This window comes from Diabrotica virgifera, chromosome 6 (assembly GCF_917563875.1).
Source record: "Diabrotica virgifera virgifera chromosome 6, PGI_DIABVI_V3a".
Taxonomy (NCBI): Eukaryota; Metazoa; Arthropoda; class Insecta; order Coleoptera; family Chrysomelidae; genus Diabrotica; species Diabrotica virgifera.
In genome coordinates, this window is record NC_065448.1 from 155,606,607 (window position 1) to 155,678,695 (window position 72,089).

At 35.1% G+C, this 72,089-nt stretch overlaps 1 protein-coding gene across 1 annotated transcript; it reads right to left on the reverse strand.

The window, feature by feature from the left end:
• Nucleotides 1-3,856: 3,856 nt before the first annotated feature.
• LOC126886224 (uncharacterized) lies at nt 3,857-32,462 on the reverse strand. Its single transcript, XM_050653087.1, has 2 exons — nt 32,017-32,462; nt 3,857-3,905 (listed from the first exon to the last, which is right to left on the reverse strand). The coding sequence occupies exons 1-2, from the start codon at nt 32,460-32,462 to the stop codon at nt 3,857-3,859; spliced, it is 495 nt and encodes a 164-aa protein (XP_050509044.1).
• Between the last annotated feature and the right edge of the window lie 39,627 nt (nt 32,463-72,089).

The window sequence follows — 72,089 nt, forward strand, 5'->3', positions numbered from 1 at the left end:
TACATGTTAATTTAATCAGAGTTTATCTACCTCTTGTAGAGCCAAATTGATATTATAATATTACTTATCTAGAAATCTGAAAATCTATGTTATAACAGCAATATCGACCATGTTTTTACGAGCTAATGGAGGCCAAAACCACATTAGCAGGATGCAGGCGGGGCCTTTCAAAACTAGGGAACTTATTTGTTCGTGCTACAACTCACTTCAACAACTACCTGTACCGGATGTTAATTATAACAAAGCCATTTATTTTAATACCATTATTTGTTAAATTTCGGAAAAGTTTGTGTGCGTACGGTAGTAATGACAGGTTTGGGGAAATAATATCAACGATATCTACATAAATTAGGGCTTTAGATTATAGTGATGATGAACACAATGAATTTTAATTGGGTTATTAGAAGTTGTGAAAAAATGTTGAGCATTAGATCATGATAATTTGTTGTTTCTGGAAACAGGTCGTTGATTATTAACTTTTTGATTAGGCCTTAAGTAATAAAATAACAAGAAATATAACATTCTGTTATATAGAATGGTTCATTAATAATTGGCTACGCAACCATGTGGTTCATTTTCATTTACATGTGTAATTTGCAATCTTTTAAATTAAATCAATAAATGTATTATTTAAATAAATTTTTATTATATTATGGGAAATAATATATACACTCACCGGCAGAGAAAACGGGCACCCCAAAAAATGTGTCATTTTTAATGTCTTGTATTTCCTAAACCTGATGTCCGATTTAAGTAATTTTTTTAATATGTTATAGCCTTATTCTTTATCAATATCGCTGTAATAATATTGTTGCTAGACAGGTACATTGTCATTGTATACAGGGTGTACGAATCAAACTGTGTTTTTTTCTCAAATTTTGGAACACCCTGTGGAATGTTCTAGCTTTTATAAAACACTGAAATTATAACCAAACTATAGCCTCAGGTTTTCTTAACATTCTTTTTTTTTATTCATTCGCTTATGTTGGATAATAAAAAAGTTAAGCACTTTAACAACTACCCCTGTTTTTCGTTAATACTGGGTGTTTTTAAATAAGTACGGCAAACTTTAAGGGGTAATTCTGCATGATAAAATAATGACAGTTTGCTTTATAAACGTATGCCCGCAAATGCTTCGTTTCCGAGATAGGGGGTGTTGAAATTGTTCTTACAAACTGACGATTTATTTATTTCTCTAAAACGGTTTGTGATATGCAAATGAAATTTGGTAGATTTTAAGAGGTAGTTATTGCGCATTTTTTGGCATACAATTAAGAATTTTATATTTACCATTGGCGTGCATACGGGTATAAATATTTTAGATATATCCCGTATGCTTGCCAATGGTGAATATAAAATTCTCAATTGTATGCCAAAAAATGCGCAAAAACTAGCTCTTAAAATCTACCAAATTTCATTTGCATATCACAAACCGTTTTAGAGAAATAAATAAATCGTCAGTTTGTAAGAACAATTTCAACACCCCCTATCTCAGAAACGAAGTATTTGCGGGCATAAGTTTATAAAGCAAACTGTCATTATTTTATCATGCAGAATTACCCCTTAAAGCTTGCCGTACTTATTAAAAAACACCCTGTATTGACGAAAAACAGGGGTAGTTGTTAAAGTGCCTAACTTTTTTATTATCCAACATAAGCGAATGAATAAAAAAACAGAATGTTAAGAAAATCTGTGGCTATAGTTGGGTTTTAATTTTAGTATTTTATAAAAGCTAGAACATTCCACAGGGTGTTCCAAAGTTTGAGAAAAAAAACACAATTTGATTTGTACACCCTGTATACAATGACAATGTACCTGTCTAGCAACAATATTATTACAGCGATATTGATAAAGATTAAGGCTATAACATTTTAAAAAAATTACTTAAATCGGACATCAGGTTTAGGAAATACAAGACATTAAAAATGACCCATTTTTTGGGGTGCCCGTTTTCTCCGCCGGTGAGTATATAAACAAATAAAATTAAAAAACTACCTGGATATAACCCAAAGCTGGTTAAAGTCGACATTCGTAACTGTAGCAAATAATTAAATGCAAAAAACATGTGAAAACTACAGAATAATAATTAGCCCAATGAGCCACCTAAAATGTTTTTAAAAGTTATACACATAAAAAAGTAAGAACTGCGAAGAAAAAGTTCCATGTGCATAATTGGGATTCCTCGATAAGGAGGCACCCGGTAGGCTGCAGAGGTGCAGAGGTGCAGAGATGTCAACTGTGACGTATATATTTGTTTTATCGACCACAAAGAGGCATTTAATGGAGTAAAACATTATAAACTTATAACCATCTTGAAAGAAGATGATCTTTTATGATAGAGACTTCATGATAGAGACTGATGAAAATCATATTTAAATTATATTACAACCAAAACTTGGTTAATATCTTGGAACAATGATCAACTCCACGAATAATTAATTCCAGGAGATTAAAATTAGAATATAAAAGGCTAGAGCGAATTTTACTAAAATGAGAAAAGGGCTCTGCACAAGAGGTCTAAAGTTAGAGCTAAGAGTAAGGTTGGCTAGGTGCTACGGAATGGAAGCTTGGACCTTGAATGCGGCATCAATGAAAAAACTGGAATCATTCAAGTTGTGGGTGTATAGAATAATTCTAAAAATAGGATAGATAGAACACGTCACAAACAAAGAGGTTCTGAGAAAGGTGAATAAAGAAATGGAAGACTTAGATACAACGAAAACCAGAAAATTGAAATATCTCGGACATATTACAGGTGGAGAGAGATACAACTTACTCCAACGCATTATAGAGGGAATTATTTAAGGAAAAAGAAGCATAGGAAAACGCAGAATATCGTGGATGCGCAACTTAAGAAAATGGTACGGATGTACATCAAATGAACTTTTCAGAGCATCCTTCTAAAGTCATAATAGCTATGATGATTGCCTTCCTCTGTCGCGCAGATGGCACTTAAAGAAGAAGTCAACCAAAACTGGGAAACCTGCACAGATGGAGGATGCGTTTGGTTCCCGTTGTTATTTACCATGTTCTCTAAACATACCTATTTTTGAGCAAGCACTACAGCAAGCAGGGCCGTGCCGTGCTATGATGCGGTGAGGCAGTCGCATCAGGCGGCATCATAAGGGGGGCGGCATAATCATTAAAACCAAAATACATCAAAATAATATAGGAATAAGTAAGGGTGTGCAAAATAGAATACTTGAAAAATATCCGAGAGCGTTTTACGTTCCCTGCGCATGCCACTTAGTTTTAAAAGTGAAGAAAGCGTCTTCTTCTACAGAAACAACAACCTTTTTGTATTATAGGTACAAGAATTGTACACTTTTTTCTGGTTCTACAAAGCGTTAGGAACTTCTGAAAAAACATGTTTCACAACTAACTCTAAAACCTTTAAGATTTTAATTTTGTGAAATTTATGATGCCTTATTCGAAATAATAGAAGAAGTCGACAAAGATTCAGAAACTAAAGTCAAAGCACGAGGATAAGCAAAAAATATTAAAAATTATCTATCAAATATGCGGTGTAGTTTTTTGGAAAGATATGTTATTTCATATAAATTTAGTCTCGAAGATGTTGCAGCATGTAACTACAAATTCGTTAGATTGTGTAAAAATGTTGTCAGAGACTATAGAAAAAATTAAAGTTAAAAATGAAAAATTGGCTATGAGCAAACGAAAATTTTTTCTAATGAAATTGCTCTTGAAGAAAATCTTGATGTAAGTTCCGAATTTCTAGCTAAAAATGAAATTCGAACCAGGAGAAAAAAGCGTCAGTTTGATTACGAAAAATCTGTGGATGATCTTTTATCAGAGGAATTTAAATTTAAAATAAAGTTATCCGCATTATATTCATCTATATTGTAGATATTGCCATTAATTCGTCAACTGGTGGATTTTCGCTTCTAGAAATTCATAAATAAATAAATTTTGATATTTATAAATTGAGGGAAATAGATGATAAAACGTTAGAAAAATATTGTGTAAAATCTTCATTCAATACTTCCAACAGAAAAAGAATCGAATATAGGGACAAATGATTGTCTAGAACAGGGGTCGGCAACATGCGGCCCTTTGAAGCTTTTTGCGCGGCCCGTCAATGCACTAATGTAATTTTAGGAAAAATCAACAAACTTATGAAAAATAATAAATTAAAGACAGAAAGACAACAGACGCTTAAGGACAACAGTTGGATGGACCGAAATTCACTAAAATATACCTAAGGAACTTAATAAGGCTATAAAAAAAAGGATAAGACAAGACATCGGGGACTAAAATACCGAACAATGCGAAAATATTATAGGGAAAATCAAGAGTATGAAAGTGTTAAAAACTCTAAATAGGAAAGACCGACAACAAATACACCTGATAACAGATATAAATGGAAGCACTATAAATGACAAAAATAATTTAATAAATATTATTGAATATTACTATTTATACAGAATTATACTCGTTTAACATAGGAAATCCAGAAAACCGCGGTATGGAAATATTAAATGTAAAATCTGAACTACCAAAATTACTAACGAGGACGTTATAAATGCCTTAAAATAGATGAAAGATGAATATAGATTAAGATCAACACAGAGGTCCATCGAACAAGCTATGTTAGGACTAAGCTGAAAGGACATAAACGAAAATAAGGACGTGTGACGCAGGTCGAATGTGGAAGATGCAATTGGAAAAATTTCGCAAATAAAATGAAACTGGATATGATAAAGCAATGAAATGTGGACGCGAAACATTATACATTGGAGACCACACGAGCCCGGTCATACTAAAGCAAAACCAGAAAAACCATGGCTAGACGACGTCAAAGCAAAAATGGGTAGATACTGGCACTAAATAACACAAAACAAAGAGAAGTGAAGAACTCATGGGGACACCTTTGTCCAGGGATGGATGCAAACAGACTGAAGAAGAAAACTATTTAAGCTGCATTTGAATATGCGGCCCGCATAAAAAATTTTATTTTGAACATGGCCCGCCATCCGAAAGGTTGCCGACCCCTGGTCTAGAAGAATTGCGTAGATAGTATATCCCAAATGAGACCATATCCATGAAGCCGTTAGAGATTTTGGACTATTTGTGTCAAAATAACCTAATTTATTTATACCCAAATTTAGTTGTACCACTAAGAATTTTATTAACATTCCCTGTCTCGATAGATAGTGAGGAAAGTTTTTAAAATTAAAAATTAGTAAAAACTATTTACGATGCTCCATAAGACAAATTAAAAAATTTAGCACTCATTTCAATAGTCCTCACTAACTGCTACTTTAGACTACACCTTAGAGTAGGGAGAATTTTACCACTTCAAAATTCTCTACTCTAAGATCTAATTCTCTACTCTCTAATACTCTAAGGACTACACCAATCGGATTGACGAGATTGCCAAAATTAAAGTCAGAGTTGTAATTTTTGTAAATGTTATTTAACGTTAATACATATTTCAATTAATTAAAAAGTATGTTTTGTTTTTAAAATAAAAGTTTTCGTTTTGTGCAGTTGCATTTAATAAAAATAAAAGGAAAGTTTCAAAAATATTTAAGGGGCGGCATTTCGAAGACTTGCATCATATCGAAAATATTTACCACACGGCTCTGACAGGAAGGCCTATTGATCAATGGAATACGTCTAGATATCTTGGAGAGGTTCATCATCATCATCGTCATCAACCCGTACAAGTCCACTGCTAGGCATAGGTGTCCCTCAGCTCTTTCCATATGTCTCTGTTTTGTGCGGCTTGCATCCAGTTGCCGATAACACGCTTCAGATCGTCAGCCCATCTGGTTGGTGGTCGTCCTCTGCTCCGTAGTGCTTCTTCTCGTGGCCTTCACTCGACAATACGTTTTGTGCATCGGTTGTCTGACAATCTGGTGACGTGTCCTGCTCAATTCCACTTAAGCGACGCGATTCTTTCGACGGCGACCGTTTTTTTTTTGTTCTAGTACGTATTTCTTCTTTTGGGATTCGTCCCTCAGGGAGACACCCAACATCTGGCGCTCCATAGCCCTCTGAGTTATGCGAATCTTGTTTACTACCATTTTTGCGAATGTTAATGATTCCGCTCCATAAGTGAGTACAGGCAACACACACTGGTCAAACATTTTTTTTTTCAGGCATATGGGTAAGTGCGATTTAAATACATAGTTCAAATAAACATTGGATAGGTTACAAACAGTAATATGGTGGATATCTGATATAAGTAAAGAATATGGAATGGATCTCAGTATAAAAAAAATAAAACATAGTAGCCAATAAGCGCGAAATATTAAATATACGGCTTTTGGTTAACCAATAGCCAATTGACAGAGTCTACAGTTACACATAGCTTGGTATCAACATTAAGCATAAGCCAACTCATAGGAAAGCAAGATTAGCACTTGCAAAGATAAAGTCTCTTCTCAGAAGTCACAATTTTTCACTTGGTACCAAAATCTCTATCTTCAGATACTATACGTTCTGTACGTTATTATACGGAGTAAAGGAACAAACACTTTCTGAAGCTTTCTTAGGAGACCTCAAAGCCTTCGAGATGTGGTGTTACAGACCCAACTTAAGAATTTCATGGGTAAATCGTGTAACTAATGTTGAGGTCCTACTTATAATAGACAAGGAATGTGAGATAATTAACAGAGATATTGCTTGTTGCAAATTATCCTTCAGGGAAGTGTATTTGGAAAGAGTGGACCAGGGAGAAGAGAAATAATAATAATAATAATAATAATAATAATAATAACTGCTGAGTTTACAAGAAGGGTAAAACAGCTGCTTCGTTCACAGCTTAACAGTAAAAATTTGTTTAAGGCACTAAACACCTACGCTTGTTCCGCGCTTGGCTATTCATTTGGTATTGTTAAGTGGACAAAAACGGATATAGAAAATCTTCAGCGAAAAGTACGAACACACCTCACAAAGGCACAAAAACACCACCCTAAAAGTGCAGTAGAACGAACGACATTACCCCGGTATTTAGGAGGAAGAGGACTTATGGATTTTGGTGAGCAATTAGATAAACAAATTGCTAATTTAAGAACTTATTTTCAGATGCAGGCTGAGACATCTACTCTACACCGCGCAATTTGCGCAGTAGATGACACAACACCGATCAAACTGAGGGAACCAGAAATGCGCTTAAACCACCTTACTAAGGACGAAAAACTGCGCGCCTGGATGGGTAAACCTCTGCACGGGCGACATCCCAATGAGGTCAGCCAAGACTATGTCGACAATACAGCGTCGAACTATTGGTTGACATCAGGAAAGATGTTCCCTGAAACGGAGGGTTCATTACTGGCCATTCAGGATCAGGTTATACCAACCAGAAATTACCTGAAATATATCGTCAAAGACCCTCAGGTTCAAAACGACAGATGCCGATATGGATGTCAAGCCCAAGAAACCATCCAACATATTACAGGGGGCTGCCAGACATTTGCTGCAACTGAATATAAGGAACGGCATGACGCAGTGGGAAAAATCATCCATCAAGAGATAGCTAACAAGTTGGGACTTCTCCAAACGGACCATCTCCCATATTATCAATACGTTCCTGAGAGTATGCTTGAGGATGGCAACTACAAGCTATACTGGGACCGCAGTGTGCTCACAGACCAAACAGTGGCACATAATAGACCAGATCTCGTACTAGTTAATAAATTAACAAGACAAACAACACTAATTGATGTGGCGATACCTAACAACAATAATCTACGTAGTAAATTTACTGAAAAGATCGCCAAGTATAGAGATCTGGAAATTCAAATACGGAGACAATGGAGAATGCAAAGTACCCAGACGATACCTATTGTTATATCTACTACTGGAGTCATTCCGAAGACCCTCCTCGAAAGCATAAAAAAGCTGGGTCTCAATGAACATCTTTATAAGACCATGCAGAAAGCTGTACTACTTGCGACGGCCAGAAGTGTACGAAAAATTTTGGGAGATACACCTGCATTCCAAGTCACCTAGGGCTCGATAACACGGAAAGAGTCCCACCAGAGCTCAATCCTTTTGATACCGTAGGTATCTGGGATGAGTCAATTTTCCCCTTAGAGGGAGTGTGAGCCGTATGGCTAAATCTGGATAATAATAATAATAATAATAAGAAAGATTGAATTGCTGCGTAGGGATATTGGTCGAGTCACAGAATATATACGAGGTGTAAGAAGTACAAGAGTCATCAAAAGAGCTGAAGAAATAATACGGAATACTGCAAGACACTCAAGATACGATCCAGAAAACAACACAGCCCAACAGTGCCTGGATACGTTAAAACAAAGACTCTCAGTTTATTCAGGACGACTAAGAAGGTACAAAGTGAGTAACAACCGAAAATCCGACAATGCCCTTTTTGAGACTGCTGAGAAGGCGTTCTATCGAAAACTCAATTCCACCGTAGAAAATCTCGATAAGTCTTATCCAAGCCAAGAAGAAATTCATGAGTTTTGGGGAAATCAACTTTCCACACCAGCTGCTCTTAACAACAATGCTGGATGGATAGAAGATACGGCACAGAACTGCCAACACTACACTACTACTCTCTACGAACCCTTCACCACTGAAGAAGTCTCAAATATCATCAAAGAGCTTCATAACTGGAAATCTCCTGGACCAGACGGAGTTCAAAACTTTTGGCTCAAGAAGTTTTGGAGTGCTCATGAATGCTTATCAACACTAATTAATTATGTTATTTCTAATCCGCAGGATATACCATCATTCCTAACTCAGGGAACCACTTATTTAATACCGAAGGATCAAAATAACACCCAAGATCCAGCAAAATACCGCCCAATTACTTGTCTTCCAACTTTGTATAAATTGGTCACATCCTGTGTAGCCCGGCGTACCTACCAACACTGTGCGCTGAACAATATCATAGAGCCTCAACAGAAAGGATGCGCTAAGGGTTCCATGGGCTGCAAAGAACAACTTATCATCGACTCAGTCATTTCTAATCAAGCATATTCCAAAAAGAGGAACCTATTTACTGCTTTTATTGATTACAAGAAGGCCTTTGATTCAGTGCCGCATGAATGGCTTACAGATATATTGAGAATATATAAAGTCGATGATAATATAGTGACCTTTTTACAACATATAATGACAGAGTGGAAAACTAGAATTCACCTTCAAATACCTGGTGAAAGTAACATCGAAACTGAAAATATCGCAATCAGCCGGGGCCTGTTTCAAGGAGATTCGTTGAGTCCTCTGTGGTTCTGTCTAGCTATGAACCCACTATCTCAGCTATTGAACTCCACAGATGCAGGTTTTAGCATCAAAAATAACAACAATGTGGTGGCGAAGCTTAATCATTTATTGTACATGGATGATTTGAAATTAATGGCTTCCACTCGAAACCAACTCGACGAGATGCTAAAAATTGTAGAAACTTTTTCTAATGATATTAGTATGCACTTCGGACTAGACAAGTGCCGTATTTTAAATATAGTCAGAGGAAAAGTACAGCCCGGAGGTTTCGATATGCAAAATGGCCATAACATCGAGGCCATGGGTGAAAACGATATGTACAAATATCTTGGAGTAAAGCAAGCGCGGAAAATTGACCATAAACAAATGAAAACAGAGATAACTACTGAGTTCATACGAAGGGTAAAACAGCTGCTTCGCTCACACCTTAACAGTAGAAATTTGTTTAAGACACTAAACACCTACGCATGTTCCGCGCTTAGCTACTCATTTGGTATTGTTAAGTGGACAAAAACAGATATAGAAGCTCTTCAGCGAAAAGTGCGAACACACCTCACAAAGGCACAAAAACACCATCCTAAAAGTGCAGTGGAAAGAGCAACATTACCACGGAATCTAGGAGGAAGAGGACTTATGGATATAGGTGAGCAATTAGATAAACAAATTGCTAATTTAAGAACTTATTTTCAGATGCAGGCTGAGACATCTACTCTACATCGCGCTATCTGCGCAGTAGATGACACAACACCGATCAAACTGAGGGAACCAGAAATGCGCATAAACCACCTTACTAAGGACGAAAAAGTGCGCGCCTGGATGGGTAAACCTCTGCACGGGCGACATCCCAATGAGGTCAGCCAAGAGAATGTCGACAATATAGCGTCGAACTACTGGTTGACATCAGGAAAGATGTTCCCTGAAACGGAGGGTTCATTACTGGCCATTCAGGATCAGGTTATACCAACCAGAAATTACCTGAAATATATCATCAAAGACCCTCAGGTTCAAAACGACAGATGCCGATATGGATGTCAAGCCCAAGAAACCATCCAACATCTTACAGGGGGCTGCCAGGCATTTGCTGCAACTGAATACAAGGAACGGCATGATGCAGTAGCAAAAATCCTTCATCAAAAGATAGCTATCAAGCTGGGACTTCTCCAAACAGACCGTCTCCCGTATTATCAATACGTCCCTGAGAGTATGCTTGAGGATGGCAACTACAAGCTATACTGGGACCGCACTGTGCTCACAGACCAAGCAGTGGCACATAATAGACCAGATCTCGTACTATTTAATAAATTAACAAGAGAAACAACACTAATTGATGTGGCGATACCTAACAACAATAATCTACGTAGTAAATTTACTGAAAAGATCGCCAAATACAGAGATCTAGAAATTCAAATACGAAGGCAATGGAGAATGCAAAGTACCCAGACGATACCGATTATTATTTCTACTACTGGAGTCATTCCGAAGACCCTCCTCGAAAGCATAAAAAAGCTGGGTCTGAATGAACATCTTTATAAGACCATGCAGAAAGCTGTACTACTCGCGACGGCCAGATGCGTACGAAAATTTCTGGGAGATACACCTGCATTCCAAGTCACCTAGGGCTCGATAACACGGAAAGAGTCCCACCAGAGCTCAATCCTTTTGATACCGTAGGTATCTGGGATGAGTCAATTTTCCCCTTAGAGGGAGTGTGAGCCGTATGGCTAAATCTGAATAATAATAATAATAATAATAATAATAACACCTGGCAGTAGGTATAAAATGCACACCCATTAATATGGAGAATATTAATTTATGTTTAGGATCGCTGCCTGGGGATCGCCAGGGCACGTCTGGAGCCGGCGCTGGACGTGACAGCATGCGGGACGTCGGTGGCAGGGTGTTGAGGAGGCGGGCCCCTGTCATACAATCAGCTACAGCCCAACAACCACAACAACCACAAGCGAGCCAAACAACAGCAAGAGCTCCACCCGCTGAAGGTGCTGCGCTGGAACATCAGCCGGCGCTCACTCAAGCGGGACGACCGAGGCAGCGCATGAAATGGACTGTGTCCATTAATGAAAACATTTTGCGCTTCTACTACAAGGTGACAAACCTCGGTCAAGAAACGATCGGCTACCGTCAACAGCTGTATGCCGAATTCTGCAGAGAGTACCCAGATATTCAAGTATCGGAGCAACGAATATCAGATCAATACCGGGTAATCATAAGAAATAATCTTATCCCAGAGACTAGACGCGATACCATCAAAAGCGAAGTCGAACGGGAGATTAACAACCAAGGGCTAGTTTTAGATCAAGTCCCTAATGAAATCCCTGATGAGCAGATTCCTGAACTTCCCATACCAGAAACTCAACCTGATAATACACCGCAGGAAAACAACGAGTTACGTGATAGCCTAGTAAACGAAATGGCTCGCGCCATACAAGAGTTTAATGGAACAAACCCACTTAGCAGACCACCGCTACCAAGAATAAACTCTTGTAAGAAACTAGGTGCGCTGTTACAAATTGTGAACACTGAAATCCTACCCAATTACGTCGTAGAAGCTCACACGTTAGAATATCTGCATATGCTTATCTACTGTGCAGCAACAGCAATTGTTAATGTAATGGGCATTAAGATCAGAACGCGACGGGGTACTAATAACGGAAGAACTGTTAACAGAATTGCACCCTGGGAAAAAAGACTGCTAGGGAAGATTGAATTACTGCGTAGGGATATTGGCCAAGTCACAGAATATTTATGTGGAGTACCAAGTAGAAAAGTCATTAGGAGAGCTGAAGAAATAATGCGGAGCACCGCAAGACACTCGAGATACGATCCAGACAATAACACAGCCCAACAGTGTCTGGATACATTAAAGCAAAAACTATCCGTCTATTCAGGACGACTAAGGAGGTACAAAGTTAGTAACAACCGAAAAACTGACAATGCACTTTTTGAAAATTCCGAGAAGGCATTCTACCGAAAACTCAATTCCACCGTAGAAAGTGCCGACAAGTCTTACCCAAGCCAAGAAGAAATTCATGACTTTTGGGGAGATCAACTTTCCACACCAGCTGCTTTTAACAACAATGCTGGCTGGATAGAAGATACGACGCACAACTGTCACCACTACGTTACTGCTAACTACGAACCATTCACGACTGAAGAGGTCTCAAATGTCATCAAAGAGCTTCATAACTGGAAATCCCCTGGACCAGACGGAGTTCAGAACTTCTGGCTTAAAAAGTTTTGGTGTATTCATGAGTGCTTATCAACATTAATTAACCATGTTATTTCTAATCCGCAGGAAATACCATCATTTCTAACTCAGGGAACCACTTATTTAATACCAAAGGATCAAAATAACACCCAAGATCCAGCCAAGTACCGCCCAATTACTTGTCTTCCAACTTTGTATAAATTGGTCACATCCTGTGTAACCCGGCGTATCTACCAACACTGTGCTCTAAACAATATCATAGAGCCTCAACAGAAAGGATGCGCTAAGGGTTCCATGGGTTGCAAAGAACAACTTATCATCGACTCAGTCATTTCTAACCAGGCATTCACTAAAAAAAGAAACCTTTTTACTGCGTTTATTGACTACAAAAAGGCCTTTGATTCAGTACCGCATGAATGGCTTATAGATATATTGAGAATATACAAAGTCGATGATAACATAGTGACCTTTTTAAGGCATATAACGACAGATTGGAGGACTAAAATTCACCTCCAAATACCTGGTGAAAACAATATCGAAACGGAAAATATCGCAATCAACCGGGGCCTGTTTCAAGGAGACTCGTTGAGTCCATTGTGGTTCTGTTTAGCTTTGAACCCCCTTTCCCAGCTATTAAACTCTACTGACTCAGGTTTTAGCATTAAAAACAATAATACTGTGGTAGCGAAGCTCAATCATCTGTTGTATATGGATGATTTGAAATTAATGGCTTCCACTCGAGAACACCTAGAACAGATGCTAAAAACTGTAGAAACATTCTCTAATGATATTAGTATGCAGTTCGGCCTAGACAAGTGCCGTGTTTTGAACATAGTCAGAGGAAAGGTACAGCCCGGTGGATTCGATATGCAAAATGGCCAGAACATCGAGGCCATGGGCGAAAACGATATGTACAAATATCTTGGAGTAAAGCAGGCGCGGAAAATTGACCATAAGCAAATGAAAACAGAGATAACTACTGAGTTTATACGAAGGGTAAAACAGCTGCTTCGTTCACAGCTTAACAGTAAAAATTTGTTTAAGGCACTAAACACCTACGCTTGTTCCGCCCTTAGCTATTCATTTGGTATTGTTAAGTGGACAAAAAGGGATATAGAACATCTTCAGCGGAAAGTACGAACACACCTCACAAAAGCACAAAAACACCACCCTAAAAGTGCAGTAGAACGAACGACATTACCGCGGTATTTAGGAGGCAGAGGTCTTATGGATATAGGTGAGCAATTAGATAAACAGATTGCTAATTTAAGGACTTATTTTCAGATGCAGGCTGAGTCATCTACTCTACATCGCGCTATTTGCGCAGTAGATGACACAACACCGATCAAACTGAGGGAACCAGAAATGCGCATAAACCACCCCACTAAAGAGGAAAAAATGCGCACCTGGATGGGTAAACCTCTGCACGGGCGACATCCCAATGAGGTCAGCCAAGACTACGTCGACAATACAGCGTCGAACTATTGGTTGACGTCAGGAAAGATGTTCCCTGAAACGGAGGGTTCATTACTGGCCATTCAGGATCAGGTTATACCAACCAGAAATTACCTGAAATATATCATCAAAGACCCTCAGGTTCTAAACGACAGATGCCGATATGGATGTCAAGCCCAAGAAACCATCCAACATCTTACAGGGGGCTGCCAGGCATTTGCTGCAACTGAATACAAGGAACGGCATGACGCAGTGGGAAAAATCCTTCATCAAGAGATAGCTATCAAGCTGGGACTTCTCCAAACGGACCATCTCCCGTATTATCAATACGTCCCCGAGAGTATGCTTGAGGATGGCAACTACAAGCTATACTGGGACCGCACTGTGCTCACAGACCAAACAGTGGCACATAATAGACCAGATCTCGTACTAGTTAATAAATTAACAAGACAAACAACACTAATTGATGTGGCGATACCTAACAACAATAATCTACGCAGTAAATTTACTGAAAAGATCGCCAAGTACAGAGATCTGGAAATTCAAATACGAAGGCAATGGAGAATGCAAAGTACCCAGACGATACCGATTATTATGTCTACTACTGGAGTCATTCCGAAGACCCTCCTCGAAAGCATAAAAAAGCTGGGACTAAATGAACACCTTTATAAGACCATGCAGAAAGCTGTACTGCTCGCGACGGCAAGATGCGTACGAAAATTTCTGGGAGAAACTCCAGCATACCAAGTCACCTAGGGCTCGATAACACGGAAAGAGTCCCACCAGAGCTCAATCCTTTTGATACCGTAGGTATCTGGGATGAGTCAATTTTCCCCTTATAGGGAGTGTGAGCCGTATGGCTAAATCTGGATAATAATAATAACCCGAAGACCCTCCTCGAAAGCATAAAAAAGCTGGGTCTCAATGAACATATTTATAAGACCATGCAGAAAGCTGTACTACTTGCGACGGCCAGAAGTGTAAGAAAATTTTTGGGAGATACACCTGCATTCCAAGTCATCTAGGGCTCGATAACACGGAAAGAGTCCCACCAGAGCTCAATCCTTTTGATACCGTAGGTATCTGGGATGAGTCAATTTTCCCCTCAGCGGGAGTGTGAGCCGTATGGCTAAATCTGGATAATAATAATAATAAGATAGTGCGAGTTGCCTGTGGGAGTTGTTTGTCAGTTCTTCTATCAGGCGCGGCCCCCTGCGAATGGGGGATGCTTTCTGGGTATTCGTAGCGCCAATACGCAGAGAGATACTTGCAGGGATATTTGCCGTGGAACAAAAACTGACACCTGGCAGTAGGTATAAAATGCACACCCATTAATATGGAGAATTATGGTTTATGTTTAGGATCGCTGCCTGGGGATCGCCAGGGCACGTCTGGAGCCGGCGCTGGACGTGACAGCATGCGGGACGTCGGTGGCAGGGTGTTGAGGAGGCGGGCCCCTGTCACACAAACAGCTACAGCCCAACAACAAGAACAACAACCACAAGCGAGCCAAACAACAGCAAGAGCTCCACTCGCTGAAGGTGCTGCGCTGGAACATCAGCCGGCGCTCACTCAAGCGGGACGACCGAGGCAGCGCATGAAATGGACTGTGTCCATTAACGAAAGCATTTTGCGCTTCTATTATAAGGTGACAAACCTCGGTCAAGAAACGATCGGCTGCAGACAACAGCTGTATGCCGAATTTTGCAGGGAGTACCCAGATATTCAAGTATCGGAGCAAAGAGTATCAGATCAATACCGGGTAATCATAAGAAACAACCTAATCCCAGAGACTAGACGCAATACGATCAAAATCGAAGTCGAGCGGGAGATTAATAACCAAGAGCTAGTTTTAGATCAAGTCGCTAATGAAATCCTTGAGGAGCAGATTCCTGAGATTCCCGTATCAGAAACTCAACCTGACAATACACAGCAGGAAAACAACGAGTTGCGCGATAGTATAGCAAACGAAATGGCTCGTGCCGTACAAGAGTTTAATGGAACAAACCCACTTAGCAGACCACCGCTACCACGAATAAACTCTTGTAAGAAACTAGGTGCGCTGTTACAAATTGTGAACACTGAAGTCCTACCCAACTATGTCGTAGAAGCTCACACGTTGGAATACTTGCATATGCTAATCTACTGTGCAGCAACAGCAATTGCTAATGTAATGGGCGTTAAGATCAGATCACGACGGGTTACTAATAACGAAAGAACTGGTAACAGAATTGCACCCTGGGAAAAAAGATTGCTCGGAAAGATCGAATTAATACGTAGGAATATTGGTATAGTCACAGAATACATGCGAGGTGTAACAAGTAGAAAAGTCATCAGAAGAGCTGAAGAAATAATGCTGACTACCGCAAGACACTCAAGATATGATCCAGAAAACAACACAACCCATCAGTGTCTGGATACATTAAAACAAAAGCTCTCCGTTTATTCAGGACGACTAAGGAGGTACAAAGTTAGTAACAACCGCAAAAGCGACAATGCTCTTTTTGAAAGTTCTGAAAAGGCGTTCTATCGAAAACTCAATTCCACTGTAGAACGTGTCGATAAGACTTACCCAAGCCAAGAAGAAATTCATGAGTTTTGGGGAAGTCAACTGTCCACGCCAGCTGCTCTTAACAACAATGCTGGATGGATAGAAGATACGACACAGAACTGCCAACACTACATTACCACCCTTTACGAACCCTTCACTACTGAAGAAGTCTCAAATACCATCAAAAAGCTTCATAACTGGAAATCTCCTGGACTAGACGGAGTTCAAAACTTTTGGCTCAAGAAGTTTTGGAGTGTTCATGAATGCTTATCAACACTAATTAATCATGTTATTTCTAATCCGCAGGATATACCATCATTCCTAACTCAGGGAACCACTTACTTAATTCCGAAGGATCAAAATAACACCCAAGATCCAGCCAAATACCGCCCAATTACTTGTCTTCCAACTTTGTATAAATTGGTCACATCCTGTGTAGCCCGGCGTATCTACCAACACTGTGCTCTGAACAAATCATAGAGCCTCAGCAGAAAGGATGAGCTAAGGGTTCCATGGGTTGCAAAGAACAACTCATCATCGACTCAGTCATTTCTAATCAGGCATATTCCAAAAAGAGGAATCTTTTTACTGCATTTATTGATTACAAGAAGGCCTTTGATTCAGTGCCACATGAATGGCTTATAGATATATTGAGAATATATAAAGTCGATGATAATATAGTGACCTTTTTAGAGCATATAATGACGGAGTGGAAGACTAGAATTCACCTTCAAATACCTGGTAAAAATGACATCGAAACTGAAAATATCGCAATCAGCCGGGGCCTGTTTCAAGGAGATTCGTTGAGTCCACTGTGGTTCTGTCTAGCTATGAACCCACTATCTCAGCTATTGAACTCCACAGACGCAGGTTTTAGCATCAATAATAACAACAATGTGATGGCGAAGCTTAATCATTTATTGTATATGGATGATTTGAAATTAATGGCTTCCACTCGAAACCAACTCGATGAGATGCTAAAAACTGTAGAAACTTTTTCTAATGATATTAGCATGCACTTCGGACTAGACAAGTGCCGTATTTTAAATATAGTCAGAGGAAAAGTACAGCCCGGAGGATTCGATATGCAAAATGGCCAGAACATCGTGGCCATGGGTGAAAACGATATGTATAAATATCTTGGAGTAAAGCAAACGCGGAGAATTGACCATAAACAAATGAAAACAGAGATAACTACTGAGTTTATACGAAGGGTAAAACAGCTGCTTTGCTCACACCTTAATAGTAGAAATTTGTTTAAGGAACTAAACACCTACGCATGTTCCGCGCTTAGCTATTCATTTGGCATTGTTAAGTGGACAAAAACGGACATAGAAAATCTTCAGCGAAAAGTAATAACGCACCTCACAAAGGCACAAAAACACCATCCAAAAAGTGCTGTAGAAAGAACGACATTACTACGCAATTTAGGAGGAAGAGGACTTACTGATATAGGTGAGCAATTAGACAAACAAATTGCTAATTTAAGATCTTATTTTCAGATGCAGGCTGAAACATCTACTCTACATCGCGCTATCTGCGCAGTAGATGACACAACACCGATAAAACTGAGGGAAGCAGAACTGCGCATAAACCACCTTACTAAGGACGAAAAAGTGCGCGCCTGGATGGGTAAACCTCTGCACGGGCGACATCCCAATGAGGTCAGCCAAGATTATGTCGACAATATAGCGTCGAACTACTGGTTGACATCAGGAAAGATGTTCCCTGAAACGGAGGGTTCATTACTGGCCATTCAGGATCAGGTTATACCAACCAGAAATTACCTGAAATATATCATTAAAGACCCTCATGTTCAAAACGACAGATGCCGATATGGATGTGAAGCCCAAGAAACCATCCAACATCTTACAGGGGGCTGCCAGGCATTTGCTGCAACTGAGTACAAGGAACGGCATGACGCAGTGGGAAAAATCCTTCATCAGGAGATAGCTATCAAGCTGGGACTTCTCCAAACCGACCATCTCCCATATTATCAATACGTCACTGAGAGTATGCTTGAGGATGGCAACTACAAGCTATACTGGGACCGCACTGTGCTCACAGACCAAACAGTGGCGCATAATAGACCAGATCTCGTATTAGTCAATAAATTAACGAGACAAACAACCCTCATTGATGTGGCGATTCCTAACAACAATAATCCACGTACTAAATTTACTGAAAAGATCGTCAAGTACAGAGATCTGGAAATTCAAATATGGAGACAATGGAGAATGCAAAGTACCCAGACGATACCGATTATTATGTCTACTACTGGAGTCATTCCGAAGACCCTCCTCGAAAGCATAAAAAAGCTGGGTCTTAATGAACATCTTTATAAGACCATGCAGAAAGCAGTACTACTAGCAACGGCCAGATGTGTACGAAAATTTCTGGGAGATATACCTGCACACCAAGTCACCTAGGGCTCGAAAACACGGAAAGAGTCCCACCAGAGCTCAATCCTTTTGATACCGTAGGTATCTGGGATGAGTCAATTTTCCCCTTAGAGGGAGTGTGAGCCGTATGGCTAAATCTGGATAATAATAATAATAATGAAGATCTGGATGAAGGTCTTTATTAGAAACAAAAATAATATACATACATAATAATGAGCGAAGTTTAGCCTAGACTACTCTTATACTTAACTCGCTAATTTGATGCTGAATTAAATTACACAAATTTAAATACGTAAAAAACAAATTTAAATACGTAAGAAAGACATTTCTTTATAACTTGATTTACTTGTGGTTGAAAAGTCATTTTAGAGTCGAAATTAAGTCCAAGATATTTTGCTTCCAATTTAATTTCTAGTTTTTCATTATTAATAGAAAACGTAACGTTGTTTAATGTTGACAAGTTTTTATCAGTTTCAAAGAATACAGTTACACATTTCTTTGGATTTAAAGTTAAGTTGTGTTTAAACGACATATATCATAAACTTCATCCACACAAAACTGCAAGTTTTGAACACATTCGCGCATGTTATTTTTTGAAAGTGGAATATAAAGCCCGATATCATCAGCGTAGGCATGAAAGTCTGTCGAAATCTGGTTTACAATGTCAGTAGTGTTTATTAAAAAGAATAAAGGTCCCAATATAGATCCCTGAGGCACTCCGGTAGGAACGAAACAAGAATTTTAACAACATTCATTATTTTTAACTAAATTGGAAAGAAATCCTTTGTAAAAGGTATAAAAATTTTTATTAAAAAATACCTTAAAAGGGCTACATCACAACAAAACGTTTTCGATTTTGATAAAAAATCATCATCAGTGTTCGATAAACTGGATGCTAGCTGAGCCACGTGTTGGGAAACCTGTATACTTTACCTTAGGGCATTATCCTGTTTGCCATGTGACCATCACAGGCCTTTTTATTGAAGTATGCACTTTCAAGGCATCTATATTTTATGTAAAGGGTTTTTACCCGGATATTTTTCTTTTGTGGCTCAGCTAGCATCCAGTTTATCGAACACTGATGATGATTTTTATAAAAATCGAAAACGTTTTGTTGTGATATAGCTCTTTTAAGGGATTTTTTAATAAAAAAATTTTATACCTTTTACAAAGGATTTCTTTCCAATTTTGTGATTGATGGTATACAGCCAACTACAGGAAAACTTTTTCTTTTCTTTGTGGATTTTATTTTTAAATATTTGACGACGGTCACAAAGATAAGATTTTATAAGCAGTAGTGCAGTTTCATCAAACCCATAAAACTTAAATTTGGCTAAAAGCAATTTATGACATATTTTGTCAAATGCTTTGAAAAAATCCAATAGCACCATTGCAACAATTTCATCTTCATCTTCAACTTCGAAAAATGTCATCTGTAACCTGAGTCTGAAATGTCTTCAAAACCTGAGAAACTGGTTACATTTACAACAGGACTATTCCGAATAGCTGCAAGCGGAGATAGGATAACCATGCTGATCTCCATCGTCCGAAACGGATAGACAACATAAAAAAATGATCATATATAGAAAGTTTCCTCTTAGCTATTAAGAGGCCCTTATATCAGGAACGCAAACGTATGGTTCATTTCACGAATATACGACTGTTTTGGATTATCGCGACAACGAATATTTTAGTGTACAACATAAGACGTACGAAAGTAAATGGCTCTAATAATTATTCCAATAAACGACAATGTAATTTGCAATTTACTTTCGTTCTTCATATTTTGCACAATAAAATATTCGTTGTCGAGATAATCCAACACAGTCGTATGATCGTGGAATAGGGTATACCTATAGAGTCTATATAAATTATAGTCTATAATATAAACTATATTATATTGTAACAGATCGGCACGGAAAAAATAACATTAGAAACAACAGAAAAGGAAATGGCATGAAAAGGACAGACAAATTTAAAGTAAAACAAGGACACAAGAACGAGATTCGCTTTTTATGATACTTCTAACCTATCACTTTTGTAATAATTACAATATGCATGACGAAACCAAAAATCAGTTTCTTAAAAATGAATGTCAGTTATCGTTTTCAATAATAGCAAAACAAAAAGAAAAGAAATGATCCAAAGAAATTTTATAGGAAAGAAAAGATTTTGTTAAAAAAGACAAAAGAACACAGATAGTTATAAGAGAACAACTAAAAGTTGCTTAAGATCAGCTAAAAATTAAGAAACTTCGCATGCATATCAACAAAACCAAACGAATAATAGAGTAATAAGACCTGAAACGGCATCGAAATGTAAAATGTAAATTTAAAAACACGATGTTAGAAGATAAATTAGAACATAAAAAGAAGGTCCTGCAGAGAAGGTCAGTGCAGAGTATAAGAAAAGAAAGTTGAAGTAACAGTTTTAAAGCACACTTGAAAATAAGCATTGTAGAAGATTCGAAGAATAAACAAAACTCATTACTAGATACTAGAAACGTTTTTTATGTACCTATGTAGATTTACAAAAAAGTAATACTCTGAAATTTTCGTCACAAGACAATTTGAATTTAATGTGCTATATTTTCCTGAATACTAATACAGGGATGAAGAGAATTTTGTCTGAATAGTAATAATTACATGTAAAAAATACATGCTATCTTGGGGGTGCATAACAAAGGTACGCTGTGTATAAGGATTAACCAATTAATTTTTTATCGACACACGTGCCTGATATCTTTAAAATTAAATGCAACATATTGTGAAAGACTAAACGGCTAGCAGGTGACGCATGTTTTTGAAGCATTTTAATATTTTAGGAAATTAACATGCATAGTAATCTAGTTAACTAAGGAAGTTGGACTATTATTTAAAAAATTAATAACATTTTTGTCATATTTATTTTTCAGGTGCTATTTTGTACTCATCATAGTTATTTTGAATTTAGAAATGGTGCTTTAGGGTGGAATATTATATTAGAGACCGTAATGGTAGGGGAGCCCAAGCGGTAATTTTTGCAGTTACTTGAGAGCGTCAGATTATTACATGGGGAGAAACCTTGTATCCGTTAAGGGAGGGCCGAAAAAATAATCTATCCTTAGAAAAACTCGAAATCATCAGATTAAGATAAGGTAAGTTAAGTACATGAAAAACAGTGTATGTTTCAAAATTCTGACGATTTGAGCGGGGAGGGGCATAAAGGAATGGGTGAGTACCAAGGTTTCGCAAGAAAAAAGCGAATATTTCGCGAAATGAATGACAGATTGAAAAAGTAAAAAATGCGTGCTCAATATTTTTCAAAAATCTATCGAATGATACCAAACCCGACTTCCCCCGGAGAGGGGTGAGGGGTAAATTTAAAAAATTTTAAATACGAATCCTGCGATATTTCGCGAAATAAACATCAGATAGAAACACTGAAAAATACACTTATTCAATATATTTGAAAAATCTATCGAATGGCACCAAACACGACCCCCACGGAAGTGGGGTGGAGGGTTACTTTAACATCTTAAAAGGGAACCCCCATTTTTTATTGCAGATTCGGATTCCTTACGTAAAAAAACTTTTATTCGAGACATTTTTTCTAATTATGGACAGATGGCGCTATAATCTAAAAAACGATTGTTGGAAATGGAAAATTAAATTAAAAATGGAAAGTCCCCACTAAAATGGAAAACTTTACTTAACTTTTTTTGGATTTAGGACCTACTCTTCACAACCCAATAGGTCCTTAGAACGCTCGAGTGACTGCACATTTAGCATACTCTGCTCCCCTACCATAATGACTTGTTTTATTTCAGGAATAAAGCTTTTTGGACCACATTTCAAGGTATTAAGGTACTTATTGTGTATACGAGTATATTATCTTTTGAAATTGCAGAAAAGTTTTACGTAATGTTACCATTGACTTAAGAGTTAAATTAACTGTTCCCAAAAAATTCATAGGCAATGAAGCAAGAAACCTACCTTTTGCAGTTGGATGCATCTCAAGGAAACATGCTGCATTCGATTCGTAAGAGCCTTAAGAAACTTCGTGAACTATAGTGATAATGACGAAATGAAAATTGCATTATTCAATTAGACAATTCATTTAATGAACAAGGAAAATTCATTACTCGGGAGTTTTGGGTGCCCCTCAACACGAATATCATGAGAGTGATGATCTCCGATAGACCTGGTTCCCAAGACGGACCACGCCTTCTGAAGTTTTGTGGGAATTCGATACAAAATCAGTCCAAAGTCTTTATTCGGGGGTTTTTAAAGGTTTTTTTCTAAATTGGAAGTAACTATTGAGTTTGTTCTGAAGCTATTTCCTTGTGGCATTTTTATAATTAAGTATTTTCTATGGGAAATAAGCCACAATTTTACTAAAGAATGAATTTATTAACGTTTCGAAGCCCAAATCGGGTTTCGTTGTCAAAATACAAAATACTATTAAGATAAACAAAAATGTTGTTGCTAAGTAAAAAAATTCTTCTAATAATTTATTTAATCTGACTCATTTATATTGGCAATTCAGACGTATATTATATATTTTAAAGTAGAAGACTTTAAAATGATATCGCCAATATTTATGAGTTGCATTCCTGGGACGACATTACTAAAAGATAGTTCATTCGATTACATGAAATCAATCCCAACTCAAGAATATCCATCGCAAAAAATCATAGCATGTGATCTGTCTTTAAAAAGACAACCAAATGCAACGATGACAGTAAAATTCATAAAATCACGAGGGAAAACCAGGAAAAAAACCTCGTCATACTATCCCGACATCGAAATTATTTGGTCTTACATTTAATTTACCTTCAAAAAACTAATACCAAATTCTGACTTTAATATGTTTAAATTATAAATAATATTAATAATACATAGATATACAATAAGTAATACTAAAATATAAAATTTGTACGAACTCGATAATTTATTGATTTACTAATCGTGGTATTTTCTTTCTATTGACTTCCTCTTTCAGTATGGGTAACCACATCCTACTGCATTCTACCGAGGAATTTGCGACACAATTGGTTTCATTTAGCATAATTAGAACCGCTTGTTTGATTTTTCTCTTTTTACTATCTGATTCTTTCAGGACTATACTTGAATCTCTCCACTGAACTCTATGTTTATTATCCCGATTTGGGCTTCGAAACGTTAATAAATTCATTTTTTAGTAAAATTGTGGCTTATTTCCCATAGAAAATACTTAACTATTGAGTTTAATTACATTATCCGTCACAGATCTTAATCCCGAACAATGGATCCCTGAAGATTATGAAAAGATATCATAAGAGGAAGAACTCCCGGGTGAGGATTCACCAAACTTAAGCTTAGATAATAAAAAAAACAAAATAAACAAATTAATAATTAAAAAATACGGTATGCCACAACATCCTAAGCCTCTCTCCACTTAGGAGCAAGGTCTTGATTTTACTTGTTTCCCCCTTTGTGTTTATTTCCATCAGATAAGTAACATTGGCGTCGTATAATCCTCTTCAAGCTCCCTTCTTTCAAGACTGAGAGAGGCATCCTCATTATTGGTTCAATAGTGAACTTATCCATGAGTGTCTCGTCCGAAAAAGGGGGTGGTTTTAATTGATATGCGATTCGTCAGGGGATTATACGAGATGCATATTCAATTGGATAATGTGTCTTGGCATGGGTTTCTGGGGAAATTCGTTTAAAAGCAATAGACGAAACAATTTGCAGGTGTAAAATCTGCATGATAAAGAGCCATCTGATATATGCAACAATATGGGGGAATACAGCGTCAGAAGAGGTGTCTTAGCAATGAATTTTATCTCCTCTCTTACCAATTATTATTGTTATCCATGAGTTAATAAATAGACTTAGTAAGGACAGACATCAAGTCCTGGACTATGTGGATGACAAGTTCATCTACGATCGCGAAAAATTTAATTTGAAACCAAAACAAGCAGAAGAGATAGCAGAAGTGCACATTTCAGATAGAAAGTTTAGTGAAACGGCTTAAAAATAAATATATTCTCTACAACAGCTCAAGCAACTAGGTATACGCCAGTAAATGGGAGCAAGGGTAGGATATTACCTCCGAATTCTATCCTACTGCATGGATTTTAATGAAATTTTGGGAATAGACTCTACTTATCTCCTAATTTAAAGTCTACTCTATGCCGATGTGCGCTTCTATCTTGGGGGTGGTTCCCACCCCTTCTGGTGGGTGGAATTTTTTTTTGTTAAAATAACTACGAAAGTGGCTAGACAACCTAATTTTAAGTAAAAACTGTTCTATATTTTTTTTTGGAAACAATACTTTTTGAGTTATTTGTGGTTGAAAATTGGCTATTTTCATTGAAAAATGACACCTTTTCGGACGGTTTTTTGCGAATACCTTAAAAACTATGCATCTAACGAGAAACACTATATAAAATATTTTTGTAGCTTATAAAAAAAGAGACACATTTCTTCATAAATCTTCTAGTTATAATACAAAAAGAGATATGGTAGATGAGACGAGTTTGTTTTTTTGGTGCATGCTCAAAACAGTGTATTCAACCTGAAATAATAATAGAGAAATGGTCGATGATTATAGGTGTATAATGCCACAAAACCTTTTGTAGTGCTTGAAAAGACCTTTAAAATGAGCAATATTTAATGTCGATTACATTCAAACCAAGCGAGATATGCTGAAAAAAAATTGACGACTAATGTATTTTACGAAAAAATGAGAAGTATAGTAACCCCTCATCCAACAGAATTAAAATGCAACGTTTTCCTTCTACAATCTTTTTTATTATAGTGTCTTTTCTATGTTTAAAAAGTCGGAAAGGTTTAAAATAAATGGTATTTGAAAAAAATAATGTCAAATTATAGAGCGCATTTTGAAATTTTCTTCCTTTCTCTCCATGTAACTTGAAAATGATAAGAGGTACAGTAATGAAAAATAAAACCAAACATTTTGCCTAAAAATACCCTATATTTTTGTGTGGTATCTTTTTTCGTATCTCTTATTATTTTCGAGATAAATGAAGAGAAAGGAAGATTTTTAAGAAAATTTCAAAATGCGCTCTATAAGTTGATCGTATCTTTTTTAAAAACCATTCATTTTAAACCCGTCTAACTTTTTTAACATAGAAATAACACTATAATGAAAAGTATTTTAGAAGGAAAACGATTCATTTAAATTCTGTTGGATGAGGGGTTCACTATACTTCTCATTTTTTCGTAAAATACATTAGTCATCAATATTTTTTGCAGCATATGTCGCTTAGTTTGAATGTAATCGACATTTAATATTGCTCACTTTAAAGGTGTTTTCAATCACTACAAAATTTCAGGTTGAATACACCGTTTTGAGCATTCACCAAAAAAACAAACTCATCTCAGCTACCATATCTCTTTTTGTATTATAACTAGAAGATTTACGAAGAAACCAATCTCTTTGTTTTCTATAAGCTACAAAAATATTTTGTATAGTTTTTTCATTAGATGCATAGTTTTTCCGGTATTCGCAAGAAACCGCCCGAAAAGGTGCCATTTTGCAATGGGAATCATTTTCAACCACGAATAACTCAAAAAGTATTGAGTTTTCGAAAAAAAAAATAGAAACAGAAATAGAACAGTTTTTGCTTAGAATTAGGTTCTCTAGCCACTTCCGTAGTTATTTTAACCAAAAAATTTTCCACCCCCGAGAAGGGTGGGAACCACCCCCCAGATAAAAGCACACATCGGCATGGGGTGGTAGACTTTGTTTCTTGAACTATTCCCTACTTTCTGTGAAAATATCAAGTAAATTGATGTAGTAGGATGGAATTCGGAGCCAAATACCCTCATTGACTGCCCTAGTATACTTTTCTTGATCTTTTATTTGCCTGTATAAAACTCTGTCTTTTCATGAAAAATTCGACGTGTGAATTCATTCGTTTCAGTTACCTCGTAATTAATTTAAAGAACCGCTGAGGCATTACAGGTTCTTCCTCAATTGGAAATGACTATTGAGTTTTATTAGATTCATTAGAGGCATGCGTCATCGGATAATTATTATATTATCCGTCACAGATCTAAATCCCGAACAATGCGTCCGGGAATGGCGGGCTACTTCGTATTTCATTGATTTGATTTTTCTGGAGATTAAGAAAAAGGCCAGGAGAGGAGGACCTGAACAAGCCGGGTGAGAGTTCAACAAACTTACCTCAGATAACAAAAAAACGAAAATAGATAAATTAATTAATAATATACGGTGTGCCTTAACATCCTAAGTATTTGTCCACTTAAGAGCAAGGTCTTGGTCTTCTTTTGTTTTCCCCTCTTTGTGCTTATCGCCATCAAATAAGTTACATTGGCGTTCTCAAGGAAATAGTTTTGAAGAACTAGAGCAGAAATTCAAAATTGCCTTAAAAACAATGACAGCGTACTATCTGTAGAATTCCCTAAGACACAGTCCTTCTAAAACTAAAGTCTACGCCTCACACCTTCGCGCAAAGGAAGCCAACCGAAAACTCCAAATTGCGTGGAAGCAAGCAAGCAAGCAATTTGATTTAACCCGACCTGTGGGAATGTCCACCCTCTCGAAAGAGTACATTCGGGTGTAACAATTCATTGGGGCGAGGTGTTTTGACCCGAGTGTAAACAGGGATCACCCCACCTCGCTCCAATGCCCCAGGCCATCCCTTTCCCCCCCATAGCACGCTGATGCGCGATGAGGGCACAACTATCGTAGCCAAATGCTCTTCACAATGGAATCCTGGGTAATAAGATTCCATGTGGTACCCTAATCGAATGCAAAAATCTTAGGATCAGCGTGATGCGCTCTATGCCTTTATCGTCTTACTTACTTAACCGCGGTACTAAAAATTGCTTGCTTGGGCCCCAAGTCATCGTGCTGAGCCCTATTGGGCTCCGCCCAATGACTTGTTGCTCGAGTTTTTATGTGTTTTTTATGGTTTTTTTATATTTTTTTGGGGGCTTACGCCTTTTTATTTTTTTGTATATATTTTTTTGGGGGCCTGCGCCCTTCTATAATTTTCTAAAATTGTCTTACTTTGGAGGTGATCGTGGTGTTGGATCTCCGTATGTAACGCTATCTTCGGCACTTGTTTTTGAGCTACGAACTGACTACTATCACTTTTCACTTTTGATCACTTTATTCCACTATTTGCTGTTTCGGTCTTCTGTGCTTCCATCGGTGGAACTCATCATACCTTAGCATCTCTCGCAGTATATGACTTGGGTGGTGCTCCAGTTCCGCGAATTTGACCCTTGCTTTGTCTGTCATGATTTCGGTGACTCTCACCTGTTGGAGTTCTCTGAACAGGAATCTTTCTGCTACGTATCTTGGGACTCTGGCGGCTTCTCTCAAGCTGCTGTTGTGGACCGCTTGGATCTTCTTTTTGTGGGTGTTACATGCTTGTCCCCATGCGAGAGATGCGTATGTTAATACCGGTAGTATAATGCTGTTTATCAATCTTAACCTTGTTTTTAGTCTTAGTTTGCTTTTTCTGCCTGTAAGTCCTCTTAGTGTTGCTTTCGCTATGTTGGCCTTATGGACTGTGGCTTCTACATGTTTTTGGAAGGTTAATCCTTTGTCCATGATGACTCCTAGGTATTTAGCTTCGTTTTTCCACTCGATGGGGGTGTTCTGTACCGTCAGCTGTTCCTCTGGTTGTTGTCTTCCTTTCTTGTATAGAACCGCTTGTGTCTTTTCCGAGTTGATCGCTATCTTCCATTTTATACTCCATTCCTCTATTTCTTGTAGTGCTGTTTGCAGGTTGGTCACTGCTATATCTACGTTTCTGTGTTTGGCCGCTATCGCTGTATCGTCGGCGTATAGGCTCATAAGGGTACCTGGTGTTCTAGGTACGTCAGCGGTGTATATCGTGTACAGCAGGGGTGACAGGACCGCTCCCTGGGGGTACTCCAGCCTCCGGGTTCCCGAGTTCGGACAGGACTTGTCCTATCCGAACCCTGAAACTCCGGCCGCCCAAGTACGACGAGATTAGCCTCGTCATAGCCCCGCTGTACCCGTAGCCCCTCATTTTGTATAGAAGCCCCTTATGCCATACTGTGTCGAACGCTTTGCTTACGTCCAGGAACGCTGCTCCAGTGTACTGCCTGTCGTTGAATCCAGCTGCTATGTACTCGGTTAGTCTGAGTACTTGTGCTCGCTGGAGTGCTCTGCTCTGAATCCGAATTGAGCTTCTGGGATAATGTTTAATCTATTTGTTTCCGCTTGCAGTCTGCTAAGAATGATTCTTTCCACTATCTTGCTGATCGCTGGAAGTAAGCTGATTGGCCTGTAGTTCTGCGGGAATGTGTGGTTCTTACCAGGTTTTGGGATCATAATGACGTGGGCCATTTTCCACCTGTTCGGGAATATCTTAAATCTTAGTATCGCGTTCACTATGTTTGTGAAGTACACTATAGCTTTTCTGGGCAAATACTTTAGGGCTCTGTTTGTTATTTTGTCTGGACCAGGTGCTTTTCTCGGTGAACTGTTTCGGATGTGTTCGTTGATTTCTTCCGGTGATGTTGGGGGAATGATGTCCTCTGGGTCTTCTGGTCCTTCTTCTTGTTCTTCGACTTCTTCCAGGAAGTCGTCGTCTTCATTTTGGTGGAAGTTTAGGTCGCATTCTCTTTCGAGTGTAGCCCTCATCGCCTCTACTTTATCCTCTATGGTGTATACCATGCCGTCTCTTCCATGTAATGGGGGGATGGGTTTTCTGTCGCTTCTCAACATTTTTTGGAGCTTCCAAACGTTTTTCATGTTTGAGTCCAGTTCTTCCATCTCTTGTACAAAGTTGTCCCATTTTTTGCTGCGGTGGAGTTGTAGGGCCGTTTTGACCTCTCTGTTTAAAGTATTTGCCCAGGTTTTGTCTACTCGATTTCTTGTTCTTCTGGCTATTTTTTTCGCTCTATTTTTTTCCCTTATCAGCTCTTGAGTTTCTTGTGGTATGTCTTTGAACCTTCCCGTATGGATCTCGACTTCTTCCTCTGTTGTGCTGTTTCTGATTGCCTCTTGGATGATGTTTTCGAGCTCTAGGACTTTTACTTCTATTTCTTCAGGGTTATTTATAACTGGCACTATATTTATTCTTTCACTCACTAATCTTTTATAATTCGTCCACTTTGTTTTCTTTTTTGTTCTTTTCGGTGGGTTTGTCTCTTCCCATGTTCCAATTTCTAGTAGAATGGGGTTGTGGTCTGTTGATCCTTCGTCCAGCGTGATTAGTTTTGATTGTAGTCCTAGGTTTTTGGCCACAACTATGTCGATATGGGTGGGAAGTCCATTTCCTGGGAAGTGTGTTGGTTCTTCTGGGCCCATTGCCACTGTATCTTCGTTATTTTTTATGTAGCTATTTAGTAGTCTTCCATTTCTGTTCGTAGCTCTATCGTTCCAGTTGGGGGATCTTGCATTCAGGTCTCCTATTATGATGGATGTTTCAGCGATGTTAAGGAACGCGTCTAGGTCATCGTCCATTAATGGGTATTGCGGTCTTACGTAGGCTGATGTTATTCTGACTGCGCCTTGCCTCATTTTCACTTCTACTGTTGTTGCCTCCATGTTAACTAGTGGTGGAGTCGTGAATCTGGTGTGAGTGATTCCCTTCTTAACTAGGATGGCCGTTCCTCCTGATCTTCTATTGAGGTCGTTCCTATATACATCGTATCCAGGGAACTTTAGGTTGAAGTTGTTTGTTAGCTTGGTCTCCTGGATTGCTACGATGTCCATCTCATATCTATTGGCGATTTCATCCATGATGTTTTGGTTCGTTGATATACCGCCCGGATTCCAGGAGCCTATCCTCAAATATCCCCTGTCTGTCAGCATTACTTCTGTGCTTCCCTGGTGCCTAGTATAACTTCTTTGACTACCCTAGTCACTATTCTGACTATGTAGTCTTCATCAGGGATCGCTGTTTGGTGTTGGTTGTTCTGCGTGGCCTGGGCGTAGGTGGTGCCGGTAGCTTGTGATCTTCTTGCTTGTGGTTGTTGTTGTTGTGGCCTCCTTGGTGGGGGTCTTCCCCACGTAGGGCATCTAGGGCATCCTCTGTAGCTGGCTGGATGGCTGCCTTTACAGTTGGCACATGTAGCTTTGACTTCTTTGGCCTTTTGCACATCTTAGTGGGGTGATCCTCACCGCATTTGACACACCTGGGGTCCTTGTGGCACGCGTTCTGGGCGTGGTGGTAGCCTTGGCAGTTGAAACACTGCGTTGGTCCTGTCGCTTTTCGGAGATCCTCTACCACGACCTTCATGTGGCACAGGTTGCTTATGCGCCTCGCCGCCTCGACGTCCCCCTGATCCAGAGTTATGACGAACATAGGTAGCTGTCTTCTTGGGCCGGCTCTTGTTGACATGTTCTTTGCTGCTTGGCAGTCAATGTTATATTGATCTGCCATGTCATTCTTGATCTCCTCCTCTTTGGTATTCGTTGGTAGCCCTCTTATTACCATTTTAGGTTTTACTTCTTCTTCGAATGGGAAGGCTATCCATTGTAGTCTCTTCTTGGGATCTTTAAGGGTCATGTTCTTTGCGTAATCCTCAATAATGTGGGTCATCTTTCGATAATCTTCCGAGCTTTTCGCCTGGATGAGGGTTTCCCTTCCGCTTCTGGAGATCTTATTTATCGTGATCACGCTTTGTTTCTGGGCTATACTGAGGATAGCCCCTGTCTCACTCACGCTCTGTAATTTAATTACAGGCGGCTTTCGTTGACGGGTTACCTGTTGTTCAGGTAACGCGGCAGCTTCTTCTTGTTGGTTCGTCTCCATTTGGTTCGACTCTGAATCCTTGGGATGCCGTGCGGCAGGCGTATCTCCACCCGTGCTCGTAGATGGATGCATTGGTGGGGCATTTCCTCGGGGCAGATTGAAGGATTCTTCTGGTGGGGGTGAAGCAGCTCTCATGGCGTTTTTTGCTTGGGTTTCCCATGATGTCGTCTCGTCTTTTGAGATGGGTGTCTTTAGTTTTGGGAAATCTTCTTTATTTTTTGATGTCTCTCGGATTTTTCTTAGTCTCTCCTCTGCGGGTGACTTTTTGGCTTCAGGGAGTGGCTGCGATTTCTCGACTTCAGAGACTGGCTTCTGTTGGAGATTCTGTAAGAGTTCTGTCATTATTTTTTGTTGTTCTGTCATTGTTCTTTGTTGTTCTATCAGATCATTCAATCGGGCTGACATTTTCTTCATCTCTTCATTTTGTTCTTGGATTACGATCCTTAGTCTCTCGTTTTCGGCTCTTTGTTGGTCTCTCTCTGCCGTCATCGCCTCTAGCATCTTTCTCATCTCTTCTTGCTCATTTGTCTTAAGTACCTTCTCTTTCATGTCTTCGTTGGCTTCGCTCTCTTTTGGTTTCGCTCGTTTGGTGGTGCCTCTGACTGCCTGCTCTGCCTCGTCATCCGTGGGCTCTGCTTTTGGATTTTCTCCATCCTTCTTCGCTTTTGCGTGGTTCTTCGATTTCTCCTCTTTCTTCTTTTTGGATTTCTCCTTTTTCCTCTCGCTCCTAGGTTTCTTGAAACCATTTTCATCCATGGATGAGCAGTCATCTGTGTCGGAACTTAATTCCTGAAACAGGTTTGGGCCCACTTTGCGTGAGCCCTCATAGATTGGCGGGGATTGCGCCATGGATCGGGGGCGTGATCGAGACCTAGCTCGATCAATCGTCTGGGGTTGGGGGCGAACGGTCCTAATATTGACGAAGCCTTTTTTTCTGCCGACTGGCCCGACTTCAGGGTTGGCTCCCTGAACCAAGCGCGGTAGATCACGTACCCAGACAGAACTAGATACGGGTTCCTCTTGCGTTTCTCAATCTACTGACCTAGGGGCCGGGGCTGCACGATGTAGGTTTCTAAAGAACTACACCTTGCAGTGTCGAGGTACAATGTTTTAAATTGCACCCATCCCTTACGGAGGCACAGTAGATATCCCGTAGCGGGCTCACGTCGAGCCCGCTAATTCTTTTTCTGCTAGCCGATCTCTAGCTGTGGCGTCTCAGAGAATCCAATAAAATCAAATTCCCTCAGTTTCACCACATCCAGCCGATCGGCCTTTGCCTCTCCTTCTCGCCTAAGGCTTAGAAGTGCACGACTTCGCTATCACGCTTACATTCGTGATTGGAATGAAAATTCCTGCTAGCCGTACAACTTCTTCCACCGTTGGCTCCTTGTCGTCTTCTCGCCTCGGAGAGTGAAAACGCTCAACTGTTGCCTCGCTTACATTCAAGGCAGGACTGAAAAGTCCCCAGCCGAGCAATCCCCACTACTCGTTGGCTTCTCTTCGCTGCTGCTGCTCTGCTCCGCTCGCACGCGTGTTACCAGTCCAGTGGTTGGCACCAGACTCCTTCACTACTTACTGACTTACTCCAAATTGCGTGGAACACACATACCAATCTATATATCTTGGAGTAACTCTGGACCGGTCCCCCACCTGTCAATATTATTCCCTGCACGGCAGGGAATACGAATATTTGATACGAAGTAGGAGAAATAATTACGAACTTGACATTATCGAATATTGTTTTCTTTGTATATGCGTCATTGGTCGTGTTTTGTTGTGTTTTGTCATTATTTACGGGAAAATCAAATTTTATGTTACATTTTTGGGAGTTATTTAGTTAAAATATTAGTAAAATGCCTTTTAATTGTCTCATTTGTGGTCGCAGAAGTTTGTAAACTCTTTTCAAGTAAGCTAAATGTAATAGCTATTTGTATAACAAGGGAGGAAAGTGCTACTTTTCCTCCCGAGAATGAAGTTTACTGCCCGACGCGTAGCGGAGGGCAGTAATCATTCAAGGGAGGAAAAGGCACTTTACTCCCATGTTATACATATGGTTTTTCCACCTTCCTCAAATAACAAGTCATTTTTTCATTTTTACTTAATTTATTTATGTAACTAACCAACAAAATTTATTAGAACTAAAACTAAAACAAGTAGGTACAATATAACTGTCAACTGTCAAATATAAGTCAAATTATTAATGTAAACATTGTTAAATCAGAATAACAATTTACTGTTTTTTACCATTATGCAAAATAAGGAGTGTTTTTAAATGAACGTTAAAATGTATAGATACTTACGTAATAGAAAATAGATATTGTACAGGGCGTCAATAAGTTATATTTCATGAATGAAATACCATGACGTCACTTTTACTTTTCCTCCCTAGGGAGGAAAAGTACAACTTTGCTCCCTACAATCAGGTCCGGAAAAGTATACTTTCGGTAGAGGTAGGTGGAAAACATATTATTAGTAGACACCAGTCGATAGATCTTGCCCACACTCAATTGTGTGACAGGTATAGTAAAGTTCTCAGTCCATCTTCTTTATATGTCAATGAACTAGACATACTTTTCTTGATCTTTTTATTTACCTGTATAAAACTTTGTTTGATTTTTCACGAAAGATTTGAGGTGTGAATTCATTCGTTTCAGTTACCTTGTAATTAATTTAAAGATCCGCTGAGGCATTAAAGGTTTTTTCTCAATTGGAAGTGACTATTGAGTTTCATTAGATTCGTTAGAGGCACGCGTCATCGGATAATTACATTATCCGTCACAGATCTAAATCCCGAACAATAGGTCCGGTAATGGCGGGCTACTTCGTATTTGATTGGTTTGATTTTCCTGGTTGGTCCCTTTTATTGTCGGATGACTATGCAGGTGGAAAACAATTTTTGAACGGTCGACTTCATCTTTTAATGCATATTATTAAAGCTGAACAATTCTCCGCTGAAACGGATTAATTAAACAATGGCCAGCCATTTTTGATACCCTTGGGGTTGGTTAATTCGACTGCGTAACTGACTGAAATAAGGTAAATTGTTTTCCAGTTAAACTGTTTGGGAGTTAAACTGTTTGGAATTGAAACAATGCTTTTAATGGTCGCTGATGCCCCTTACTTTTATTATGTCTGTTTGTGGTTTAATCCCTAACGAGGGTGCAAAAATTCCAGTCTGCAGTTTTCACACACTAATATACACTTTACGCATACATACAAACATAGCTATATGTGTAACAAATGAGTTTTGATTGCAATGTACGGGGGCACCGTCAAAAATTCTTAACTTAGTCCGTAGCTGACGCTACTATATATACACGTTATAGTCAAAGCCCGAATTTCAGGCACTCCTAGGTTTGCCTAGGCAATCCTCAGGTCTGATTGACGCATGACCGTCTTAGTCAAAGTCCGAAATAGATTACAGTTTCGGCCTTTCATCAGTCAAACCTAGGAGAGACTAAGTTGGTCAGGCAAAGGTCGAAATTTAATTTTATGAAATCGGGGTTTGACTAGTCAAACCCCGATCAGCTATTAAAATGTCGTAACTTTTTAGATTACCTAGAAAGCCCGAAGGGATCATTTTGGCCCCAAGTTCCTAAGTCAATAAAAACTCAGTTTAAAGAAATTATATCAACTCTTTTTTATACTTTATATTTTATATTTTAGTTTCATTGTTTAACATATTTGCTGCCTATCAAAAACATTTGGAACAGTTTGCAGTTTTGGACATTTGCCACACATTGCCTTGTTACAGAAGTGGCACTGATTGGAAGTATGATTACATTTACAAAATATTTTCAACTGACATTTTTTTCGTTTTTGGATAGTAACAGTGCTGGTAGTTGGTAAAACCGGTGTTGCTGGGTGAGTACTAGATTTTGGGAGGCAAGGTACGGAGTCCATAATCCTTCACACAGCCGAACAATAAACTTACGAAGACTAAGTTTACTTCCAGCTACTGCTTTATAAATAATACATGCATGTATTGCTCCTAAGTTGAGAGTATTATAAAATACGTGCATAGGCCATCGTGTAGTATAAAGACGCGAAATTTGGTCCTCTACCTACACTAACCCTTTATTTGGATAGTTTATAAAAATTTACTGTTTCAGGAAGTTTTTTTCCATAGACAGCAACATCCACTGATTGATCTAACGAGCTCAACAACATCACATTTTTGTCACTCTTTCTTTGATGTTCAGTATTATTTTTTACAATTCTCTATTTTCACACTTTACGCTTAGAAAATCTTTCTTTATGTTGGTATTTAAAGTACCCACAAGACTTGTTAATTTCTTTTGCAAGGTCAATTTCAACGAAGTGAAGTAGTTATCTGTCGTAACATTTTTGCCCGTTCCCAATTGATTTTCCATTATCCACAAATAGGTCTGGATCCCGCGCATGAAAAAAAAGTTGATTAATAGCAAGCTGAAAATTTGTTAATAGCTTAAGGGTGTCTAGTCGGCACTGGCGAAGCGTCCATGTAACCATGGTTACCTTTGGTAACAGTTAAAATTTGTAAATAAATATTTTATGACTACTATGAAATAATTCCATTTATATTTTTTAAAAATAGTATCTACCTAATTCAGTAAAATAGCCAACTAGATGCACGAAAATATCAGCGAGTTTATGTAAAATCGGTTGCACGGTATTATAATACGCCCTTACCACAGTATAAAGAGGTTCCATATTTATACTGTGCCCTTACCGTGCGCCGCGCCTTTTACCACTTCTGTGAGTGGCAACGATAGTAGGATCTTTGACTGGATCGTCTCTGAAAATTTTGCGGGCACGATGGCTCTGAAACCGCTGTGGATTAGTATTGGTGTTACCAAATTTTAATTTGGTGACGCTAGGTAGGGCCGGTGTCTATCGGGACAGAAAATACCGATCGTAAGAATGTCAGACTTAATAAATGCAATTTTAATTATTATTATATTTATAGGTAATAATTATAATTCCATTTATGAAGTCTGTTATTCTTGGGGCCGGTATTTTCTCGAATAAACTCCGGTTAGTTAACCGTACCGGCCCTTTGGATTGGATTATTGCATAATATGCATTATTAATTAGTAGTTTATAACTTGTAACTGTACTTGCTTATTATACAGGTAACATATATATACCTTTTTATTATCCTATATAAATCATATTAATCGATTTTAATTACTTGTCGAAATATATTAATTAACAACAACATTATTATAATATGACAAATAATATTGATTATACAGTACATTGTAGTGTATAATCAATAAAATAATAGTACATTATATACCGCGGGACTGAAGTAGTACATTTAATCCTGAAGGTAAAGTTTATGGCCCGACCGCAGGGAGGGCCATAATTTACCTGAAGGATTAAATGTACTTCAGTCGCAAGGTATATACGATACTTTTCGTACTTCCGGTATGATTTTATTAATTATTTCAATAATTTCAATCAGTTTTTTCTCTCTTCAACTCATTTAATAAACTGTCTTTAAAATAAGTTACCATAGTAACATTGCGTTGTGACAGTTATAATTTAGAAACATTGTCATTACTAGTGTCATTGTAAAGAAACATTGTTATTGATAATTATTGGTATCATGAGTGAAGAAGGTGTATCTGATATTGATAAAAGAGCAGCCGAAGTAGGTGAAGAATTGTTACCACCGAAATCTAGAAAACTATACGAGCAGCAGTACGATGCTTTTAAAAAGTGGTGCCGCTTAAAAAATGTGAGACAACCTACTGAAAATGCGCTGTTAGTCTACTTCGATGATAAATCAAAAGCGGTTTGTGCCTCAACTCTCTGGGCACATTACTCAATGCTGAAATCGGTTATTAACATTAGAGAAGATATTGATATAAGTAAATTTCCAAAATTATTAGCTTTTTTGAAGAGAAGAAATGAGGGATTTAAGCCAAAGAAGTCAAGAATTCTCACGTCTGAGCAGGTAGATCAGTTCTTACGGGAGGCTCCGGATGATAAATATTTAATGCTTAAGGTAAATTTGGAAATTTGTTTATATTTAGAAATTTTAAGAAATCAATTTTTTTGTAGGTTGCACTTATTTTGGGCGTTGCGGGAGCTTGTCGTGGAAAAGAGTTGGTTGATTTAGAAATCGACGATGTGAGAGATTTGGGCGATTCCTTCCTAATTGCGATTAGAAACACCAAAAATAAAATTGACCGAAATTTTGTGATCAAAAATTCAGAAAACAGTGCCATCAGTTTTGTGGCGATATTTCGGAAATATGTGGCATTGCGAAAGACAGGGACAACTCATTCAAAATTTTTTGTTCAATACATCAACAAAGAATGTACTACGCGAGTAGTAGGAAAAAACATGTTTGGTACAATTCCACGGCAAATAGCAGCTTTCTTGAAATTAGAAAATGCGACGTCTTATACGGGACATTGTTTTAGACGCACATCTGCGTCTTTGTTAGCTGATTCGGGAGCAACAATAGACGTGCTGAAGAGACATGGAGGATGGAAATCCTCCAACGTGGCCGAGGGATATATTGAATCGTCTATTAAAAATAAACAAAAAATTTCAGATAAAATATTTGGTCAAGTCGCCGATTCGTCCACTATAGTTATGCCACAGTCCTCATTCTCGCTTCCTGTTTCCGCAGGATCTTCGAAACAAACACCAGTTCAATATGAAAAGGACCTATCTGTTACTCGTCAGTTACCTGCTGCATTAACCCAGGAAAGACTGGTCAATATGACGAACTGTCACAATATTAATTTGAATATTAACGTTAATTACCATTCTAATTAATTATATTTTTCAATAAAATATCCCTTAAATTCGTTTGTTTGTGATTTAATCGTTCCGGGAGTTTCGTCAATATTTAATCCCGGAGGGATTAAATGTGACACTTTAGTACCTGTCACAAGGGAGTGAAGTTGTCACTTTAGGCCCGGAAGTACGAAAAAATTATTTAATATTTTAGGCTAAAAATGACAAATGAATGTACTGATTAGTATACTAATTATACAATTTGGATTTTTTAATAAAGTATAAAGGTGATATAATACATATTTTACCTAGAAACAACAAATATGTTTTTAGTTTCTAGATACTTTATATAATTTCTTAAATTTTTAATTTTTTAATTTTATTTGTGTATTTCATCTATTTTTATAATAGACCTGGATCGCGCGTACCAAAAAAAGTTGATTAATAGCAAGCTGAAAATTCACGGTGTCTAGTCGAACAAACTTTGATGTATGGGAACACTGTATATATAAAAATATTTATAAAATACATTATATATGTATATAGATAATATACATATAATATATCTGGTATATATTTAATATCTGGTTTTGGTAACACTTTAGAAAAAGTCACACGTCGCCACTGCTAGTCGGACAAACTTTGATATATGGGAACACTGAAACAGGGGAAATTTTAATTGTGGAACAGGTTAAAAATTTGGAACGGTCAGACCACGATAACGGCACATGTATTTTGTCCGACAGAACAGACTTAAACTCTCCGAACAGAGATTAAACTCTCATGCAAAAATCAGACTGCTATTTTTCACCAAATGGGCGTTTTAATGAGTGGAACATGTAGAATATGTTAAATGACAGGAATTATGACAGGTGATAAATAGCAGTCTGATTTTTGCATGAGAGTTTAATCTCTGTTCGGAGAGTTTAAGTCTGTTCTGTCGGACAATATAAATGTGCCGTTTTCGTGGTCTGACCGTTCCAAATTTTTAACCTGTTCCACAATTAAAACTGCCCCTGTTCTAGTGTTCCCATATATCAAAGTTTATCCGACTAGACACCCTTAAGCTATTAACAAATTTTCAGCTTGCTATTAATCAACTTTTTTTTCATACGCGGGATCCAGACCTAAAAACAAGGTGTTCACCAAAAATAATTGTATCTTTATTGCGTAGATAATCAGTAGTACCAATATAAGGGTAACCATTTACAATAAACAAACAACGATCTTACATAAATATAATTTTACCCATTCGACAGGAATTTGAAAAAAAAACTCGCCGAATTTCCGAGAAAACGATAACTTACACAGGGCCAATATGGCCCCTTCAGACTTAGGACAGGTAGATTTGTTAAAAAATCAATTTAATAAATTTAGTAAACAATATTTTTGTGTATTAAATAAGGCTTAGAATCAAAATATTAAAAGTCATGAAATATGAAATTATTATTGCCCCAAATAAAAAACTACAATAACTTCAAATCGCAACAGGGGCCAAATTGGCCTCTCCAACTTTCTAGTGTTAATAAAACGTCATTTTTTATTTTTAATGTTTAATATTTTTATATTGTCCTAATTATAATAAAAAAAATAGTGTTTATTCTCAAATATTGAGGCATTATGACATTTAGAGTTGCACAATAAGTTAGACCTTTTACACTTTCATAATTTTGAAGAGTATTTCTTATTGCAGTAGTATTTTATAAAACCTTGTCGTCCAAATTTAGAATCTTTTTTACTAATTTCTCTTTAGCAACAGCTTAACGTCTGGAACATCTTCTAAATTCAAAAAACTCCTTTGCATTCTCTTATTTGATTTCATGAAAAAAGTGTGTTTATTGTTCCGTATTTCATACCAACTCTATATAAACCGTCAATTGTTTTATCTTGTATGATACCCAAAATATTTCGAGCATCTTCTTTGGCTCTATCAAAGCTGGGGATAGGTATTGTTACGGTTTTTCCGATCGAAATTGGAGGAAATTTTTTTTCACTTAATTGTTTCATAGCATTAGCCTGGGCATAAGGATCTTCAATCGCCTTTCCTTTATTTATTTTAATAATTTTCAATAATTCTTCCTTTTTTAATGAAAATTTATTTGAGCTGTTAATGTTGTGAAGTAGGAGATTTTGTGTTTTATGTTTCCTACTCTGAATCTGTCAAAATGCGTCCAAGTTGAGCGAACGGAGTTTGATTATTATTTAGACGTAATTTGGTTTGACTAATATATCAGGTTTATTTGAGCACAAACAGATGGAATGGGAATGTCATCGTCAACTGTGAAATAAGATATTGCTATCGGAGAAAAAACTAAGGATCACCATAATACTAACGAAGCCCCTGGACCGTCGTCACTAGGAGAGGAAGAAAATTGTCAAACAATTTAGATTACTTCTTCAGATGTGGTTTGTTGTATTTGCCAAAAAGAGGGCTCTGATGCACATACGTGCATAATTTGTAATCAAGTGGTACATGTTGTGTGCTCTGACAGCACACTTGGTGCATACTATGAAGGTATTGAAAGGAACGTTACATGCATGCGTTGTGCACAGACAGAAAAGATTAAAATAAATGTAGGAAAGACGATTGAAGGTTTTCATGCCCAGGCTAATGCTACGAAACAATTATTAAGTGAAAAAATGTTTTCAAATTTCCAAGTCCCCAACTTTGATAGAGCTAAATGATATGCTCGAAATATTTTGGGTGTTATACATAAGATAAAACAATTGACTGTTTATATAGAGTTGGTACGAACTACGGAACAATAAACACACTTTTTTTCAAGAAATCAAATAAGAGAATGCAAAGAGAATTTTCTTAATTTTGAAGATGTTCTAGACGTTAAGCTGTCTCTAAGAGAAATTAATAGAAAAGATTCTAAATTTGGAGGACAAGCCTTTAGAAATGCTCTTCAAAGTTGCTTGTGCAACTCATGCAACGCCATCAACATTTGAGAATAAACACTATTTTTTATTGTAATTACGACAACATATAAATAATAAACATTAAAATTAAAAAATGACATTTTATTCAACCTAATCTAACAAATTACATTTTAATACCTGATCGGGGTTTGACTAGTCAAAGGCCGAAACTGTAATTTATTTCGGACTTTGACTAAGACCGTCAGTCAGACCTGAGGATTGCCTAGTCAAACCTAGGAGTGCCTGAAATTCGGGCTTTGACTGTAACCTACATACATAGATATATTGATACACATACAACGTGTCTACAGTAGGAAAAATAAAAGAATACCCATGAACGAACATATAAAACACGCTGTATTCTCCTGTCACCGTGTCCCACAAAAAATTGGCCAGCGAAAGTACATGTAAGAATTATTGTTACATGTACTTGCACTGGACAATTTCCTTTGTGATACGGTGACAGGAAAATACAGCGTGTTTTATATATTCATTCATGGGTATTCTTTCATTTTTCCGACTGTATTTAAGTTCGCAACAAATGGGAAACTTTTGTGTTATTAATTTTACGAAAAAAGGTAATCTTCATAAAAAGTTCTACATGGTACATAACCTATTAGGACTGGATCCCGGGTACCAAAAAATAGTTGATTAATAGCAAGCTGAAAATTTGTTAATAGCTTAACGGTGTCTAGTCGGACAAACTTTGATGTATGGGAACACTGGAACAGGGGAAGTTTTAATTGTGGAACGTGATTTTAAGTGTGGAACGTTTATGATTGTAAAAACTAGCAGGTTGTTTTTAAGTTTATTCAATAGACAACTTTAAACAATATATGAAGAAATGTTTGTCCGACAAATATGTTGGGCATTTTAATAAGTCTGACACGTAGAACATGTCAATGACAGGAATTAAATTGGTGGTAAATAGCAGCAGTTTTTGCATGAGAGCTTAATGAACGGATAACAAATCAATTGGAAGATCTGACAGAATTCTGTCGGCCAGAATTTCTGAAGAAATTCTGTCCCACAAAATACATGGGACGTTTTCATAGTCTGACGTTCGAAACCTGTAACCTGTTCCACAAATAGAACTTCCCCTGTTCCAGTGTTCCTGTACATCAAAGTTGGTCCGACTAGACACCGTTTAAGCTATTAACAAATTTTCAGCTTGCTATTAATAAACTTTTTTTGGTACGCAGCCTATATGTCAAAAATATGAATTTCGCTCTAGAGTAAAGTACGTTTATATTTCAAAATATCGAAAAATGTTACAATAAAAAGTTGTTTGGAATTAAAAATTGTTTTAATATGCATTAACATCCTTCTAATTAAAAAAAAAACAATCCATTTTTTCTCAAACTACTGAAGTCGAACATTATTTTTATCTATTACAAATAATAATATGATAACTTTGCAAATTTTCACAAAACAAAATTCATTAATAATAATAGTCTCCTGTTTTACGCCGCTAACGTGGATTTGGGATTATAACAGGGTAGTCTGCTATCTCTAGGACCTACGGTATACAAGGAAGGTAACAGGGCCAGTAGCCCGATCAAAGAACAATCTGACCCAAAAAAAAATAAAGGATGGATGAAAATTTGGGAATAGGTAGTTGAAATTGTCTATTATTATATAAGAAACAGTTTACATTTCTACATCCCCTCCATTTTACAAAAATGGAGGGGAGTACCCCCCTCTCGAAGACAAAAAAAATACATTCAAAATAAGACCGGAATTGGATAAAATGACTAATTCTAAACAACTTTTCTTCTGTAGAGTTTTTTCACTAAGTCAATACTTTTCCGAGTTATTTCCGAGTGGATATGTTCATGTTTAACAAAATAAAACATGTTTTTGGACGGTTTTTCTGAGATAACTCAAAAAGTAAGTATTTTAGCAAAAAAAAATATTCTTAGTAAAAATATAGCCCATAAAAAATTGAAAAAAATGGTGTATACATGAGGTCTGTAAACCTAGTAGAAGCGTAGTTGCAGCTAATGAAAAGTAGGTTCTTCATCGTCAAATTCCAAATCGAATATTTCAATGTGAAATAACCCAAAAACGGAGCACTTTTAGGGGAAAATTCATTTTAACTTTTTTAAAGTGTTTAAAAAAAGGTTTATGTTTGTTTTTTAAAAAAACTTGTAATATTAAAAGTAAGTTAGTTACGCTCAAAATATTGTTGGTCCCTTTTTTTTTGTTAAAAAAATCGCGATAATCACACCCTAATTAACATCACATATACATTTTAATATTATCACTTCACGAGTTATTTGTCTATATATTATTTATATGATCTGTAAGTTTCATCGGTTCAAAGTGCTTCGTTTAGAAAAAGCCGTGCTTAAAATGGCTTGAACGTGTAACTAATAACGAGTTTAGGCAAATTTTGAACAGTCATAGCATAACCAATTTTTGTCTGACAAGAAAACAAAAAATCAAAAATATTCAGAAAAGCAAAACGTACATTTTATTACTCTTTGAGATTTTTGGTATTCCTAATTTTTTTTAGGTTAATTCCAGAAACAATTACGATTTTTTTCAAAATAAAAAAAAATGTTTTATTTTAAACCCAATTTTTTTCAAAACTGAGCACCTTGAACCAATGAAACTTGTAGATAATATAAAAAATACATAACTAAAATAACTTGTAAAGCGGTAACGATTAATTTTATTTAAGAAGCTAATTAAGGGGTGATTTTCGCCATTTTTTACCAAAAAATAAAAGGGACCAACAATATTTTGAGCGTAACCCACTTACTTTTAATGGTAGAAGTTTTTTAAAAAACAAAAATAAACCTTTTTTTAAACACTTTAAAAAAGTTGTAATGAATTTTCCCCGAAAAGTGCTCCGTTTTTTGGTTATTTCACATTGAAATATTCGATTTGGAATTTGACGAAGAAGAACCTACATTTCATTAGCTGCAACTCCGCTTCTATTGGGTCATAAGCTATATTTTTACTAAGAATATTTTTTTCTCTAAAATACTTACTTTTTGAATTGTCTCCGAAAAAACGTTCAAAAACATTTTTTTTTTCTGTTAAAAATGAACACATTCACTCGCAAATAATTCGAAAAGTATTGACTTTTTTGATTTTTGTAAAATGGAGGGGATGTAGAATTGTGAACTTTTTTTTATATAATAATAGACAATTTCAACTATCTATTCCCAAATTTTCATCCTTCCTTTATTTTTTTGGAAGTTTTCGTAAAATTTTGCGTTAACTGATCGGGCTACAGAGCTACTCTTCCACTGCCTATTATTACCCCTGGTTTTACCCAAGGTACTCATTTTATTCAGGCTGAGTCGACCTGGGGCCTATAGAGATTTTTTTAAATGTCTAGATAAGATGTACTCGCCAGCGCTGAGATTCGAGCCCCGGCCTACCTGCGTGGAAGCCAGACATTCTACCGCTATTCCGGCCCACAAAATTCATTAAGAATCTAATTAACATTAGTCCTTTCGATTAGTTAATATCTGCTTTGTAACATTTTGGCGATACATTAAGTATTAAATATATAACAGTAACTTAGATTTAAGGTAATACCTTAAAAATCGTTTTATTGGAAGGGTTGACACCAGGTTTCTAAAATCTTTTGGTCTTCTCGGTCTCCAGATTTGACACCAGTCGATTTTTCCTTGTGGGTTACATACAGAAAAAGATGTATCCCCAAAGGCGATTTACATATGCTGCTCATTTACAAAGAGTAATTCAATAAAAACTCGGCTATGGTTATACATATAATTGAAAAACTTTCGTGATAGGACAATTACTTGTGGTACCACCCTGGTATATATTTGATTTTTAAACTACCGCAATCATTATTGGAGTCAAGGGGCTTGTTAAATTTGTGTGAGAGTGGGAAATATTCGCGGCTTTTAAACCAGCTGATTTGGCGTTTTGATCCCTCTCAGTATCAAGCCTTGATGATAATAGTTCTCTTGTAACTTTTTTATTTAATTTCATTTTGCACAACGATTTTAGAATATGTTACCAAAAGTAAAGTACAAGTACATAATGTACTAATACTTGTCAAGCCCCTATAACAGTCTTTTTGTTCTTCATGTGTCAAGGTTTTCCTGTACTTTAACTTTTTATAAACTTCTCTTTTTTATACGTTATACAACAAACGTACAGATCATCCCAAACCCTTTTTTCAGTGCGTCACAAATTATCGAATTCTGTCTAACGCATTGCAGTTGGAAGTGACAGAAAAAACACGTACCTCTGTTATAATTATTGGAACCGTACAAGTCCGGAAGAGCGACACCTGGTTTCATAGCTCAGCAACATTTGTAGCAATTTTAATTATATTGGCCAATTATGTTAGTTCTGGTTGCTGGAAAATTGTCAAGGCCATAGCCAAAAAAAAGAAAAAGGAGAAAAATTAAGATTGAGGTAATGTTATTAAAAGGTAAACATCCGTGTAGTAAATAAAATGAATTATTAAAATGCAGTATTACAAGCAAATTACAATTAAGTAAATTCACTTTAATAATTGCATATCATATCACTATTGTGGAGAAACATACAGTGCTAGTCAAAAGTCCGTACCCCCCCTCGTATCTTTTGATCGGTTATACCTATAATAGTAAAATTTGGAGGGAGGAAATAAACGGAGGTAAGCTTCTTAACTAGTCATGACAGGTGGCGTAATAGTGACAGATGACGTTACAGAGCCACTGTGACCGATAATTTTAAATGGGACTTTATGGCAAGTGATACCTCGTTTGAAAGGTATTCAAAATACCTATTCAGTTATACTAATTTTTTTGGGTTTAAGTTGATTTTGATTTTGGTGAAAAAATTAAATAAATATAATATTGTACTTGCGCATTTAAATAATAAAAATTCAAATGTCCGCCTATGGGTTTTTTGTCAAAAAGATAACGTTTTTCAATTCTCTAGTAGTTTTTACGTCAACGTCAACCTTTTGGACAAGTAATCATAGGCGGAATTTTGAATTTTTTTAATTAAATGCGAAACTACAATTTTATATTTATTTCATTTATTCATCAAAATTAGCTTAAACTCAAACAAAATTAGTATGACTGAATAGGTATTTTCAATACCTTTCAAACGAGGTCTCACTTGATATAAGGTCCCATTTAACATTATCTGTCACAGTGGCGCTGTAAAGTCATCTGTCACTGTTACGTCATCTGTCATGACTAGTTAAGAAGCTTACGTCCGTTTATTTCCTCCCTCCAAATTTCACTATTATAGCTATAACCGTTCAAAAGATACGAGGGGGGTACGGACTTTTGACTAGTACTGTATAATTCTTGCCATTTGCCACATGACAGTAGATATAAAAATAAAATATACGTCAGTTTGACAATTTCAATTGACAATATGAATAAATAAATATGCTAAGAAAGTAACAAGATGTCTTCGCTACTCGCGCACGATCGTTTCTCGTACCCCTCAAAGTACTTGCACACAGCTAACACATTGAATTTAGAAAATTATGTATTCCTTGACGGGTATTTGCATATTAAAACGACTTATATTTAAAGATGTATAATTGGTTGGCGATTACAATACTCTAAATAGATAACAAATCAATGATACGAATAAAGATAATTTGACACAAAAGTAATCGATTGTGACCGTATTTTCACAAATTATATGGTAAACTGACAATTGTAATATCTAGTTTAGTATTTTTCAGCGACGTAAATATAAATATTTTATGTCATTGGTATATTCGAACATTATTTAGTAAAATTTGATTTTATATTTATTTATTTTTACACTAAAATATTTTAAATATTCATATTCTGGCAAATATTTGCATGAATATTGATGCTTATATGAATATAAATATAAATATTCTGACCAAACTGTCAGAAATTGATTTGGGACATTCTTAAAATCCTATACCTACCTATGACGTCAAAATTAATAACGCACTGAAAAAAGGATTTAGGATCATCTGTAGTTAAATTTTATCTATTAAAAATATTTACACCAAGTGACAAGCTACATATTCATGTAAGTCCTTTTTGACATTATATCTATTTTTGTACGCTTGTGATATTGAAATACAGTGATGAGCGCGCTAATAACTGGCAAAATAACGCAAAAGATGGAAAACAGAACACATTGTGAAATAAAAAGAGATGAAACTAGTAGAGGTGGAAATTATCGATATAAACGTATAAATTAACTTTATATATTATATTTAGTTTCCCACCTTTAGACGTCTGTGACAGGAGTATTTTATAAAATTCTCCTGCCACAGTGACAGTTGTCATACTCCTTCGATATATCTAAAGGTCGGAAACTATGTATTGTAATGTTAATTTATACGTTTATATCGAAAATTTTCACCTCTACTAGTTTCATCTCTTTTTACTTAACAATGTATTATTATTATGCTTTCCATCTATTGCGATATTTTGCCGGTTATTAGCACTCTCATCACTGTATCTGGATTCAAGTACTAAACGTTTTCATTAAAAAATGACATAACACGATTCTTCGGTTTCTTCTCCACATTTTTAACTGATAACCCTTACGCCTGCATTTTTCTGTATAGGCCAGGATCCCTACTGTAAGGACTGCCCTATAAGCCAATGTATTGTTGCCCGTATCCCGCCACTAGGAGGCACGTACTTTATTCGGGATACAAGTATCCATGTGAACGAAATATTTAATATAAATTGACCGTTGTATTCCTTTATATACGTCCCTAAGGACGTATCTGCATGTGACGCGTGTCCACGAATGTGTTAAGCAAGTTATCGGCCCAAGAAGCAACTGGACGTAATATTACGACGTCTTAACGTTGGATTAAATGCCCCAACGTTAATACGCGACGTTGCGACGACGCAGAAAACCGCTATTTGCACCTAAGTGGGGAACAGAAATACGGGTTGCTCGACGTCCCCCTCTCGACTTCTCAGCTCGAGATATTTTATCGTCAAATTACGTTAGTTTTTAGGACTTTGGTCTTGTAAAGTAATAGTATAAAATTCTCTACCACAGAAGTACGGCCGACACACTTCATTTTTACCAAATAGGTTAATATTCTTGGAGGATATTAAATCATCAGAAACTAAGATGCATTACGGCCTGTTGATACTTATTTAAGTAGGTTCCTACTCTATTCAGAATATAACCTAAGTGACTTGTATAATTATTTTATTAATCATCTGCCTCAGTGCATAATGCGGTCGAAAATTTACAAACGCAAGGAAGTTTACTGTTAAACTAGGTATAAAAATTGCTAAAAACTGAAAGCGCCTCAGAAATTTACAGGTTAAATTGAACAAAACGGTAAAAATAGAAATAACCATCGTAATTAAAAAAAACATATTATTATGTCTAGACCCATACAAAATTATCCTTGATTTATATATAAACAAAATTCGTTAATTAAAATCAAATATTCACTAGTAATACCACTAGAGGTCAAATTATTTCCGGAAATTTTCTAAAAATATTCATGATCAAAAAAAAATTTCCGGATATTAATTTGACTTCGCGTGGTATTCGGTAAGACAATTCCACACCAAATTTGCATTTGAAAATCCAAAGCTGCATGAACAGATTAATAGCGCGCCATAGCTTTGTCAGCAATTATTTAGGCTTTCAAATTCGTAATTTCTACTCATTGTAGTTGCATGGGAATACCATTTCAAGATAGAAAATAGTATATTCTTCAATTTTACATAAGTTTTTAGTAACTACAAGTGATAGAAAATGAATCAAAACTAAATTATGTAAACAAATAAAAACCAGTCTGTCAAAAATGTTCTGTTATTGTAAATGTCAAAAAATTTCCACTATAATTCGCTGTTGGGTACCCCACGAGCAAAAAATTTCCGATAAAATACCTCCGTTGCCATGGTGATCTGTCAAAATAACGTATTTTGATTGGTTCAAAATTACAGGTGTGGAATTTTCATTAAAATCTAGCAAAAAAATTGCCAAACATTATGTTTCAAAAAATGGCTAAACCATGGCGATCTTTCATTAATGGCGGATTTGACTCGCGACCTAAATTGCACTACATTTTAACTGATTTGGACAAGGACACCCCCTGCCGACCTTTAGTATAACCTATTTTTACCTTGCACACCTCGAATTTACCTATTGGTATACCTAATACGTCCTAAAGTAAGCGCAAACAACCTGGTCTTGACGACAGACTCCCGACGACCGGTCGTCGTCGTGAACACGCCTTAATCTGGTGGATATATGTTAATATGGTGGATCTGGTTCAATAAATTGTTATTGTTAATATACTGTTTATAAAAAAAAAAAGTAAGGTTATGTTATGCAATGTAATATCTGTCATATTATAATCATATAAGTCAAGATGAGTCAAGTCAGATAGGCACTAATCAGCAAATTTTTACGTCGTTTTGTAGTTGGAAACTAAACAACCAATTGTCGAAAATTTACTTTACGACGTTGGATAGTCGTCGACGTTTTTTTAGTAAATTACAGGTATCTTATAAAAAAAAACTTTGACGTCAGGTTAACGTATACAACTTTACTTAAATACTACGTTGTTATTACCTACGTTGTATTGTCGTTCTCAATTTCCCGCAAGTACACGCAGCAATCTACCATAACCTACTGAGAAAACACCCGACGTCTCCTGAACGTTGGGTTCGATACTGATAAATACTCTGTAATCCCCGACGTTGAGCAGTCGTAAATGTCTTCCAGTAAATTACATTGTAGTATATAGAGGTTATACCCGACGTCAGCTTAACGTTAAACCTTAACCTAATAATTAACGTTGGTATTCTCAACGTTGGATTGTCGTTGTCGTCTTCCCGAAAAATACGTCTACCATACTCGATAAAACACCAACGTCCTCTGAACGTTGGCATCTATCCTAAAATATACGTTGTAATTCCCGACGTTGAGTAGTCGTTGATGTATGCCACTTAATTGCACTTATACTACAGATAGGTTAAGACCGACGTCAGCTTAACGTCAAACCTTATCCTAATAATTGACGTCGTTATTCCCGATGTCGGTTGGTCATCAGATTATGTTACTTATTAGCAGCAACGTTGGTCCATAGGAAAAACAGATGTTGTCCTTGGTTAAAGCTTATTGTGAACCAATTTTGTCCTTAAATTTAACGTCCCATTAGGACAAAATTGGTTGCAGGTCGTAAAATTGCTACTTGGGGGAGAGGTCTTAAAATCAACATTTCAAAGGCAAAGTGGATGGAAAAATTAAACTAGATCAAGGTAGGCTTTTTCTTAATGAACAGGAGATAGAACGGGTAAACCATTGCAAATACCTTGGCAGCTAGTTAAACATAAATTGTGACACTAATAAGAGATAATAATCAGAATCGAAATATCACGTATAACTTTTATTACCAGGAGACCTGTTTTATGCAACAGAAACCTGTAGATAAATATTCGCTAGAAGGTCCTGAAATGTTATGTGTGGTCTATCCTATTGGATGGTTGTCAGTCATGAACGTTAAAAACCACAATGCTAAATAGACCAGGGCGCCTCTCTAAAAATATTAGTACATTTGGACGTTGAGAGGTGACTTAAATTTTTTTGCAGAAATTGCTTGAAAATAACTCAAATAATAATATTTGAGTTATCCTCCCTCTCAAAAAGGTCCGGAACATTGTTTAAATAATCAAAATGTCAAAAAATGAAGGAACAATTCGATTTTTTTCTTGGTTTTTTGATTATAACTTTAAAAGTATTAATCTCCGAGAAAAGTTGTACTGACGCAAAGGTTGTGTAATTAAATTTCCTACAATATAGAATTGGTTAAACATTTAAAAAATAGTCACCCTTGTTGCAAAATAGCAATAATTGCGAAAAAAGGATCGGTTCAATAAATTTTGCAAAATAAATTTTGCAATCCAGCTTTCGCAAAAAAAATTCAATTTTTCAAAATGTTACAGGACTGAAAATAAAGCAGATAGCAAGTTAAAATTTTTTTTGCATATATAAGTGAACTGTACCTTTCATTTGCAATATGCAAAACTAAAATCGATTAACCACCACGACGTCAGTAATTTTTTTAAATAAACATTAATTATTGGTGCTACGCGCAGGACAGCGGATAGTTTGCTCTGATTGGGCATTCCAATGACCTTTGATAATGATTGATGCATTTTAATTTTTATTACATTTTGATATAAATAAATAAATTTGTTCATTGCAAAATAAAAACACATACTCTATCCTTTGAAATAACACTTTTTTTAGCAAAAACTTTCTTTGTTCATAGGTATATTTTAACTTAGAGAATAAAAGTTTATTATTTTTAAAAATATTCAATTGTTTAAACAATATTTCACAAACAATAATAAAATTAGTTTTATTTTTGTGGAATTAAAATATTAAAACACAACAAAATATAGAGTAAGAAAATAATATATTAGATGAAGATTGGAATAAATTTTGTTGGAAATCAACTTGTGTGAATCGAACACAGCTGTCCTGCGCGTAGCACCAAAAATTAATGTTTTCCGCAAATAGCCAGGAAATTTTCACATTCCTGTCAAAATTTCTTGAAGAAAAAGTCAGGACTTCCTTACTGTAAGGAAATGTCATTTCCTTACTGTAAGGAAATGATATTTCCGTACAGTTGTTAGTGTTCTACATAAATGATAGAAAATTATTAATAATCCATAAAACGTCTGTATGCATTTTCGTACTTTTCTCTTGATTTCTTTGGCAATAATTCTAATGAAGCAGTATTCACTGCCTCAACCAGCTCTGGAGGAGTCCTAGGAATGGAAATTTCATCATCACTTATCATTTTACTTTCGAGAACGCCAGCAATTAAATTTATAAGCGTCAAGTTTGACAATTCAACCTCAATACGTTTCCATAGTAACCCAAGTAATTTTATTAGGAATTTCAAAACACCATTTATTTGGGAATAAAATTATCGCGTTTTTTTTAAATCAATCAATATCTGTCGAATTTTAAACGATTTGCGGAAAAATAGTATGCTTACCTCATAGGAAAAGCCACATTCCTGGACTCTGTGTTGCTAAGTCTCGGCTTGCGCCTCGACTTAGCAATCTTCACAGTCGTCCAGGAATGTTAAGCTTTTCCTACCCGGTAAACAATGTACTATTATTTAAAAAATTTCCTGACGCCGTGGTAATTAACCGATTTTAATTATACAAATTGCAAATGAAAGGTACAGTACACTTATATAATCAAAAAAAAATTCAACTTTCTATCTGCTTTATTTTCAGTCCTGCAAAATTAAAAAAAAAATGAATTTTTTTTTGCGAAAGCTGGATTGCAAAATTTATGTTGCAAAATCTATTAAACCGATCTTAATGAAATTTACAGTATTGTTTTACTGTATCATAGAGTTTTTCTTGGTAAAATATGAAGGTCCTAAGTGCAGCATAAATGGTTGAAAAATGTAAAATTCAAATACTTGTTTTGGTATGGTTTTTTCGCAATTATTGCTATTTTGCAAGAAAGGTGACTATTTTTTAAATTGTTAGCCAATTCTTTATTGTAGTAAATTTAATTGTGCAACTTTTATGTTCGTACAACTTTTCTCAGAAATGAATAGTTTTAAAGTTATAATCAAAAAACCAATAAAAAATCGAATTTTTCCTTCATATTTTGACATTTTGATTATTTAAACAATGTTCCGGACCATTTCGAGTGGGAGGATAGCTCAAATATTATTATTTGAGTAATTTTCAAGCAATTTCTGCAAAAAAATTTGAGTCACCTCTTAAAGTCCATCTCAAAACAGATGCGCCCTGGACTAAAACTAACTCGAAGCATTCGAGTTATGGTTCTATCACACTTCCAATGAAGATGATCTTCAAATCATGAATTAAGAACACCTTCTCATAAACATCATAAAGAGAAAAAACAAACAAAACACTTCGGCCATATAATTAGCGAATCTAGTGTAGGGACAGCGATGGATTAGTCGAAATAAATTTTCTTTGCTGCATAATATTAGGCAATGCAGTCCATGTGGTGAGACCGCTCCCGTCTGGAAAAATTTCTGATTCGGTTTCTTTGTGGATTCCTATTTAAAAATGTCCCCTTTAAACAAATCTGAAGGGTGCCGGGCGGAATTTTTGGGCAGAAATTGTTTAAACAATTTTTTTGAACAAATACACAAGATCACGTTTTTTCGCTACGCAACATATATTTTTAAGTTTTGAGGGTCATTCTAAACAAGATATCTCGTAAAGGTATCTTGTAAATTTTCTCAAAAATTGATAGTTTTCGAGTTATAGGCGATTTAAAATCTGAAAAATTCGAAAATACTCATTTTAGAGGCTTAAAAACTCATATTTAAATTAGTATGTTTGAGATTGCCAGATACTTAAATTGAAGCTTAAACATTCAGCTTCAAGATTATGAAAAGTGATTGTGCCTAACCTTAATTTAAACCGTTATTTTTTAATTCTTAAATATGCATGGCCATCCGATGTTTTGGCTGGTGCGGCGCGCTCTATTTCAAAAATTTCCAATTTTGTTCCGAAAAATATTTTTTCTAGATTCTTTGGAACATTCTTAATAAAATAATTTTTTTGATATTTTCCTCAAAAGTTAACAGTTTTAAAGTTATAAACGATTTAAAATCCAAAAATGCGTTTTTTGCCATTTTTCGGATTTTAAATCGCTTATAACTTTAAAACTATAACCTTCTGAGGAAAATGCAAGGAAACTAATTTTATTTAGAATATCCCAAAGAATCTAGAATCACAAATTTTTCCGGGGAAAATAAAAGATTTTTTAAATAGAGCGCGCCGCACCGGCAAAAAAAATCGGATAAACACGCATATTTAACAATTAAAAACAACGGTGTAAATTAGGGTTAGACACGATCACTCTTCAGAATCTTGAAGCTGAATGTTTAATATTCAATTTAAGTATGTTGCAACATCAAAAATACTAATCTGAATATGAGTTTTTATGTCGCGAAAATGCGTATTTTCGCATTTTTTAGATTTTAAATCGCCTATAACTCGAAAACTATCAATTTTTAAGAAAAATTACATGAAACCTTTCCTGTTTAGAATGACCAAAAAAACCTAAAAATATATGTTCCAGGGCAAAAAAACGTGATCTTTTGTATTTGTTTAAAATAAATTATAAACAATTTCTGCTCAAAAATTCCGCACGGCACCCTTCAGACTTGTTTAAAGGGGGCATTTTTAAATAGTAATCCACAAAGAAATCGAATCAGAAATTTTTTCAGACGGGAGCGGTCTCACCACATGGACTGCATTGCCTAATATTATGCAGCAATGAAAATTTATTTCGACTAATCCATCTCTGTCCCTACACTAGAGGAAGAATTATTTCGCGCACCAACGGATACAGAAAGGCTTCAGGAAATTGTAAACATGATGACGGCCAACGTAAAATAATGCCCTAAGATGTGATAATGTATTTGTTAGCTAAGAACAATTACTTAAGTAAAATTTCTCTAGTGTCAAACCTGGGGTTGATACGCCTAAGCCCCAAATTTTGAATATGGGTGCCTTAGCAATAGCGCCTTATCATAATTTAAATGTGGATTTCAGTGTAAAGCAATGTCAATAATTAAAAATAAATACTATAGACCAGGGTAATAAGCTAGAAATAGACCATGTTCGGGACACTCAAAGATCCAGGTAGCTGCCTACTTTTTTAGTTTTTGTAGACCTGTAGAATGAAAACCTACCTGTTTCCTGCCTAGAGTTCGCGTCCGTTTTTTAACTATTAACAATTTAGTGCAAAAAGCGCGATTTATAGTTGACATAAAATTAAAAAATTTAATTTTTTAGAACATTAAAAAACATGAAGAGAAGTATCCATTCTCAAATGTGGTCTCGAGGTAAGAAAGTAGAAAACTCAAAGAGGTACCACAAAAATGTATATTATAAAAATGTCATACAAGGACGCGTTTCGGCTCTTACCGAGCCATCATCAGCTTGAAATACAGGAGCAAAGTCTAAAACTGTCCAGACCAGGAAGGAGGAAGAATCTAATGGCTTACATTGTATTGGGTTCTTTAGGTTTCATTCTAAGTTATAAGTAGTGTATTAGACATTAAGGGTATAAATTCATTTTAAGATTTAAATGACTTCCTCTTTGAGAGAAACCATCTTGCGAACAGGTTCATTAAAAGCTCTTAAAAAGAAACCATCTTGCGAACATTAAAAAACCTTCAAAATGCCGATTTTTGAAAGTTAAAAAGTTAACTTGTTGCTACGCAAACTGCAAAATAAATGAAAATCGTTATTTGGTAATAACTTTTACTAAAACTACCTTAGAACTTTAGTGTTTCACCCAAAGTTCGGTATTGGGGACTTAACAAACCCTCAAAATTTGAGACCGATCCATTAATTAGTTTAAGAGTTATTCTAATTGTTTATCCCAGAGACCTTTATTTTGCACTGTTATAAGACAGAAAATAATGAAGATAGGGCAATTCTGAGTATGCCAAATGAAAGTAGAAAACTGATACTATCAAAATGTATTAAAAAACAATAAAAAGATTATCTAATACAGTCAAAAATCCTAATGTCAAATTTGTGAAATTTTGTAGTTTAATAACATTTAGAATAACCTTAAAAATATTGTCTGTATAAAAAGTCATTTTACATATTAGAAAAGCTGGTATTTTACACGAATTTTTAAAAATGTAGTTCAATTGGTGACTAGTCGTGGTAAGTGAAGGGGGAGCTAGGAGCCGACAAATGCACGAGTTCAAAAACTAAAAAAGCAACTTAAAAGTACTATCATTTTCTATATCTCGGGATCTACTGAATATATTTTGATCGTTCTTTTTTTTTATTTGTATGTAATTTTTCTGTACATTACAAATATGTAATTTGTCTAGACCTTTAAATTAATATACAGTCTAATTTGTTTAAACAATTTTTGAAAAAATAATTTTTCCCTATTAATCATACTATCCCTATTAATCATAGAAAAGTTAAGGTATACTTTAATAAATAAATTATCTTCAATAAATAATTATCTAATAAAAATCATTTATTTATTAAAGTGTACTTTAACTTTTCTGTGATCATTAATGATACTATGATTAAAAAAATAGATTTTTGTAAGAAAAATATTTTTTCAAGAATTGTTTAAACAAATTAGACTGTTTATTAATTAATAAATTTAATTAAAAAAATAAAGATCAAAATTCATTGAGTTGATCCGGAGATACAGCAAATTATATTCGTTTGAAATTGCTTTTTCGGTATTTTAACTCGCTGGATTTGTAGGTTCCCCCTAGTAATCGTTTGCACTACATTTTTGAAAAATCGTAGAGGGTGCTGTGAAGGTATAATGTTTGTGCAAATTTTTTAAGAAAAGATACAAATCCCCTTCTTTAAAATGGCATTAATGAGATTCCTTAATTGTTATAAACAAATTAGCTGTGAATTAAAAAACATATGGCTAACTTTGTCCCAAATGAGCCCAGGCTAAATTTTTTTATTTAAAAATTCGTGTTAAATTACTACCTTTTCGAATATATAAAAAGATTGTTTCTACGGACAACATTTTTAAAGTTATTCTAAATGTTTATAAACTACAAAATTTTAAAAATTTGGCATTAGAATTTTTGACTACGTTAATCATTTTTTGATCTTTTTTTAATACATTTTGATACTATTACTCTTCTACTTTCATTTGGCATACTCAGAATTGCTCTATCTTCATTATTTTCTGTCTTATCTTATTGCAAAATAAAGGTCTCTGGGATAAACAAATAGAATGACTCTTAAACTAATTAATGGATCAATCTCAAATTTTGAGGGTTTGTTAAATACCCCAATATCCAACTTTGGGTAAAACACTAAAGTTTTAAGGTAGTTTTAGTAACAAATAACGATTTTCATTTATTTTGCAGTTTGCATAGCAAAAAATTAACGTTTTAACTTTAAAAAATCGGCATTTTGAAGGTTTTTCAATGTTATAAAAAACTAAATTTTGTAATATTATGTCAACTATTTAGTTTGTGAATGGAGTGCAAAAAATCGAAAAGGTCGCGATTTTTGCACTAAATTGTTAATAATTAAAAAACGGACGCGAACTCTAGGCAGGAAACAGGTAGGTTTTCTTCCGATAGGTCTACAATAACTAAAAAGTAATCAGCTACCTGGATCTTTGAGTGTCCCAAGAAAATCCTTATTACCCTGGACTACTAGCATTAGATAGCTACACACATAATCAACACGAGTGCCGAATTTGTTTAACTTAGATAAGGAAGTTGCAAAGAAAAAAATGAAGTTCATTATAACATTTAATTTGAAAAGTTTACGATTTCGTTATTATATAACTAATGAAGTCGGGGTGCGATATATTATTATGTATGTATTTATATAATATATTATTTATGTAAATAAGTAAAAGTTTTTATTTCCTGTTCTAACTTTTTAATGAAATAAAATTTGTCACATAAAATCTCTGAAGACGTAAATTTCATTATTTATCATTTTATTATAGCAGAATTTTATTGCAGCGTTCTAGTTGTTCTCCTAAACGTACCCACTTTAACAGCACAAAGTTTGAAACTCTAAACTAACACTGTCAACGACAACTTTAGAAAATATACTTTATTCCTACGTTATTCATCATAATCTACACTAGCTCTAAACCGTCTCGTCTATATAAGTTGCAGACTTTAAACTTTATTATTTTCCGAGTTTAAGAAAGTTAGCGAGGACCAGCATTTATTTTTATGTTGAAACTTGTTCGGGCACCTTAACCTATAAAACTACTTTATGTTATAACATGCTAGCAGGAGCTTCTCTCCAATTTGTTGCCTCATTAGCCAACTGATGTGAAAAAGTTAAAAGTAACTACTTCGGCTAGAAGTTTAGTTGGTTAAAAATACAATTTTAAATTAATGCATACAATTACAATCAAACTTTATAGACAGCTTGAGAGTAAGTTTTTAAAATATTTAAAAAAAATTACTTGTCACTTAATACTGGATGTCGTTCTATACAGCAATGTTGATCATTTAACTTTGAAACGTAAGATCATATTTTGCAGGATTGTTAGAACAGAATCGAATAGAAATATATATAGGGTGTCCCAAAAGTAGCGGAACGGTCGAATATTTCGCGACATATACATCGGATCGAAAAACTGAAAAATACGTGTCAATCATTTTCAAAAATCTATCCAATGACACCAAACACCAATCCCCACTACACCCCCTGGAGCTGGGGTGGGGAGTAACTTTAAAATCTCAAATAGAAACCACCAGTTTTTCTTGCAAATTTGGATTCGTTACGTAAAAGTAGGCAAATTTTATTCAAGACACTTTTTCGAACTGTGGATAGATGGCGCTATAATTGGGGAAAACGATTTATCCTGATACCATAGGTAAATTATAGAAAAGGTCTAGTATCTCACGAAATACACTTCCAAATGAGAAACCAAAAAACAGATTTTTAATCTTTTTCGAAAACCTATCGAATAACACCAAACATGACCCTCCAACCCACCACCTGGAGGTGGGGTGAGGTGTAACTTTAAAATCTTAAATAGCAACCCCCACTTTTTATTGCAAATTCGGATTCGCCATAAAAAATTAAACAACATTTATTCGAAATATTTTTTAAAATTTCTGATAGATGGCGCTAATAAATCGTATTTTCCAATTAAAGCGCCATCTATTAAAAATTCTAAAAAATATTTGGAATAAATGTTGCTTAATTTTTCATGGCGGATTCGAATCTGTAATAAAAAGAGGGGGTTGCTATTGAAGATTTTAAAATTACCCCCACAACACCCCCAGGGGGTGGGTTGGAAGGTCATGTTTGATGTTATTCGATAGGTTTTCGAAAAAGATTAAAAATCTGTTTTTAAGTTTCACATTTTCAAGTGTATTTCTTGAGATATTAGACCGTTTCTGTAATTTACCTATGGTATCAAGATAAATCGTTTTTCCCAATTACAGCGCCATCTATCCGCTGTTCGAAAAAATGTCTTGAATAAAAGTTGCTTACTTTCACGTAACAAATTAAAATCTGCAAGAAAAACTGGGGGTTTCCATTTGAGATTTTAAAGTTACCCCCCACCCCACCTCCAGGGGATGTAGTGGGGGTTGGTGTTTAGTGTCATTGGATAGATTTTTGAAAATGGTTGAACACGTATTTTTCAGTATTTCGATCCGATGTTTAGTTCGCGAAATATTCGACCGTTCCACTACTTTTGGGACACCTTGTATATGCTTTATTGTCACTTAAAATTTTACAATTTTATGGACACAGCTAACATACAGTCAAAAAATAACAATAACAAATACAATTTACTACAATTAGATAATTCGTCAATATACAGAATACAAGATAATTAAAGTAAAGCAAAAGCAAAAACAATACATATTACAAAATTTATATAAATTGCAAACTGAACAGACAACAAATAAGATACAATATTAGGAACTAATAAGTTTAAACTGCTGCATATGAAACCCAATTTTCTTAGTTAATCATTAAGAAATTCTTCTTCTTTCTAAGATTTGGAAAAGATGTTGCACATTTAATTTGTAAAGGGAGATGGTTGTATAGTTTTTTTGGGGAATATAATATAGATTTTTTTAGTAACTAAATACACGGGATCGGTAAATAGACATCAAAGGTGGAAGTTCTGGTGGAGTAGACACGATTAGGCCATGCTGGAAAGACACGAAGGTGTTTACGAATTAAGCAAACAGTTTAAAAAATATATTAAGATATATGGATACAGGGGACGGTCACCTCTAACGGGACGGAAGATTACAGCGAAATAGTAAAATATTTGAAAAAATTCTTAAATTAGTAGTTCGTAAGTTGATAAAATCTACATTCTAAAATTATTTTGAAATATACAGGGTGTCCCAATAAATGGCGGCGTATCAAAGTTATATTTTTTCTTATGGAATACCCTGTATTTTATTGCATTTTTAATGGTTTGCAAGAAATAAGGTATAGTTTTATAAGGCTTCCCTATACCTATGTACAGAGTGTTCTGAGTTATGGTGACTTTTCTTAAAATGTAAAGTTTTAAAAGAAGGCTTATTGTCAAGTTATTTAAGAAATTATGAAAAAAATACTTTTACACCTAAATAGTTGGATATTGTTTGAATGTATTCCATGATTAATTATTACACAATTATTTACAGGGTGTTCAACATTTACAGTTTCATTATTGGATTATTCAATGTGTCATATGATGCTTATTTTAAATAGAACACCATGTATATTAATACACCATTATACTAAACGGAGTCATCTCTTTCGAATGGTATATGGATGTCCTATACCTAGGTCTAATATTTATTGCGTAATTCACAATTATTTAAATTCTTAATCTGTAAATCGAGTTTAAAACAAAAGATGTATCTCATTGTATGACATCGTCATTTTATGACAGTACGGTCTGGTAATTATAAAAAATATAAACATCCGTGTATGATATTCAAATTTAATTGTTCCTAAAAATGAATAATCACGTTATCTACGAAAGAGTAGACATGGTACTTTGCATTGGGGAGTGTTTGCAAAATTGTATCTTACCTTCTTAAGTTTACGCTCAAAAGTATCTTGATAGAAGACACCCAAAAAAGGACGTTTTTGAGAGATTTCAATAGATTCCGTGCTACTGGTAATGTTGCATACGGAAAGTTAAATAAAAATAAACCAGTTATTTGTGATGACGTCAAGGAGCTTGATGTCATGCTTTCTGTTACGGAAAACCCAAATACTAGTAAAGAAAAAATTTCGGGTAAATTGTAAATCAGTAAAACCACTGTTAGAATACTTAAGAGAAACCACTATTATCCACATAAAATTCAACTACACCAGTATTAGACCAAACAGGATTATGATAAATATTTAACTTATCGTTTATGAACTTTAGACTTTATAGAAGATCCTGATATTTTTAATGTATTGTATACAGACCAATATATGGTTTGTTTAACAGTAAATGGTTGAGTTCAATTAGTGCGGTCGTAAATATTATTAAATTTATCTGACCTGGCTCATTGTTAAGACCCACCCGGAGTGATAAGCAATCGAGGTAGACAGAGTTGGTCTTTTGACAATTAACACTGACTAGACGGTACTCCCATAATAAAGCAAAGAAATTTTACCAGAAAACATATTTAAATTTTACCTGAAACCGGGCCTTTTATACTATTATCGGTTAATCCAAGATGTTTATAGTGGTAACTAATTGAACTCAACCATTTACTGTTAAACATACCATACCTACTTTTCATAACAATGGTCTAGTAAATAGACATAATTTTCATTTCATTTTGATACAGTAAACAAACATTTATTTCGTACAGTTTAAAAATCGGGAGTGACTATAAATATTATTTTTAAAATCAATTTACCGTTTAAGAAAATTCTAAATTACGCAAAAACTATGACTCCTAGTTATAGAACATCCCTATTGGTACCATTCAAAAAAGGAACCTGTGCTTAGTACAATAATTTATTAATATACATGGTGTTTTATTTAAAATGAGCATCATATTTGACACATTAAATAATCCAATAATAAAACTGTAAATTTTGAACACCCTGTAAATAAATGTGTAATAATCAATCATGGAATACATTAGTTATAAAATAAAAACCAGACCGTACTGTCCTAAGGTGACAATGTCATACAATGCCATTAATTAACTACATCTTTTGTTTTAAAATCGATTTACAGATTAAGAATTTAAATTATTGTAAATTACGCAAAAACTATGACACCTAGGTATAGGACATCCATATACCATTCTAAAGAGGTATAATTGTTTAGTATAATTGTTTATTAACATACATGGTGTTCCATTTAAAGTAAGGATCATATGACACATTGAATAATCCAATAATGAAACTGTAAATTTTGAACACCGTGTAAATAAATGTGTAATAATTAATCATGAAATACATTCAACCAATATCCAAATATTTAAATGTAAAAGTAATTTTTTTATAATTTCTTAAATAACTTGAGAATAAGCCTTCTTTTTAAACTTTACATTTTAATAAAAGTCAACATAACTCAGAACACTCTGTACATAGGTATAGGGAAGCTTTATGAAACTATACCTTATTTTTTGCGGACAATTAAAAAATGTAATAAAATATAGGGTGTTCCATAAGAAAAAATATAACTTTGATACGCCGCCGTTTATTGAGACACCCTGTATATTTCAAAATAATTTTAAAATGTAGAGATTTTATCAACTTACAAACTACTAATTTAACAATTTTTCAAATCTTTTACCATTTCACTTTAATCTTCCGTCCCGTTAGTGGTGACTCACCCTGTATATATCTACGAGGGTCCTACAGCCTCTGCCGCATCCCGCATTTCGAGCTCCACCTTTTTTGGTCGGTCTATTCTTCCTCATTTATGGCTATATCTCTCATTATTCCTCTAATTCCTTCTCTCCATTTCAGTGCTGGTCTTCCTCTCCTTCTTCTATTGCATGGAACATAGTTTAAAGCCTGTTTTCGCCCATCATTCATTCGCATTACATGCCCGTACCATAAAAGCTGTTTGGATTCTATTGTATCTACGGTATTGTAGATTCTTCCTGTTCTACTTCTTATTTCTTCATTTGGGATGCGATCAAGTCTAGATATCCGACACGCTCTTCTTAGATAGTCCATTTCTACTACTTCCAGTTTTATCTTCTCATTCATTGTCATTTGTCAACATTCAGATCCGTACGTCAAAATTGGTTCTACAACCGACTTGTAGATTGTCATTTTGGTTTGTAAACTAATTTTAGGAGACCAAAGTAACGAGTTTAGTGTTTGTACCACATTTCGACCCTGTTGTATTTTCTGCTGGATGTCCCGTTTCGATGTTCCTTCCTTCGCTATGACTGTATTTAAATTCTCCGTATTGTTTTATATCTCTAATCGAGAGTTCTGGCTCTCTTTCTTCTGTACATATATGGATCTATATTTGGATCTATATTAAGATTGCAGTGTTAAAACTCCGTGATCTCTGGCGTAATTTCTCCAATGTGTTGTTCTTCTGAGGCAAAACAGATATTTATTGCTCTTTTTCGCAATTTAAAAATAACATCAGATTGAGCAGCTGTACTAGAACCCTAAAAGGGAAGACCATATCGAAGGTGAGACTAAAAAAACGAAAAATATGTTATTTTAGAAAATGTTAAATTGATTTCTCTTGAAACACAAGCTGAGGCGAGTTTTTTACTTAACAAATCGATATGAAGGGACCATTTAAGGTTCCCATCTAAAAAATACCAAGAAATTGTACAGAATCAACGGTACTGATCTGGCTGTTATTAAGAAACAAGGGTTGAAGAGCTCATTTATAGGATAATGCTACTGTCTTGTCCACGTTAAAAGAGCGTAAATTAGAGTCAGAGCCGGTTTTTATCGTAAGTAGATCAGAAGTTATAGTTGCATGAAGAGTTGCAATAGTTGAGTTGCTCCAAGTGATACTGGTATCATCAGCAAAAAGAAAAATTTGTCCACCATCGATTTTTAAATTAGTGATGTCATTTAAAAAGATAAGAAAAAGTAGAGGACCCAATAGTGATCCCTGTGGTACTCCACATATATACATTGTTTTTGAGACTAGAGTTAGTATCATTTGCTTTAACCAGTTGTTTCCTATTATCCAAGTAGGCTTGAAACCAACTCAAAGAAATACACAATCTAGACAATCTCACAACAATACATTTTTTATTGTTGTGAGACAATTTATTAATTTTTTATGTGTGTTACAGCTATCATGTCTTTTCTGGTATTCTTCTTTTTCTGCGCATTGTTCTTTTAACCACTCTTATTTCTCTTGCTTAATTTTGTACTTTATCTTTTATCCATTTTTTTTTGATCAAATAATCAAAAACAGGAAAATACGGGACAGCGATATGAAATGCTAAAATTGATATTACAGAAAAAATAAGTGGAATAAAGTGTGTGGGAAAAAGAAGATAAAAAATTAAGGGACTGGTTTAATTGCCGCCCAATAGATCTGTTCATAGCAGCGATAGATAAAGTAAAGATAGTGATGATGATACCCAACGTACGATTTGGAGACGGCACTAAAAGAAGAAGCGGCGAATAACAAATGGTTGTTTGTTTATATTTCGCCTCATAAAGGTTTCGAGACAGACATGCATGAAAATGGATATGTAATATATGTTTGTATATGTAAATATATTTTTTGTTCTCATCTTGGTAAGAAGGGCCGAATAATATATCACTTGTACTGTTTCGGAGACTTTAAAATAGTATTTCCATCTGCAACCCTAAAACTGGAAGCCTGAGGATAAATTTCTCACCTCTGATACCATTTTTGGGTTATAAGCTTTCATTCGATACCTAATTTGGCATTCTATTTGATCTAATAACGGAGGAGTTATATTCTCGGACAGACGGACGGGCGGACAGACAAGTAAGAAACCGGAAGTATCTATATAGTTGTTCTCGTCTTGCTAAGGCGCGTCGAAAAATATATCGCTTGTACTTCTTCGGTTACTTTAAAACAGTAATTCCGGTTGCAACCATAAAATTCAAATTTTACCTTGAGGAGTTGTGCTTATAAAATCCCAGGAACAGAAGGACATGGATAATTCGATGTTTTCACATTTTTTCTAAATGGGTGAACACAATATTGATATTCTTATTCAATCACACATTTCTCGAATCACGTAGCTTTTGCAATTATACACAACCGTTTAAAAAATTTTAGAGGCAATTTTTCTACAAACGATTATCCCAAAAGGTCTTTTTGTTCCATTGATATTTGGATCGTGTTCAGACAACTAGAAAATTAATTTCGCAGTCTCGAAATGAAACAATTGGAATTTCAAATGTTTTTTTTTTCAATAATGAATGCTGTTTACCATTTTCAGGCCAGTTAAGAAAATAATTACTTTGTATCTGATTATTTAGTCATACGTAAGGAGAAAAATGAAAATACAGAGAAAATATAAATTACAAATAATACACTTCGGAGATCAAAGTCGACTTTAGCCATCAAACAAAACAGTTTTTCAAATTTTTTTATCGCAAACTCCTTTTGTATGTAAGACTTTGACAAAAAATTTCAAAATAAGACGCACAAACCTTCGCCAGATTCATTTTTATTTCTTTCTCGACAAATTAAACTCCACAGTGAATGGTCATAATAGTCTAGTCGCAACATAGGTAAGGGGTCGCGTGGGAAATTCTAACTCACCGTGATTTAATGGTGGTATTATATAGGTTTTTTGGGAAGCTGAATCCAATGGAAGTGGTCTGGAACTCCAATTAGGTTCATTTATTTGTTATTAACAAATTATGGTAAAATTAGGTATTTTTCAGGTATTATTGGAAGCCCTGTAAAGAAATTGATAGTGTTAAGGTCTTCTCTGGTGTATTTTTGATCGCTGAATCGAATGCGACTAGTCGCGATTACTCAAAATATGTTCTTATTTTGTTAATAACCAAATAATTGTGTATTCGCCGAAAACTCGAAATAATGCGCTATCTACAGCCAGCTTGTAGTCTTTTTCATAGTATTTTTATACGCTTAATCGATTGCCACTAGTCGTGATAGCTTAAACCACGTTCTGACTTTGTTATTAATAAATTATCGCAAAAATAACGGTTTATAGTACGTTACCCACGGTTTTCGCTCTAAATTTTAAAAAGCCACTTGTATTGACATGAAATTTGGCATACACGTAGCTAACATATCAAAGAAAACAAGTGATATTGTGCCGATGTGTGCTTTTACCTTGGGGGTGACTTTCATCCCTTTAAAGGCGTTGAAAAAAGATACCTTTAAAATAAGTCCGGAATTGGATAAACTGATTAAATTCTACTCCCACGTTTTTAGACGGTTTTCTGCAAATAACTCAAAAAGTAAGTACTTTTAAAAAAATTCTTAGCATAAATATAGACTATAAAAAAGTGAAAAAAATGGTGTATATGTGAGGTCCGCAGACATAGTAGATACAGAAGATATAGATAGTAGTAGTAGAAGTAGAAGAGGAGTTGTAGCTAATGAACAACAGGTTCATATTCGTCAAATTCCAAATCGAATATTTCAACATAAACTAACCAAAAAATAAAGCACTTTTTGAGGAAAACTCATTACAACTTTTTTAAAGCTTTAAAAAAACTTTATTCTTGTTTTTTTTTTTAGTATTTAGTATCAAAAATAAGCAGGTTACGCTCAAAATAAGGTTGGTCCCTTTTTTTTTGTAAAAGAAAACGAGAAAATCACCCGCTAATTATCATCTTAAATGAAATTAATCGTCACCGCTTCAAAAGTTGTTTTACTTATGTTGTATTTATATGATCTGTAAGTTTCATCAGTTCAAAAGTGCTTATAGAACCACCAAAAGCGTGTTTTTTTTTTGTTGAAAAATGAACATATTCACTCGCCAATAACTCAAAAAGTATTGACTTGGTGAAAAAACTGTATAAAACAAAAGTTACTTAGAATTAATCAGTTTATCCACTTCCGGACTTATTTTTAAGGTTTCTTTTTCACCCCCAAAAAGGGGTGAAACTCACTCCCAGGGTAAAAGCACACATCGACACAATATCACTTGTTTGACATGTTAGCTACGTGTATGCCAAATTTCATGTCAGTTCAAGTGTTTTTTTTAAAGGCTATAGCGGGATAAGATGGTCAAAAATGCCCCCGCACCGATTAGCCCCGCTACTTATTTTTTCGATAAAGGATATAAAATTATGCCCTCATGCAAATTTTTAGCTTCCCAGAGGTCCTAAAACTTTTTAAAACGAGAAAAGAAGAATTTTAAGGTTTTATTTTTTTTTGAGCGCAATTTTTTTTTAAAAATCTGAAAAAATTCAAAAAGTTGTATCATTTGAATACAAAACAACCTGATTTTTTTGAGATTTTTGTAATAAAAAATGAGCCCAGGAAAATTTTTTGAAATTTTCAAAAAAAATTTTAGGTTATGATAATATGATTTGGCCAACTTTTAAATAGTATTTTTTTGTGTACTTTTTGCCGTGCTTTTGAATGACAGAGGCAGAATTTTTAATATCTGAGCGGAAAGAACGAAAAAATCGAAAAAACCGTTTTTGGCTGTCACGAGATGCATCTCGGGACAGCCAATTTTAGAATTTAGGATCCTGACTACAGCAACTGGAAAAAAACTAAAAGTGTGAATTTTGTCATAAAATTTGGTATGTGGAGTTTTAATAATATTTGGAAAAAATTTTCCAAATAACTTTTTTCGGTATCTCTAACGCGAAGCAAATCGAATCGCATATCGAAAATTCACCATGTTTGTAATAGGCGGCGTTTAAAACTTAAAGTTTAGTTGACTATTTTAAAAATTGTGGACCATCACCATGTATGACTGTGCAAAATTTCAAATCTGTATATATTTTGATAGCCGAAACATAGGGGTGTCTTCATCTTAAATGCGACACACTGTATCTTATCAATTTGATAATTTATTGCAACTAATATAGTCGTATTCTTTTATATTAAAAATATAAAATCAAAATACTGACTAATTCACTAATTTTATCATAAAAAGTTCAAATTGATTGCATTGAAGTATTGAACCAATTAATGTGTAATACTTAATGTATAATATAATATACAGAGTGAGTTTTATGTATGGAAACCTTCAGTTATCTCGGAAATGGCTTGCACGATTTTTATAGATTGTGGTGGGTAGGGGTTTTCTAATGTGGCCGATATTATAGTAATACTTACATTGTTGTCAGATCTTCCGTTTTTCTAAATATCTAATTAACTTTCTTATTTCAAATGGAACACCCTGTAAATTTTTTGCGTTTTGAAGACCTTAAGAAATACTGACTATTTTCCATGTTATATTCCCTATACCTAAAGGCCATAATTTCGGAGTTATTGCTACAGTTATTTTAAAAAACTTTTTAAACAAATTATAAAAATCAATTTTTTCGGCCTGGGTAGACATTATTTTAGGTTCTTGGACTATTGGGAATAAGTTCTTTTGTAATTTTTCTCTAAAGTTAATCGTTTTCGAGTTATAAATAATTTAAAACTGAAAAGAAATCGAATAATGACGATTTTCAAGGTTAAAAAATACAAATCAAAAATATTATTTTTGAAACTGCGAAGTACAGAAATTCAAGCTGAAACCTTATTTTATCAGTTAACAATAAGTAATTTGAGCTTGTTTCATTCTAAAATATTGTTTTTTAGTTGTTAATGCAGCTCGATCGCCCGTCCTCTCATATTCGCTTCATTAACATTTATTAAAAAGCAATGTTTTAGAATCAAACGTGCCGAAAATTTTTATAGCGAGCTCCTCGAAGAAGGGTTTAGCTTGAATTTGGGTACACCGCAGTTTCAAAAATAATATTTTTTATTTATGTTTTTAAACCTTGAAAATGGTCATTATTCGATTTTTTTCAGTTTTAGATTGCTTATAACTCGAAAACGATTAACTTTAGAGAAAAATTATAAAAGACCTTTTTTGTTCCCAATGATACAAAGAACGTAAAATAATGCCTACACGGGCCTAAAAAATTGATTTTTATAATTTCTTTAATTTTTGAAGTTATACTTCTTTACGGGCGTAATGACGGCGAATTTTTATATGGTAAAACCTAGCGACCGGGCGCATGCGCATTATAACTTTGTTCTGATTGGATGTTCAAACGACATGACAAAAATTATCCAATATGGCAGCTGTGGGACTGTGGTTTGGTTATAATGTATGGTTGTTGCGTTTTAAAATTTGTAGGAAGAGAAAAAACAAACAAAAAGTTAGTTAATGGCTATACTGCCTTTTTAAATAGTTTTCATATTATATTTTTGGACTTATTTACATAAAAGAGATGATTGTTGCATGCCAATGTGAAAGCCCATCAAACTGTGACTAGTATGAGTGCCGCAGATCTCGCTTATTCAAAGCTAAAGAATCTTACACTGGTAAGTGTTTTATAAATAGTGGATCAAATTTTGTTATGATATTTGAACATAGCCACTTTGCACGATGCAAGTGATTGCGAAATTTATTAGTCGTTATACGGGCTCTGATACCTACCTATTTGAACCTACCAAAATACATAAGTAGTATATGTAATACTTTTATTTACATAATTTGATTACCATTAAAATTTCTATCAATATTCACCTAATATATTGTTTTCTTACTCTATGTTTTGTTGTATTTTTTCAATTCTAAATAATTTCAATTCAAAATCAAAATAATTTGATTTACATAAGTTAAAAATGTCAAAAGTTTAATCCGTTTAGTTAGTCGATCTTCGCACATAATGACAAACTGTCTTTGTGGCGAAGCTTTTAATGCGAGTGAATCCCAATACAACGCAAATACCAGCCGCGTGGTAAGTTGGTTCGAATCCCAATAGAAACTTTTATTTTTTTATTTTTTTTTATACATTTCATGTAAGTATATTTATTATATAATTTTATTTTCAGAAAATACGTATTTAGTTAAAAAATTTTCCGACAATTAATGTTCAGAAATCATTTGTGGCATTTTTAATGTGTTTCTGTGTGTTTTATTCTTTGTTATTTTAATTTTTGGCACTGTTTTAATAAAAATGTTTGAGAAGTAGTAAGTATAAATTAGTTTAATATTTAAATAAAATATAAATAAAAAGTATATTAATTTCGTTTATAATCATATACCTAATCATATAATAGAAGTATAACTTCTTACGTGCGTACAAAGAACACACACATTCTTGTTTTTAATCAATGTTGCAATAACTCCGGAACTATGGCATTTAGGTATAGGGAATATAATATACAAAATAATCAGTATATCTTAAGGACTTCGAAACGCAAAAAATATACAGGGTGTTCCATTAGAAATAAGAAAGTTCATTAGATTTCCAGAAAAACGGAAAATCTGACAACAGTGTAATTATCACTGTAATATCGGCTGCATTAGAAAACCCCTACCCACCCTAAACCTATGAAAAACATGCAAGTCGTTTCCGAGATACTTCAGGGTTTCTATACATAAAACTCACTCTATTACTAGTACACTCTATTGCACGTATATTATTATTATAATAAGTATAATAATATTATTATATTAATACGCATTAATTAGTTCAATATTTCAATGCAATCAATTTGAACTTTTTATGATAAAATTAGTGAATTAGTCAGTATTTTCATTGTATATTTTGATTCTGTAAAAAATACGACTATATTAGTTGCAATAAATTATCGAATGGATGAGATACAGTGTGTCGCATTTAAGATGAAGACACCCCTATGTTTCCGCTATAAAAATATATACAGATTTGAAATTTTGCAGTCATAGAGGTTGATGGTTCACAATTTTTAAAGTAGTCAACTGAACTTTAAATTTTAAATGCGGTCTACTGCGAATCCACAAATAGGGTGAATTTTCGATATGCGATTCTTCGCGTTAGAGATATCGAAAAAAGCTATTTGGAAAAGTTGTTCCAAATATTATTATAACCCCACATACCAAATTTTATGACAAAATTCACACTTTTAGTTTTTTTTCAGTTGTTGCAGTCAGGATCCTAAATCCTAAAATTGGCTGTCCCGAGATGCATCTCGTGACAGCCAAAAAGGGTTTTTTCGATTTTTTCGTTCTTTCCGCTCAGATATTAAAAATTCTGCCTCCGCCATTCAAAAGAACGGTAAAAAGTACACAAAACAATACTATTTAAAAGTTGGCCAAATCATATTATCATAACCTAAAAATTTTTTGAAAATTTCAAAAATTTTTCCTGGGCTCATTTTTTATTACAAAAATTTGAAAAAAATCAAGTTGTTTTGTGTTCAAAAGATACAACCTCTTGAATTTTTTCAGATTTTTTAAAGTAAAACTGCGCTCACAAAAAAATGAAACCTAAAAATTCTTCTTTTCTCGATTTAAAAAGTTTTAGGACCTCTGGGAAGCTAAAAACTTGCATGAGAGCATAATTTTATATCCTTTATCGAAAAAATAAGTAGCGGGGCTGATCGGTGCGGGGGCATTTTTGACCATCTTATCCCGCTATAGCCTTTAGAGCAAAAACCGTGAGTAAATTTTTTTATAATAATTTATTAATAACAAAGTCGGAACATGGTTTAAGCTATCACGACCAGTGGCAATAGATTTAGCGTATAAATATACTATGACAAAGACTACAAACTTCTGTAGATAGCGCATTATTTCAAGCTTTTCAGCCAATAAACAATTATTATGTTATTAACAAAATAAGAACATGTTTTATTAATCGAGACTAGTCGCATTCGATTCAGCGACCAAAAATAAACCACAGAAGACCTTAACAGTATAAATTTTCTTACGGGGCTTCTAAGAATACCTGAAAAATACCTAATTTTGCCATAATTTTTTAATAATTAAACGCACCATATTTGGGCTTCCAGACCACTTCCATTGGATTCAGCAAATCAAAAAACCTATAATACTACCATCAAATCACGGCGAGCTAGAATTTCCCACGGGGCCCCCTATGTTGCGACTAGACTATAATTAGAGATTGAAATAATATGCAACAGAAAACTGGGTAAATTGTGCACATATTTATGCACAAAATTGGCTCATATGTAAATATTAACTTAAAAAAATGACGTTAATTATCGTCTTGTTCATAAATTTTGCATTTAAAAATCAACTTATATAATAATAATCTAAAATACCCTCCTGAATTTTTATATAGATTTTATATTTATACAGTTATGAACGCACTAATAACCATTTATAGGTTTCTATTGATAATTTCCCTCCTCTACTGTTTCATCTCTTTTTATATCAGAACGTATTATGTTTTCCGTTTCTTACATTATTTTGCCGTTTGAGCGCACTCACCATCTTAAATTAAA

What these genes read in the sequence shown, in the direction of transcription:
- LOC126886224 (XM_050653087.1), bottom strand. Translation starts at nt 32,462, where the DNA reads ATGGCGCAATCCCCGCCAATCTATGAGGGCTCACGCAAAGTGGGCCCA. An exon ending in AATGAAGAGATGAAGAAAAT is followed by an intron (nt 3,906 to 32,016) that starts GTCAGCCCGATT and finishes ATGAATTTCTAG; the next exon opens with AAGCGAAAATCCACCAGTTG.